Source organism: Cannabis sativa, chromosome 6 (assembly GCF_029168945.1).
Source record: "Cannabis sativa cultivar Pink pepper isolate KNU-18-1 chromosome 6, ASM2916894v1, whole genome shotgun sequence".
Lineage (NCBI taxonomy): Eukaryota > Viridiplantae > Streptophyta > Magnoliopsida > Rosales > Cannabaceae > Cannabis > Cannabis sativa.
In genome coordinates this window covers 55,790,284-55,862,372 of record NC_083606.1, presented here as the reverse complement: position 1 = coordinate 55,862,372, position 72,089 = coordinate 55,790,284, and the positions used below count along the sequence as shown (strand labels likewise).

At 32.1% G+C, this 72,089-nt stretch overlaps 1 protein-coding gene across 1 annotated transcript; it reads right to left on the bottom strand.

Annotated features, from left to right (window-relative positions):
* Positions 1 to 36,490: 36,490 nt before the first annotated feature.
* LOC115695669 (uncharacterized) lies at positions 36,491 to 37,405 on the bottom strand. The gene is made up of 2 exons (XM_030622729.2): positions 37,193 to 37,405; positions 36,491 to 37,091 (listed from the first exon to the last, which is right to left on the bottom strand). The coding sequence occupies exons 1-2, from the start codon at positions 37,272 to 37,274 to the stop codon at positions 36,757 to 36,759; spliced, it is 417 nt and encodes a 138-aa protein (XP_030478589.1). The 5' UTR covers positions 37,275 to 37,405; the 3' UTR covers positions 36,491 to 36,756.
* Positions 37,406 to 72,089: the final 34,684 nt, after the last annotated feature.

The following is a 72,089-nucleotide window of genomic DNA, read 5'->3' as shown; positions in this document are numbered from 1 at the left end:
GCCACCGTTACGATCTTCTCAAGCTAGTGGGCCCAAGTTAAGGTGGAGTGGAGCTCGACCGCCTACCAGCCGTTGCCACGGGAAGTATATTCCTCCTGGGCCACGGGACCGTTCATGACCTCCTCTAAGGTGGCCAGTGGAACTCCCTCCTTCTTGGAAGACTTTGAACCGGACGCAGAAGCAGACATATTGCTTCTTAAAAAATTAAGAAAATCCAATAGTTAGGCCCCAAACCGAACCCTAATGTTTAAAAAAGGGAATGGGGGTCCCCTAATAGTTGGAAAGAGGCCCCCTCCGGATGCTTGCTAAATAAGGAAAACCCAAAAGGCTTTCTCGGACAAACATCGGGTGCAAAAGTCCCAAAGGTAGTGACTTTGCAAAAAGAAAGAGGAAAGGGGAAATAAGAAAAAGTTGAGAAAAACGCGAATCACTCTAAGCCCTAAAGGCGTTATTACGACATAAAAAGGCAATTCCCAAAAGAAGGCGTAGTAAAAAGAAACAACCAAGGCACAAAAAAGAGAGAGATTCTATGCATTGTACAGCAAACTCAGGCAAAATCATTTTCCATAAGTTCAAAATTCAACCCAGAAATCTTAAACACGCAATACAAACAAACAATATACAAGTATAAAGTGTCCTGCGAACTTACATGAAGTTTGAAGTTTGGGGGTTGGTGTTGATCGTTGATAAAGAGAAGACTGGCAACAGTGAAGGAAAAAGAGCAGATAATCTATGGTGTCTGAAATTTTTCTTCTCTGTGAAAACTCATAGAAAATTTGGTAAAATGGTGAAAGTAACCAAATGAAATAAGAAGGCTGGTTTTTATAAGCCAGCACAGGTGTGAGACAGCTGTGATCGAGCATCATCGTACGGTCAGAATAGCAATCGATTCGCATTCTACAGATCCAACGGTTGGGGCAAGTGCTCATCAAGGCCGTAGGAAACGTTTGAGTACTCGACTGACACCCATTTAATGCGCCATATCATTAAATGGATAGGAAACGAATCGTTGCCTGGAAAAAGCAAATAACTGCAGTGATGACGGTCATAAATGCATCCCCATGCGCCTAAAAGCACATGTCAAGAAGTTAATAAGGCAACCGGAGGCACCTAAGCAAGCCTCGTTTGCTTCCCACCCAACAAGGCTTGGGGGGTAAATGTTGCCCTTAATTTTGTCCAAAATACGTGGACCAACCCGACTGTGACTCGTGGATTGAAGGAGTAAGGCTTTGAGATAATTTGACTAAGTCTTCTTAATCAAAAGGATCATCAAGGAGCATGCCTCCCGGAGAAGGTATGAGAGATTCACATACTCCCGAAGAGCAAGGCTATAACAAAGCACCTTCGGGAGGTATCAAATCCTACTTGAACAGTCACCTCGCATTTAATGTTGCATGGGAAGAGGCGTATGGGAACTGCCATAAGTATTAAACTCTGATGGTGTAACCCCCCTTTCTGCAGCTATTACGCTATGATTAATGAGCCTAGTGACGACTACTTTATGAGGAATCACACCAGTCAAGAGAGGATAATGGATTACATCCACCTAACTCTTAAAAAACCTAGGGATTAGACCATACATGTCCTGTGATATACTCGTTGGGAATGTGTGCCTTTACTGAATAATACAGAAAGACATGTACCTCGGTTCTAGGGATCACCCCACAAAAACACTATAAATACCCCCCAAACTCATTAAGGCAGGGGTCGAGAATTCTGGGTTTCATAAGAACCAAAGAGAAAAACCAGCAAGAACATTCTCTGTAATAAATACTCTCATAAATAACAAAGACTCGTGGACTAAGGCTCATTAATGCCCCAACCACGTAAAAATCTTGTGCATTAACCTCTTACAGCTTTCTTATATAATATTACTAGGGAATGGTACCGCGCTTCGCGCGGTTTTAATAATAATTAAAAATTATATATATTAAAATAATTTTATATTTTATAGTGAAGTTTATATATTTTATGATTGAAATTCATGATTAATTTTACAGCTTGTACACAATTTAAATTATTATAAAATAAATTAGTAAGTATTTTTTTTCTCCTGATTTAAAAAAAAATTCTCTAAACTATTACTGATGTTAAATATTATCGATACTGAGTTGTGATCTTTCTCTTACTTTTCATCTTATATGGTTAATATAAAACTGATTTGGAACATTAAATCCTAGTGTGTTTTAGTAATATCAATGCAATGTGTATAAAATAAATAAGCATTTTGCCGTCTCTATTTTTTTTTAAAAAAATAAGAATTGTACTCTAAATTTATTAACTTTTAAAATTATTTAAATAATCAGATTAATAAAAACTCAATTATTTTTAAGTGTATATATATAGTTAGAGCTAAAAAAAATGTGTATACATGCATTATATCTTACTAAATAAATTAATTATAATTTTTATATTTTAAAACTATTATACATAACTTTATGATAGTTAAAAATTATGAATTTATTATTATATATTGAATTGTATATTATGAGTTAATAGAAAAGTATAGAATATGTGAAGATTAAAAAAATCAACCTATCTATATTACATAAAGATTTTGTTGATGATTAATATTTTTATAAGTTATATTTATGATTTTATTTTTTATAAGTGTTAATATTATGTATTGTAGATGAAGATGTTTATAAGTTATCAATTTTTAAGAGAAGTTTTTTATCTATTAATTATGATATAGAGATTAAAAGCATAACTTACCAAAAATTAGAAAAAATTCAAAATTTTATTAAAAAAAAAGAAAGAAAATATACAAAGTAAAAAAAAAAAAGAAAGAAGATGTCACATGTTTTTGCTTGGGTTTTTTTTATATATAAATAATTTCATTTTTTCGTCGTTTTGTAATAATAAAAGTATTATGAATACATATTTAGTTTTATATTTATTTAGTTAATGATAATCTCTTAAATACACATATAATCTCGCTGAATAATTCATAATGATACATTATGTAACTTTTCATTCACTCATATTTTTTACAATATTTTTATAAAACGTCTAAATTATAAATGATTAAATTTATGTTTATGAAAGAATTTATATGTTTTGACCAATTATTATTTTGTACTATATATATACATTACAATTGATTTTTTTTATAATAATTCTGTATTGGTCAATACATTTGATAGGAATATATTTTTCTTTTTTAAAAATTTCTTCAAACAATTAAATTTTATATAAATTGTTAAAATATACATAAGAGAAACTCATTATAATTCGATTACTTTACGATTTAGCACTATTTTTTTTTTTTTTAAATAAGACTTTAACTGTCAAGCATTAATATTGCATGCTTCTCTTTAAAACGTATAATAATATATATGTATAGGACAATCTCATATACGTGTATTTATATTATGTCAAATACAAGAAAAATATTTACATATTTTAAGAAGTTCACATTAAAATTAATTATTAATAATAATGTGATTTATTTTCCACAATATTTCAGTTTAATTGTTATAATATATAAAATTATAATACATAACATTATTTTATGAATCTAAAGTGACAAAAAAATAAATTTGGGACGTGAATTATTTTTTTTCTTTTTGTTTTATGTTACCTATAATATTTATTTTTTTAAAATTTCAGATTTATATATAAATATAGATATAGATATTGTTAGTTTTTTATATTGCTCTAAAATAATAAATGTGGTAGATAAAACACTTTAACTAAATATATTATTGTTAGTAGTCTAATTCTCTCATTTATATTAGAAATTTTTAATTATATAACTGCTATTAAGATTACTATTAATATGATTAAAATTTTAGTAACAGTACATAATAAAATTAAATTAATCCCATTATAAATAATGAAGAGTCTCAATTATATATTAGATTTATCTCTTCAACTAAAAAATTAATAATTATTATTAGTTTATATTAAATAGAAAAAAATATAAAAAAACCCACAAAATTAAAACATTACAATACTATAAAAATAAAATCACCTCTTTTTATTTGAAGATTATATAGATATAGATAGATAAATAAATATAGATATAAATTATATACAGACACTTTTATAAAATTTATTTTTTTATTAATAATTGAAAAAATATAGTATATATAATTAATAATAATTTTAAGTTGAAATGGTTGTTTTAATGGTGAGAACTAAATGGTCAGGACTATATATCATATACAAAAACTATATAACTTCCCATACATAAAATACATAATTTCATAAATGCATCATCATTATTTTTAATAATTAATATATAGAAATATGTTACTAATTATTATTAAAAAATAGAATGAATATTTGTCTAATAAATTATTATTATTTTCATATATGTATTCTAATTTCAACATAATTTATAATATATAGTAGATAATAACTATTTACATTGTTATCTAAAAAAAGTAATAAAAAAATACACTATTAACTTATATAAATTAATATTTTTAACATACATGATTGATATCTAATTATAATAAATTTTAAAAAAATTTACAGGATAAATAATGTATTTTCCCACATAGGCACATATATATATATATATGTCAAGGGTTCTAATACATTATGATCAATCGAATTGTGAGGACAATATTAATCAAGTGCATATACAGTATATTAAAAGATTAAAAGATTTCTCACTTGTATTAAAAGGCATGTTAATCACTTGTGTACATATTTTCAATTTTTTTTTTGTGTTGTAAAAGTCCTACAATCCCTAAACTTCATAAAATTTTCACGAAAAATATTAATAAAAAAACTTTATAAACGCATTAATATGAAATTTAGAATTGTAGCAAGCAAAGCTTAATTATTACTTTTTTATTCCAATCTTAATTCTCTAAAAAAAAATATTTTACATAAAGTTCATGATAAAATTGAAAAATATTCATAACAATAAAAATTAAAATAAAATAATAATATTAATTCTTATTTATAATGCAATATATAATTTTATTTTTCTTATAGACACACTATAAATACTATTTAGAATTTTATAATGTTAAAAATTATAAATCAAAAATGAGATATCTGATTTATTAGAATAGAAAGAGATGAAACTATGAATAGAAATAGAATTATCATTTTTTCTTACTACTACTTAGGAAAATAATATGATACATACCTGAAATATTTGAAAGCAAATGAGAAAAGATGATGATATTTTTCTCTATAGAGAGAGTTATATATACATGATATTAGCTTTAATAGGAATATAAAAAGTTCTCTATAATAATAATAATAATAATAATAATAACAATAGTAATAATAATAATGAATGATTAAGAGTTATAAAATATGAGAAGTCACTATATACATGTTTTAATAATAATGGTATTAATAATATGTAATTTATTTTGTTTTTCCTTTAACAAAATGTGAAAGTGTTAGAAAATAGTAAAAATAGTTAGAAAAAAAGATAAGATGCCACTTAAGATCTTTTGTGCTTTCCTTTATTTATATATATTGATTATATTTGTTGCCGAAAACCTCGATCAACATTTACTAAATTAATAAAATTGATCGTAATCATTTAATTATTAATATAAATTATATACGACCATACTTATTGGGGTCTATATTATTTTTACCATTGTTGATAATGAGAATTCGTCAACCAAGTTATGGCCCGAAATTCAAAAGTTTAAGGCTAGTTTAGATTAATATATTTGTGAACTCAAAAACATGAAATAAATACAGAAAAGTAATGGATAAGACGATATAGAAAGTTTGTATTACTCTCTAAGTTCTACTACTACAAACATACCCTTTAGTGACACTCTATAATGACGTGCATATTTGTGTAGATCACTAAAGTGTTAAGGCTGAGTTTTAGCGACCCACAAAAAATAACTCTAAACAGTCAGTGTCAGTCACCTAAAATTGGGTCATTAAAAATACGAGGGGTCACTAAAGAGTAACTCCCATAATATTTAATTATTTTTTTTTAAAAAAAAAACATTGATCTATAGTGACGCAATAGGCCCAAATGGGTAAATGTGTCCAAACCCTCCTAGCGCGTCACTATATCATACACCTAAACTAAAAAAAATAATTTTAATTAATAAACTCTTAATAAATAAATGATAAAAACAACGCGTGGTTTTAGGGTTACATATATACATTTTTCAAAAACGTAAACATAATAAAATTTTAATAAGTAATTAAAAAAATGAAATATTAAAGATATAAGGGTTACATATTAGTTAAGAAGCCCTATATATAGCCAAAAAATAAGAAGAACTAACTTGTTTTTCCTCTCTATCATCACCCTCATTCCTTCTAATCAAACGTGAACGAGCAAGATCACGACAACGGCAAGTGAGTGAGGATCTCTTATGCAAGAGCCACAACCAAGACGATGGGGATGTATGCTTACAAACCTTTGGCACCCGATCTTCTCCACTGTCGTAGCCCCATTCTAGTGCTTAACTCCATATTTCTTGATCTGAGCTGCTACTGAGCAACGACCCAAACTCCGATCCAAATTTGCCTCTATCAAGGTTCTCTCTCATAGAAACCCCCAAATCTCACTCTTATTTCTCTATATGTGTGTGTGTGTGTGATTGTTAGACTCTGCATTTAGGTTTCCAATCTTTGAGGAATTAGTTGGGGTTTTTTTTTTTGGATTTTACGTCTTTGTTAAACTTTTTATTTATGGGATTTTCTTCACATGTTGATTGAAGTTTTGATACATTAAGGACTCTATTGAAGTTGAAAAAAAAATAGGATTAGGATTTCTCATTTTAATTTAAGGAAGGTACTTATATTTTTTCTCTTTAAGGTTATTGACTAAGACAGTGGATTAGGAGTTCGTAAAACCGATCTGATTCATAGAACACTGATGGTGGTGGAGGCTTAAGAGTTTCATAATTGTTTTTTATTTTTTTTTCTAGTTTTTAAATTTTCATACTAAGTGGATTTTAATCTTTTTTTATGCTTGGTTAACTGGGTTCATAATGTGTATGTCTAATGTTTCTGTTGGAAAAAAAATCTTTTCAAATTTTGTTCTTAGCAATAGAAATCAATGTACAAATTACTACTTTTTTTTATTTCTAATTATGTTGATTAATCAAAAGTAATATTATTTTGTTCTGTAAAAATTTTATTATAAATATTTTTGTTAATTACTTGTAAAATATTAATAAATAACATTATCAATATATTTAAAAAAAAATGGAAATATAATATACATAGTGACGTATAATTTGGGTTACTATTATATTTAGAGTATGACATGGTATGACTCTAAAATGATATAGTGATGCTCAATGGTATGACTCTAAAAGGTTTTAGTGACCTGTAGTGAAGGGTCACTATATATTACTTTTTCAATCACCCACAATAGTGACTCGAAGTAAAGGGTCACTAAAAATCATTAGAGTCTCTCAAGATGGCTCATTGAAGCCCATTTTTGTAGTACTATGCCTTGCATACAATGATTTTACACTTTTTCAAATCTTAGTCTAGGGTATTTATAAGTTCTACTGGTCTAAGATACATTGATGGTCCCTAGGGAACAAGCTTGATGCTTTTGTCTTGTAGGGTACAGGAGGTGGTCTTTGTACCGTTGCCGATTGTCAAATGGTCTAAGCTTGTAGGCGTAGTGTCTGTAGCGTGCCCTTTGTCGGTGTGTCAAGGCATGCAGGTGACATGCCTCTACTACTTCTTTATCTTATCTTGTTAGATTGAGATTTCTCCCTAGGGATCTCAGACTTTTGAGAAGGGGAAACTTTTCCTTGGGGTCCTACACCATGGGGAGTTGATGACTTCCATTTTGGGTCTCGTGACTAATAAGGGTGTGAGCCTCTTTGCCTAGATGCTCTTGTGGACATGGATGAGATGGTGCTTGAAGCTTCTTTGTCGAGATTGGCATGTTAATCTATATTGTCCTCCTTTCATTCTCTCTTTCTTTCTTTCTTTCTTTCTTTTTAACTTAAGGGTGATGTTGGTTTACGAAATGTTTTAATCTCTTATGATACCTAGAATTTAAGGGAGACGTCGGTTCCTTGAACCTTCTCGACCTATTTTTATTAATGGAATTTAATGGAGACATTGGTTCATTGAGCCTTCTCAACTTCTTTTTATCTTTGGAATTTAAGGGTGGCGTTGGTTCCTTGAACCTTCTCTACCTCTTTTAAATTTTTGAATTTAAGTGAGACATTTGTTCCTTGAACCTTCTCAACATCTTTTTTAAATTTTGAATTGAAGGGAGACGTTGGTTCTGTGAACCTTCTCAACATCATTTTAATTTTTATAATTTAAGGGAGACGTTCGTGTAAAGTCCTTTTTTGGCAAGTTAGTTGACAAAATATTTTTTTTATGGTAAGATTGTTTTGCATTCATACCCGATTTCTTACCTTGTATATTCGGTTTTTAGTTGCTCTTTTCTTTCTTAGGAAAGTTGCAGTTTTTAGCTGGACTTTCCTTTGTTTGGAAACTTCTTGTAAGAGAAGCAATTCTCTTATGGAAAGTTGTCTTTTTTAAGGAAACTTTGATTATTGCCTTTCCCTTATTGATTTCGATTTGTATCTTGATACAATCAGAATATCTAATCTGTTTATGGAAGGAATCAAGCATTAATAGAGGATCATACCCGATTATAGCAAGTTTCCCGTTTCTGGTCTGATTAGCTACGTCAGCATCCGAATCTGATGCTGCAGATCATGTTTTCTTAGGAAAGTTTTTGTACAACTTTAGATTCAATCTTGTGACTGTCTCTAAGGTTTTTATGTTCTATAAATAGAGCCTAGAGAGCAGCCATTCGAATCAGCTCTTCCATTATTCATTTTTTGGACTTATCTTATTTGAGAGAAGAGAGTTTCTTTGTTTTGTGAGAGCCTAGTTGTTCATCTAGGTTCTAGTCGTTCTATTCTTACTCTGTCCTAGAGGCTATGAAGAACTACTTGATTGAACAAGAGATTGGTCTTCGGGAGAATTTGGTGTTAGGTTTTATGCCCTAAATAAAACTCCACTTCAATGTAATCTATTTTATTCAACATCAATAAAGAAACAGAAGTATTTTTCATTCATTTGTGTATGTTTTGGCTCACTTTATCAATTGCTTGTCTAATTGATTTATAAATTCATCTTAAATCCTTTTCACATACTTGATCATGTTTATTGTGCTGTCATCACATTGGAAAGTAAACATGACTATGTGAATAAAGTTTCCTAGATTTATCAGACACAGGGTTTTACTGATATGATAATCTACAACAAGAGTTTACTTGTATTTGGAGAAATACTATGTTCTTTCCAGAACATTGGTTAAAGTATAGCTCAGGTTGGATGCATGGAGTATGCATTGGAAGGGACCGATATTGAACTTTGATTTAGGTTTAATTAAACTTACCGTAAAATCTATTCAAGTCAATATCGCCAAGTTGATCCTAGATCAAATGATCTTAATCCTGTTATGATTAGGCTCAATCTTGAAAGGCTATTCGTGTTCTTTGATTTGTTAGCTAAGCCTACTTTTAGGTCAGGGTGATACGTACATTTTGGGAACACGGTAGTGCAATTGAGTGGGAGCGCTAGCATAAACATGGAATCTATAGCTTCTATCTGGCAAATAGTAAGCAAAGAGTGATTTCCTTCGAGCTTGACCAAACGAAAATAAATGGTGGAGATCTCATTTCACATAAGCTGAAATATCATTTATACGGGGTCAAGTGTTTTAAGGATAAAATACATAGAAGGGTGTTACGGTAATTTAATCCCTTTACTATGTAGATCATTCATATAGAGGATCATTGATCAAATTAGGATTATAACAATGGATAACTAATGATGTGTCTATATGGTGGAACATATAGAGCATTCTATATACCGAGAGTGCAATTCTAAGTTCTATGCGTGGATTCAACGAAGAATTAATAAGTTAGTGAATTTTAGTACTAAATTCTTGATCTACTTATTGGAAGCTCGGTTATATAGACCCATGGTCCCCCCACTAGTTGAGATAATATTGCTTGTAAGACTCATGTAATTGGTTTTGATTAATCAATTATAATTCACGAATTAGACTATGTCTATTTGTGAAATTTTCACTAAGTAAGGTCGAAATTGTAAAGAAAGAGTTAATAGGGGCATATTTGTTAATTATGATACTTTGTATGGTTCAATTAATAAATATGATAAATGACAATATTATTTAATAATTATTTATAGTTATTAAATAGTTAGAATTGGCATTGAAATGATTGAATTAGGAAATTGGCATTTTTGAGAAAATCAGATACAAAAGGTGGTAAAATTGCAAAATTGCAAAAATCAAGGCCCAGTCCACCTAGCCAGGGCCGGCCACCTATGTTATCTTTTTTTAAATGATTTTTTCATTATTTTAATGCCATATAATTCAAATCTAACCCTAGTGGAATGCTATAAATAGATAGTGAAGGCTTCAGGAAAATTACACTTTTTGAATCAGAAAAACCTGAGCCTCCACTCTCTTCTCTAGCCGCCACTCTCTCTCTCTATTCTTCATCTATATTTCGAACCTCTCTTAGTGATTAGAGTAGTGCCCACACACATCAAGCAATACCTCAATCATAGTGAGGAAGATCGTGAAGAAAGATCATCAGTAAAGGAGATACAGCATGAAGGATTCAGAGAAGAAGATCCAGGTTCAGATCTTGATAATACTCTGCTACAGAAAGGAATCAAGGGTTAGAGATCTGAACGGAAGGAGTCATTATAATTCCGCTGCACCCAATGTAAGGTTTCTTAAACTTTATATGTGTTTAATTTATCGTTTTAGAAAGTTCATATTTAGGATGTTAATAAACATACTTGTGAGTAGATCTAAGATCCTGGTAAAATAATATCCAACATTTGGGAGGAAGTTAGCACTTGTTCTTCGGGAGAAGACTTGTTTAAGCCTTACTTCGGGAGGAAGTAAGCACTCACACTTCAAAGACGAAGGGAGTTTGGGCTTGAAGGTGTTTCAAGAAGTCAGATTCACAAAGTGGATTACAAAGGATTGCGGTAATACTTTAGAGGGAGTCTAAACTTGTTTAAGTCAATTGTCTTTGTAATTTTGATACTTTATTAATTGATTTCATTCTCTGGGCGTGGCCCCGTGGACTACAAGTGTTCAGGAGAACACTGATACCACGTATAAATCTCTTGTGTCAAGTTATTTAATTTTCTGCAAATATTTTTATATTCTGCATGTTTTGTTTTGTCACTGCAAAACTGGTTTCTGCAGTAATAGAATTACTTTCTGCTTCTGCAGATGCATACAGTTTTATATTTTCATATATATAATTGATATTTGCAAAAACTCGGTTTTTCAATTGGTATTAGAGCGGGACACTAAACTCTTAGTGTGGTCCTATGACGTTTTTGTGTTAAAATGTCATTTTTTGCAGAAGGAAGTTCGATTTCTATACCACCGTTACTTAATGATTCTAACTATCCATATTGGAAAGTTAGAATGAGGGGCTTCATCAAATCTCAAGATGAGAGAGCTTGGAGAATGGTTCTATCAGGTTGGTCTCTTCCAGTTGAGACAAATTCCTCAGGTAATACTACTATAAAATCTGCACTAGAATGGTCTATTGAAGTTGATAAACTTTCTGCCTACAATAGCAAAGCTTTGCATGCTATATTTAATGGTGTAGGTGAAGGTTATATTAAACTTATATCATCTTGTGTTTCTACCAAGGAAGCTTGGGAGATCCTTCAAACTCAGTTTGAGGGAACTTCTAATGTTAAGCGCTCTAGATTTATTATGCTTCAAACTAAATTTGATGAGCTTAGGATGTCAGATAATGAAACCTTAACTAAATTCTATGAAAAATTATCTGATATTGCTAATGAATATTTTCCTCTTGGTGAAAAACTTGATGATTCTGTTCTTATGAGAAAAATTGTTAGAGTTCTCCCAAAGAGGTTCGATACTAACCTTTTGGCAATGGAGGAAGCTAAAGATTTTAGCACAATGAAGGTAGAAGAATTAATGGGTTCCTTGTGTACTTTTGAATTAAATCAACAAATTAAACAAAAGGACAAACCCATATCCATTGCTAATAAAGGTAAAAGTATCACTTTAAAAGTTGCTGATAATGAAAATTCTGATAGTGAATGTGATGATGAAATTGCTTTATTAAAAAAGAATTTTGAGAAATATATGAAAAAGATGGGAAATAAAAAGAATATCTCGAAACTTTCAAAGGGTAATACTCCTATTAAACCATCTGTTTCTAACAAAAAGAGAATTCAGTGCAAGGAATGTGAAGGTTTTGGGCATATTTAATTTGAGTGTGCAAACACTTTGAAAAAGAATAAGAAAAGTTTCAATGTCACTTGGAGTGATGATGAGACCGAGAGTGATGAAGATAATTCTGAGAATGTTGCCCTAACTTCTGTTTTGACTAATGTGTTGTGTGATTCACATGTGAAAGCTAGATTGGTATGTTTGAATAATACCACTAAACAAGAAGAATTAGATTCTGAGATCTGTAAAGAGTCTCTTGCTGAACCATACAAAGTCATGTATGAAAAATGGATTCAGGTTACTACTGAAAATAGAGAGTTGGTTAAATTGAATAAAAAAGGGTCTCATCAAATTGAAATGTGTGAATTAAAAATAAAAGATTATGAGACAGATTTTTGTGTTAAAAATGAAAAAATCACTCTCTTAAAGAAGGAACTTGAAAATTTTAAGAAAAATGTTCAAATGCTTAACAATGGATCTTCTATTTTTGAAAAAGCTCAGAATGCAGGTCAAAGAGATTTTGCTGGCATTGGATCAAATGGTATGGAAAGTTTTGGAATCACGAAGTTTGTAAAATCTAGTGGTGCAACGAACCTTCCTGGGGCTACAAATGTGAAGTTTGCTGCAACAGTCTCACAACCTGTCGTAGCCGAAGCAGTTTCTGCTACCGCAAAATCTCCAGGATTTACAAAAAGAGTAAGATCTCAGGTAAAAAGATTTGTTCTGACTGGACATATCAGACCTAAATGTTTCAAGTTGAAAAATCTGTTTAAAACAAATTATTTTGATGATTTGGAAAAATGTCAAAAGAAACATAAAGGTTTGAAACAAATATGGGTTAAGAAAAATTGTCTAGCTGGTTTTTGTAATAAAAGTGTTGCATCTCAAATGTGGTATTTTGACAGCGGTTGCTCTAGACATATGACAGGTGACAAGGATTTTTTGACTAACATTCGGCCTATGCAATGTGGAGAAGTCACTTTTGTTAATGGCTTACCTAGAAAAGTCATTGGTATGGGAACTCTCAATTTTGAAGGGTTACCTAGATTGAAAAATGTGATGTTAGTTGAAGGACTAAGGGCTAGTTTACTTAGCATTAGTCAAATTTGTGACCAAGGGTATACTGTCTCATTCGACAGTGATCATTGTTATGTACTTAATGATGATAATCAATGTATCTTACAAGGATTTCGATCCAATGATAATTGTTATACCCTAACTCCTGTGTTTACTTGTCATTCAGCCATCAACAACACCACGGATTTGTGGCATGCTAAGCTTGGGCATATTAATTATAAAAATCTGAAAAAATTGTCAAATGCAGGTATTGTTCGAGGACTACCCAAGCTTGTTAAAGAAAGTGCTGGTAAGTGTGAACCATGTCAACTTGGTAAGCAATTCAAAATCACTCACAAACCTGTGTCTAATATCAATACCTCAAAAGTATTGGAATTGCTTCACATGGATCTTATGGGTCCAATTCAAGTTGAAAGTTTAAATGGTAAACAATATATTTTTGTTTGTGTTGATGATTTCTCTCGTTTCACTTGGGTAGATTTTTTAAGAGAAAAGTCTGACACTTTTGATGCCTTTAAAACTCTTTGTATGAGATTAAGAGTTGAAAAAGGTTGTAATATTGGGAAAATTGTTCGAATTCGGAGTGATCAGGGTAAGGAGTTTAAAAATTCTGTGTATGATGATTTTTGTAAGTCTACAGGTATAACTCATGAATTTTCAGCTCCCAAAACTCCTCAACAAAATGGAGTTGTTGAGTATAAGAACCGAACATTGCAGGAAATGGCAAGAGTATGTTAAATAGCAAGAAGTTGACAAAGCGATTATGGGCTGAAGCTATTAACACAACTTGCTATATAATAAACAGAGTGTTTATTGATCCAGGTACCTCAAAAACATCTTATGAAATCTGGAAAGGTAAATGTCCCAATGTAAGTCATTTTCATGTTTTTGGATGTGTGTGTTATGTTTCTAGAGATCGTGAGCATATTGGCAAATTTGATTCTAAAAGTGATGTTGGTGTTTTTATTGGATATTCCTTAAACAATAGAGCTTATCGTGTTTAGAACATGAGAACTCAAACTGTTTTGGAATCAGCTAATATGGTTATTGATGATTTTAAAGATTTTTCAGAATTTTCCACAAAAGCCAAGATAGATAGTCTCATGGATGCTCCTCCAGAAGCAGCAAAAGCAGATCCTGATGCAGCAGAACCCATTTCTGATGCTGCAAATGACGAATCTGGTGATTCTATCCAGAAGGAACCAAGCACTAGAGTTAAACTGAATCATCCAAAAGATGTCATTCCTGGAAATCTTGAAGAAAGCATGGTAACCCGAAGAAGGTATGTTAATTTGATTAGCTTTCTTTGTTTTGTTTATCAATATGAAACGAAAAATGTGAAGGAAGCCATGAATTTTGAAGAATGGCTCAATGCAATACAAGAGGAACTCAACCAATTTGTTTGCAACAAGGTTTGGATTTTGGTTCGAACACCAAAAGGTATCAATATAATTGGAACAAAGTGGATCTTTAAAAATAAAAGTGATGAGTTCGGTACAATTTTGAGAAACAAGGCCCGATTGGTGGCACAAGGATACACACAGGTAGAAGGTATTGATTTTGATGAAACTTTTGCTCCTATTGCAAGATTAGAATCAATTCATTTACTTTTGTGTATTGCTTGTATTTTGGATATTAAATTGTTTCAAATGGATGTAAAATCTTCCTTTCTAAATGGTATTTTGAGTGAGGAAGTTTATGTTGAGCAACCAAAAGGATTCGAAGATCCTCAATTTCCAAACCATGTGTACAAGCTTGAAAAAGCTTTATATGTTCTGAAACAAGCTCCGCGTGCTTGGTATGAAAGGTTAACTCAATTTTTACTTTCTCATGATTATCAAAGAGGTAGTGTGGATAAAACTCTTTTCATCAAGCATATAAAGTCTGATTGTATCATTGCTCAAATTTATGTTGATGATATAGTTTTTGGTTCTACATATAACCATGAAGTGCAGGTTTTTGTTGATCAAATGAAAGTGAATTTGAAATGAGCATGGTTGGTGAGCTTACTTTCTTTTTGGGTCTTCAAGTTAGACAAATGGAAGGAGGTACATTTGTATCTCAAAGTAAGTATGCTAAGAACCTTGTCAAGAAGTTTGGTCTTGAGTCGGCTATGCAGGTAAGTACTCCAATGAGCACCACTTTGAAATTGACAAAAGATAAGAATGGAGTAAAGGTAGACACTACACTTTATCGTAGTATGATTGGAAGTTTATTGTATTTAATTGCTAGTCATCCAGATATTTGTTACACTGTGGGTGTTTGTGCTAGATATCAAAGTAATCCTATGGAATCTCATGTATCTGCTGTAAAAAGGATTATTTGATATGTTAATAGTACTCTTGATTATGGAATTTGGTATTCTAAAGATACTAATTCAAACCTTGTATGTTTTAGTGATGCAGATTGGGTAGGCAATGCTGATTATCGAAAGTGTACAAGTGGAGGTTGTTTCTTTCTTGGAAATAATTTATTATCTTGACATAGCAAGAAACAAAATTCCATTTCATTATCCACAGTTTAAGCTGAGTACATTGCTACTGGTAGTTGTTGTACTCTTGTTATGGTTAAAATAGATGTTGATTGATTATGGATTTGAATTGGGTGTTTTAACTATCATTTGTGATAACACTAGTGCCATAAATATTTCAAAAAATCCTGTTCAACATTCAAGAACAAAGCACATTGATATAAGACATCACTTTATCAGGGAACTTGTTGAAAATAAATCTTTGCAATTAGAATAAGTTGATACTGAAAAATAATTAGCTGATATTTTCACCAAGGCCCTAGACTCAAGTTGCTTTGACTCCCTCAGAAAGTCTTTGGGAGTTTGCATTATCTAATCTCTCTTGTTCATATTTTTGTACAGTATTGTTAAGTTTTTCTTTACTAGCATTTAATCTTCTTTCATTCTAATTTGATAAATTATGTTCATGCTTTTGGATTATAGTTAATTAGGATCTCATTATTATCATACTTTTTGAAGTTGAGTTAAAAGGCTCATGTTACTTTTTATTTGTGTCCAGGATTAAATAATGTTCTTATACAGAGTTGAGCGATTTTTGTTTCAGTTGCTTGTCAGGCCCCTTGCTGGAATAGAGCTTCCCATACTGAGGTGTGAAAGTCATCTTTTGAGTAAGCTGGAATATTGTAATTAGCAACTATGATGAGGATGCACTACCATAGAAAAAGGGCTACCTTCAGTATGGTGTGATAGCATCCAGTTGCGGGATCAAAATTGAAAAAGACGAAAATGAAAAATCTTGCCAAGGACAATGATCCTATTTTCACTGCACACACATATGTCTGACAAGTGTGTTCAATTTTGTAAGTCTCCTCTACTAGAATTAAAAATCCGGGTTCACAATTGTTAGCAACATGCATTTTTTTTTTCTGAACATCAATTAAGTATGATTTGTTCTTGAGATACTAATTAGTTATTCTCTTTTGAAAGCATAACATGTATTTTTGTCATTTGTAATGATTTTTGATTAATTTACTTGGTTTAGAATTTCTTATATTTTTTGTACATATTTTTTTATTTTTGGTTCTTTAAAAATTAATATATATATATATATATATATAAAATAAAAGAGGGAGGCGTTGATGACTTGATTCATGGGCTAAGGAAATTTTTGCTTCATTGGTAAGTATCAATATTTATTCTTCCTTGATTTATTTTGATATGTTACCTTTTAAAGTTTGGTCTCTTATATGGTAATGTGTTTTTAATCTTGAAAGATTGAATTATTATTGGAAATATTGTTGGTTATTCTAGTTTCCTTTTATTTTTTTGAAAAAAGAAAAGGGGAATATTTTTTTTGCAAGAGTGGGCAGTTTCCTTTTGTGATCGTGGCCTGGTGGTTACTCAAATTTTTGAAATTGGTTTCCTTTTTGCTCAACTCTCCCATGTTTATTTAAACCAATTTTTTGTCATTTATTCTTACCACCTACCTGATTCTATTTCTTTGTCTCTCTTGTTTGTTTGCTGTTCATTCTTTCATTCAGATCACCATGGTTAGAACAAAGAATCTAGGGCATCCCAAAAAGATGGTTGAAACCGATGCAACCCCCTCGAATGCTCCTCCTGCTGCTTCAACCGTGCCTCCTGCTGCTGCAAAAACTGGAGATTCATCGCTTCCTTAGCGTGAATCTCAAGCCGAGAAGCCCAAACGAATTCCTAAACAAGTGGCTCAAAAATCTGTGCGCCCATACAAGAGTTGGACCTCATCGTCTTCATCTTCAAAGGAATCTCCTCCACCTGCTGCAGTTTCTCCTCCTGATGCATCAGTAAAAGAAGTTGCTGCTTCTACTCCAACTGGCCCTTCCACTCGCACTCGTGCCCAGCAAGCTACTGTCGAGAAGGAACTTCGATCTTCTCGAAGTCATGACAAGCCAGTGCCTCCAGCCAAGAAACAAAAGGTAAATCACCCTTCGAGTTCTTTGAGTTCTGAAGAAGAAGAACCCATGGAGGATTCGTCCATTGATTCCTAAAATCCGTGTCTCTCCATTCTGAGAAATTCCAGAGGACATTGGTGTTTCCTCAGACAGTGAGGAAACTGAACTCGAGCCAGAGCCTCGTTTGACCAAATCTACTTCAACTCCTACTCGATCCTCTTCAGCAGCCAAGGCTTCTGCTGCTGCCAAAGGCAAGCAGCCAATGAAGGAATCATCTCTTGGTAACTTTCCTACATCTCTCTCCTATTGTCCTCGTTTCTACTATCGTGATAATGAGCGTGATTGGAATTTATATGCTACCCAAAAGTTTAAGAGTGAAAGGAACTATGATTTGCATACTCATAGGATGTATGGAATTGTTAAGTTCATTCAATACCGTCAATGGGAGAACATTCTCACTGGATTCAAAGGGTACATTGCAAATATTGTCAAAGATTTCTATGCTAATTTATCTGATGATTTTCTTGATGAGAATTCTAGACTATTTTGAAAAGTGTATGTTAGAGGACATTGATTTTCATTCTCTGAAAAAGACATTTCTCAAGCCTTGCAACTGCCAGAGAATGTTCCAAATACCATAATGTCTATGGATCGCCAATTGATGCTCACTGAACTCACTGGTGCATAGGCTTAACTGAAATCGGGGGGAGAGTCTTCGCATTACACATCTCACAGTTGCTCATCCATCTCTCATGCGATTTGCTCTTAGCAATTGGGTTCCAAACTCAAACAAGACTGTGGTGTCTCAAGATGTGGCCTCTTTCCTCTACCGTATCACCTAAGGAGCATCTATTGACTTGGATCCCCACATTTTGAACCGAATTGTCTCATTTCGAAGAGGTAAAAAGCCAACTTTTAAGCTTGTGTTTCCAAATTTAATCTTTAAGGTTTTCTCCTCTCAGAAAAATGTGGCCCAATCTCATGAGACTCTTAAGCCTTCATTGAGTGGAACAACATTCCAACCCTTGGAGTATTTTGATGGAGTTTTTCAAAAGAGGCCTAAAGCTGGTGCTGCTGCTGCTGCACGCTCGAGTTCTGCTGCTGCAGAAATCTAGGAGGTCAAGAATGACGTTCAGAGACTAAGTTTTTTTTTTCTTTCTCCTTCTTTGCTTTTGTTGGACATATTACTATTTTTTTCTTGTTTGTTATCTTTGGCCCTTAGATAAACAAAAAGGGGGAGTAATATTTTGATTTTTAACTGCTTGTTTTGACCTACTCTGGACCCTTTTTCTAGGGGAAGTTGTGTTTGGTACTCGTGAACTTATTTGGATTAAAAGTTAGCATGTTATTTTGTTGTTTTTAATTTTCGAGTGTGATACTCAGGGGGAGTTGTTATTTGTTCTTGCTAACTTTAATTTGCAGGTACTTTGTGTTAAAAAATATTTTGTTCATCTAAAGTTCCAAAGGGGGAGATTGTAGAATCCTTTTTTGGCAAGTTAGTTGACAAAATATTTTTCATTTATGGTAAGATTGTTTTGCATTCATACCCGATTTCTTACCTTTTATATTCGGTTTTTAGTTGCTCTTTTCTTTCTTAGGAAAGTTGAACTTTTCAACTGGACTTTCCTTTGTTTGGAAACTTCTTGTAAGAGAAGCAATTCTCTTATGGAAAGTTGTCTTTTTTAAGGAAACTTTGATTATTGCCTTTCCCTTATTGATTTCGATTGTATCTTGATACAATCAGAATATCTAATCTATTTATGGCAGGAATTAAGCATTAATAGAGGATCAGACCCGATTATAGCAAGTTTCCCGTTTTTGGTCTGATCTGCTACGTCAGCATCCGAATCTAATGCTGCAGATCGTGTTTTCTTAGGAAAGTTTTTGTACAGCTGTAGATTCGATCTTGTGAAAATCTCTAAGGTTTCTATGTTGTATAAATAGAGCCTAGAGAGCAGCCATTCGAATCAGCTCTTCCATTATTCATTTTTTGCACTTATCTTATTTGGGAGAAGAGAGTTTCTTTGTTTTGTGAGAGCCTAGTTGTTCATCTAGGTTCTAGTTGTTTATTTCTGTTCTTACTCTGTCCTAGAGGTTGTGAAGAACTACTTGATTGAATAAGAGATTGGTCTTCGGGAGAAGACATGATAAAGCCTTACTTCGGGAGGAAGTAAACACTTGGTCTTCGGGAGAAGACTTGTTAAAGCCTTACTTCGGGAGCAAGTACGCACTCACACTTCAAAGACGAAGGGAGTTCGGCCTTGAAGGTGTTTCAAGAAGTCAGATTCATAAAGTGGATTACAAAGGATTGCGGTAATACTTTAGAGGGAGTCTAAACTTGTTTAAGTCAATTGTCTTTGTAATTTTGATACTTTATTAAATGATTTCATTCTCTAGGCATGGCCTCGTGGACTATGTGTGTTCGGGAGAACACTGATACCATGTAGAAATCTCTTGTGTCAAGTTATTTAATTTTCTGCAAATATTTTTATATTCTGCCTGTTTTGTTTTGTCACTGCAAAACTTGTTTCTGCAGTAATAGAATTACTTTCTACTTCGGCAGACGCATACAGTTTTATATTTTCATATATATAATTGACATTTACAAGAACTCGATTTTTCAGTTCGTTCCTTGAACCTTCTCACCCTCTTTTCAATTTTAGAATTTAAGTAAGACTTGGGTTCCTCGAACCTTCTCAGCCTCTTTTTAGTTCCGTAACAGGTGCGAAAGAACTTTTTGTCCCTTGACCTTCGCTCAACGTTCTTATTATTCATTACATTCATACAAATGCTTTTGAATATTTTTTTTGTACTTGAAGGCTAAGTTTGCATATGCCCTATGGACTAGTCACCCTCTTATTTGTTTGTATGGCTAAGGGTGTATCGGCCTTGTGGGCTAGTCATCCTCTTACTAGATTATAATTTTTGATCGTGAAGCAACCTTCTCTTTTTTGGCATAGTACTATTTTTCTTAGCATCTCTTAAATAACCTTTCTGTCTAGCCAACTCAAGTCGTTGTAGGCTTACTTTTCGGAGGTGGCTTATGTACCTCCACGTTGTTACTCTCTTTGACTACAAGCTTTACATTCTTAAAGAGTTTTGTTTGGTCGGTAGTAATTGTTTGTGTTGGTGTCACCAAAACTTTTAATCATTCTACTATTTTTGTTACCTTGTCAATTTCAAAAGGCAATTATAGTAAACATGTAGAGTGCATGGGTAAACAGTGATGAACACCATATGTAAGATAAAAATCTAACATTTCATTGATAATGATAGACGCACAGGTAAGTACTTAGGTACACTCACTACTACTTAAAGTCAACTTAAGTTTCCTCTTTGATTTAACAAGACATATTGAAAGACATAAGATAGGCTTGCTATTACTTCAAGAGGCTAAACTATATAATATATTTTGATCAGTCATGGAAAATGTGGTAGTTTCACTTCTTAAAATTTCTTGGATGCTTGGTGTCCTTGAGCTGTAGGATGGAGGTGTGTTTTAAGCATATCAATCGAAGAGTTACAAGGATATCTCCTAATAGTCCTTGTAGAGGTCGAATGAGTTATCATATGAATCCTTACCCATGTCATCTCATATGTCTGTATTACCTTCTTCCACACAGATATACTTCTCTGCACTTTTGTAGAAGTCATCCAGATTGTTAAACTCATCCTTCATCATGTATCAAAGTTTTCTCCTGGGGCGTATTCCTGTGGCTATGTCCATCTTAATTTCACCGTTTGATGCCTTCTCAATTTTTGTGATTTCAGCTTTGAAGCATCAAATGTATCTTCTCAGACATTCATGTTCACCTTGTTTCACATTGGTGATGCTTGTGTTTGGCATGATGTAATTGCATACAACCTGATTTGTTGGAAGAATTTTTTGAGAATTGATCGTAAAATGTGATCTTTCTGAGTTCTTGCCATTTAACCACTTGTACAAAACCCCTTTTAACATGACCATAAAGTATTGGCATCTAGCCTTGTTAGAGAATTTTTTCATTATCATCAGTTCTTTAAAAGCATCGAGACCATACTTTGGGTCAGTAGTACCATCATATGGTGTCATTTGTGGCTCTTTGAAGTTAGGTGGAAGTGGTTCTACTTCAATCTCCCTTTACAAAGGACATTCTTCATCTACTTCCTCATCATCATTCGAGTCTCCTTTTGTGGTGACTATTATTCTTCGACGTAGGTATAGCATCTCCACTTCCAACTCCTTCATCTTTCCTTTAATTGTCCCTCAGAGGTTAGCGGGAGCAACTTTGACTCTGTTTGTTGTTTTCATAGGAGGTGCGTAAGGTAACTTTCTAATTCCGCCCATCTTTGATTTCTCAACATTTGGGGATACGATCTTATCCTTGCTTCCTTGTTGGAAAGAAGCCATAGGTGAGGTGTCACCTAACATAAAACTTTTTGGACAAAGTTTCTTCTCATGTTTATGGGGTAACCCCCTCAGAATAACCTTTAGAGAGAGGTCTATCTTGGGTTGCCTCCACTGACTCATAATACAAAGCATGGAGTTCCCTCCATTAAAATGTGTAATGGATTCTCTTCTCTTGTTATTTGCTTTTGCCCCTGAGTATGCCACTCAAAACCTTTGGCATAATTGCCACTGTTATCTCCAAACTCTAGGTCTTCCAACAAAGCTTTTTTATATCCCCTTCATATCGATTAATTCAGGATAGTTATCTCACTAAGTACATTTGCTTCTCTCTTGTAGGACCATTGATTAAGAGGCTCAAGCCTTACAGAGCAGGCGGTGATGAACAATGTAGTGGAGATGGTTGTTTTGATGATCAATTAGCTTCATCGACTGGGTTAGTCATAGATTACATCAGCATTCCATGTGATGTTAAAGGCCTCCTCTAAGCATTTGCCTAGTTTTCTTTTCTTGTGGTCGGGAGTTACCCAATCTCTCATTGTTTGGTCCTCCAAGTGCTAGATGTTTTGACCTAGGTGATGCCCGAACGCTGGTTGTACTTCATTCACGTGCATGACTTGTCCTTGTGGTTGCATGTCCATTAATTTCCTTTTGATCACTTAGGAAAATTTTACAAAGTGATGAATACATCCTTGAGAAATTCATTGTCAAGATGCTCGCAAGCCATGGCCTTTTCTTTAGATTCATGTGAGCAAGGTATCACTGACACTAATGACATGTTTTTCAAGAGAAAGAACCATGTAAAGATGTTTAAAAGTATGTATGCTTTGAGATTATTTCTAGATGCTTCTATGCATGCAAGCCTTTGTAATTTTGAGATTCTTGAATACATGCAAGCCTTGGTGTTGTTGAGATTCATGAAATTATGCAAGTTTGTTTATGTTGCCTAGATTCTTGCATGCATGCAAGCCTTCCCAAAATGCTTGCATGGATTATTTCATGCAACCCTACAGAGATGCTTCCATGCATGCTTATGTAAGCCTTTGTGTTGTCGAGATGCTTCCATGCATGCGAGCCTTCGTGTTGTCGAGCTTCTTGCAAGCATGCAAGCTTGGTCATGTCTCTTAGAGGCTTCCATTCATGCAAGCCTTGCCAAGATGCTTGAATTCATGCATGAATGTCGAGATGCTTTCACGCCAGCGTTACGAGATGCCTGCACAAAATAATTAAGAGATGCTTGCACGCATACAAGGCTTGGTGTTTTCAATATGCTTACAGGCATGCCTCATCGAGATGGTTGCATGCATGCTTTTTTGTGATGCTTGCATGCATGCCTTTCTGGGATGCTTTCTTACATTCTTTGTTGAGATGCTTGCATGCATCCTTGTCAAGATGCTTGCACACATGCTTTGTCAGGATGCTTGCACGCATGCTTGTCGAGATGCTTGCATGCAAGCCTTGCTGAGACGCTTGCAAGATTGGCTCCTCATCTTGACGCTTCATTCTTCAAGTTGAAAGACTCGAAGTGGGGATGGATTTGGCCTCATCACCCAAAGCTTGATTAAAAAACTTTTTTAATGGCGCACGTTGCTTATAACTAATCTCGAAACGTAGCTTTGCTAATTTTTGGGGTTAACAACCATTTAGGTGTTATAATATAGTTTTTTTATTTATTACGATGTTAATTTTAGTAATAATAAATCTTGATTATATGTTTTTTGAATATTATTTTTTAATTATAAATGGGAAAATGACCACTACAAGAAAAGCAACATTTATCTTCGTTTTTTTTACTAGTCTATCATCTATTAAAAATCTTATAATAAAAAACTTTTTAGGCAAAGACGTACATAGGTCCCGAAAACACAAAAGACATACTGGGAAATAACCGAAGAGATTGGTATTTTTTCTAAAAAAAATGATAATTTTACCTTAAATTGAAGACTCTATTTTAATTCGTTGACGCTAAGACCCACAACCCAAAAAACCCTAAAATCAAACAATAAATTTTACATGATTTTTCAACCAACGCCACAAAATTTCCGAGTACCATGAGTGATTTTCCAACTAACACAATCGACTTTTCGACCACTACCGAGGGTATCCAAACCCTATATCTCACGAGCTTAAAAAAATCAAAAAAACATACAAAAAATGTAATCAAACCTAAAAGACTCATATTAATGAGATTGATACCTCGATGCAAGATAAAAGACAACGTCATAATACTAAAAAAATTATGTTTTCTTGCCTATTTTAAATATTCAGCTAATGTATTTTCATCAGTCTCTATAGTCATTGCCTATTCAACCATCTCAAAACTAGATAGAATAGCCGAAGGCAGAAAATCGTCGATGAAATAATTTACTGACAGGTTAACACCATTGGCAATATTATAAACTATAGCCTACGATTTAAAATCATTGCCATAGCCTATGGTTTAAAACCCTAGGCTATAGTGTAGATGACATTTCAAAATAAAAAAAAATAAATTGTTGTTTTAGGTTGTTAACTACTTTTACAAAATTTTCCATACATTTCTATGTCTTTAATCCATTTCTTTGATATTCCTTCCTCTTTATTATTTTCCAATTATCCAAAATTAAAGGTTTGACCAAACTTAATCAATATATTTAGTATCTCAAATGAAACAAAAAAACAAAGCCAATTAAAAAAAGTTTCTTCAAAATAAATTAAAAAGTAGATCAAGAAAAATATTACAAACCATGAACAAAATGTTCTTTTCGAGCAGAGACGAGAAAGAGTAAGAGGGGAAGCCTGAGATATTCGAGCTTTGCTATGGGCTCGAAGGAAACCTGGGTCTCGGGGTTGTAGACGGCTGATGGCAGGTCGAGCTCATTGTGAATTTGTTCCTTCAAAGAGGGAGAGAAGATGAGAGAGAGGGAGGGAGAATGGACGACGCGACTACAATTGTGGTTGTGGGTCTTATGTCGTTGAGGACCACAGGGCTGTGTTGGAAATTATTTTACCAGGATCTATTTACTATCATGTATGTTTTACTAACACCCTAATATGAATTCTAAAACAATGAAAATAAACACATATAAAGTTTAGAAAACCTTACAGTGGGTGCAGCGGAATAATATGACTCCTTCCATTCCGATCTCTAGCCCTTGATTCCTTTCTGTAGCAGAGCATTATCAAGATCTGAATCTGGATCTTCTTTTCTCCTTCTTGTTGATGCTGATTTTCCATAGTCTTACTTACTATGATTGAGGTACCACTTGATGTGTGTGGGCACTACTCATACACTAAAGGTTTCGAAATTGAGAGAGAAGAAAAGAGAGAGGGAAGTGGTGCACGGCTTTTTCTCTGAAGGAAACAATGTGTGAAGTTGTTATTCTTCCTAAAGCCAACACTTTCTATTTATAGAATTCCCTCTAGGTTTAGGTTAGAATTGTATGGCATTAAAATAATGGAAACTACAAATGGTAATTCCTAGTGCATGTGGCCGGCCATAAAAAGGGTATTGGGCCTCACTTTGTAACTTTTCCATTTTGTTATTTTCCATTCCCATTTTCTCAAAAATGCCAATTTTCCAATTTAACCTCTTAAATGCCAATTCTAATTATTTAATAACTTAAAAATAATTATTAAATAATATTTCCATTTAATATATTTATTAATTTAGACATATAAAGTCTCTTAATCAATAAATAAATCTAGAATCTCTTTTCTTTACAATTTTGCCCTTGTTTAGTGAAAATTCATAAAGTAGACATAGTCTAACTTTTAGAATTATAATTGATTAATTAAAATCAATTAACTGAGTCTTACAAGCAGTATGGTCTCAACTAGTATGGGGACCATGGGTCTATATAACCGAGCTTCCAATAAGTCAAACCGAATTTACCAAGTAAATTCCCTAACTTATTAATTCCTCATTGAATCCACACTTAGAACTTGGAATTGCACTCTCAGTCATATAGAACGCTCTATATGTTCCATGATATAGACACGTCATTAGTTATCCATTGTTATAACCCTAATGTGATCAATGACCCTCTAATAGATGATCTACATTGAAAAGGCATTACTGTTACCGCTACACCTTCAATGTATTTTATCTTTAAAACACTTAAGTCCGTATAAATGATATTTCAGCGAAGTGAAATGAGATCTCCACCATTTATTTCTGTTTACCCAAGCTCCAAGGATATCATCGTTTCACTTCTAAGTTCCTATAGAAGTTATAGATTCCATATTTATGGTAGCGCTCCCACTCAATTATACTATCATGTTCCCAAAATGTACTTATCACCCTGACCCAAAAGTAGGCTTAACTAACAAATGAAAGAACATGTATAGTACTCTTGAGATCGAACCTACCCATATCAGGATTAAGGTCATTTGATCTAGGATCAACAGGTGATATTGAATTGAATAGATATTACGGTAAGTTTTAATATATCTAATCAAAGTTCAATATCGGTCCCTTCCGATGTATACTCCATACATCCGATACTGGTAAACTTTGCCAATGTCCTGGAAAGGACATAACACTTTTTCAAGGTGTAAGAATACCTATCGCTAATTATACCATGTCAGTCTAAATCCAGTGTTCTGACTAATCAGGGAATAAACTTTTGAACATATAATTAAGATTATATTCCACTGTGCTGACAACACTATAATCTTTAACAAACTCATATATTCTGGACTTAAAAAGAATTCATACATTATATACATATAATCATGAAATAAATCATGTGAACCATGCAACATAAAATGTTATTTCTGATCTTTATTAATAAGTAAATCTGATTATATTGAAATGAGTTTTATTTAGGGCACAAAACCCAACAAACTCCCACTTGCACTAATATAAAACAAAATGTGCATTTCAAATAATCATTAACAATTTGATATACAAATCAAGTGTAGTAGTAGTAAACTCCTCGTAATAGGATCTGACAGGTTGAAATTACAACAACCTTTTCTCCACCATTACTTTCCCTTAATCACAAAATCCTTGATATTGTGAAATTCCTCTCTATATGTCTACTCTTTCGGGATACTAGATTCTATACCTTTGGCAACTACTTTTGGTTAATCAGGAAATTAACACTAGTAGTTAAGACAGGTTGGAACGGTGCCACAATTGTATAGAACTTTCCTTAGACTGAATAAGTATCTTTCCTGCAACTTTAACATTCAGTCTCACTCTGGTAGACTAAGAGATTTCAGATAGGTTTTTACACTTCTCCAAAATCACTACTCGACCCCCAAAGTAATCACCATCTCATCAGTAGACTTTCTAGCACACCGGCAAGTCTCGAAATCTGATGTGGTGTAGTCTAAGAGTTTTAAAACCACCCTTATTGACTAACATATAGTTCCTCTTCTTAATCTTAAGATTTACTTGATTGTCTTCCAATGTTCTTCTCCTGGATTAATCTGATACTTACTCATTACTCCCACTCAACAGTAGGTGTCTGGTCTAAGGCATACTAAAGCATATCTGAGACCTCTCACTGTTGATTTAAGAAATTCTTCCATGGCTTTATCTTCTCTAGAATAGTTGAAACTTTTCCATAGATAAATAAAATCTATGCTTAGAAGTTGTGAAGCTTCTATAGATTGCCATTGGAAAGAAAATGCTTCAGCATCTTATTAAAGTAAGTTGCTTGCATTAGAGTAAGTAATTACCAGGTATACCACAAGCCATAGGTTTAGATAAACTCAAACCTATAATACTAGGAACAGGAAGTTTTGTTAAGTCCATTGAATAGACTTATTAACGAAAATTTCCTTTTATGTCCTTGTAATAGAAAATTTTAGGTTACTCGATGTGAATGGATTAAACTATAGTTCTCTTGGCTTTACTTCTTAGTTTCTTATCTTGACAAACCATTACTTGTTTAAACTCACAATGGATTTTAATCACTAGTGTCTTCCAAGTTATAAGAAGGTGAGTTCCTAGAAACTCTCCCACTACAACAAGGTTCCGTGAACTATGTCTAAGAAAACTAAATGGTATTGACCTCTTCGGTTGTGTTAAGACAATAGAGGCAGTGGGATCATCTTGTAACGAATAAGATGATAAAACACTTATGGAATCAAGAAAAAATTATCTCCTTTATTTTCAGACTTAGTCATTTTCTTAGAAAAGTAGTATTTGTTTAAACAAACACTTTCTTATCTAATGACTATGGGATGATCCACCCCTAATCACTTAGAATAGCTAACAAACATGCAAACTAGGGTTAGCAGTTCTAGCTTTTCTTAAGATTTTGATTAGGTCATCCATGAATCTAGTAATGATTAAGTATACAACCATTGCATCATTCTAAAATTATATTACCATAGAAGGATTTAGGCAATGACTAGTAACTAATTATGCAAATTAAATTTCTGGGAAGGTAAGTTTGGATATAATTCAAAAATAAAATTAATGATCTTTGAATTGCATATCTACTAACTTTTTCTCCACCCCTATCAGTTCGCAAGATCTTTAACCACTTACCATTGCTAGAAATTCATGAAATTTTCAAACATTTCAAATTTCTTTTGCAGAAGGTAAAATCTAGAGTGATCGTTTTAAGAATACAACGAAAACTCATATCCACCCATGAATGTACATCCATCTGCGAATGAGATAAACTTACTTTCAGTGGATATAGGCATATTAACTCTTTGCAGAGATTGATCTTGTCAAATCCACTATGAACAAGATACAAAAGCCATAGATTTATTTGGTTGTGTCTCTTGATGACTTGATTTAGTTACATTAAAGAGTTCTTAGAATAGTGCAAGTGGATTCTGGTCATAGAATACTCAACTCATACAGTTTGAATCCATTGATAGAAAATGGTTATTAAACACTTGTGAAAGTGTAACTGTATAATTAGTAATTCTTTCTTGGACCACCACTACTAATCTAACTCTATGATTTGCCTATACAAGAAGGAGATTTCTAAGATTGAGAATTTATATCATTTATAGACCATTCATCCAATGATATGTCATTGAGCTGATTCGAAATGAATAAGCTAAGAGGAATTAGGATAATTTCGTTTTAAATAAGAATCCAACAATGCTCCTATTACCGAGAGTCAAAGTAATCTTATTTATACAATCTTCTTGTTTCATATTGTAAAATACTAGTCTAAGGTTTCATCAATTGATGAACAGCTAGATGTTGCATGTACAATATTTATCTTTCGAGATCTAACACTATTATGTTAGTCTAATGGTGAAAATCCATTAGGGATTTATCTCATTAGAAAAACAAACCAAGTTAGACCAACAATGAAGATTCAAAATTAAACTACAATTTAATAACAGAAAATAACATGGTTCAATATAAATTCATACATAATTTAGAAATTATTAAACATATAGCAAGTAGGAATGACAAGTGAAAATACTAAAACATACAATCCTAAATAAATTCCAAGGTCTTCAACAAACTGATATCAGTGTCCCGTTTAGGCGAGAGTCAAAGCTACCATTCATTGAATAGAGTTGTCAACTCATCTAAAATGATCAACATTCTAGCAACCTTTTATTCGATCAAGATTGGAATCCGCGTTGTTCCGTTTAGGCGAGAGTCAAGGCTATTCTATCTTATGAGCTTCCACTATTGTTTCATATTCTTGCAAGTCTTATACAGTCGCCACCATTAGGGTGATCAAAGCTATATAAAAAACTTACAAGATTACTTATCTTTCGAGATTAAACGGTGCTAACTTGCTAATGAACGTTCCTCCATTAGTAATGATTACTCACTAAAACAATAGCTATGTAAAACCAACAATGGAGATCGAATATCCTTATAATAAAGCTCATTATTTAATGAAGGGTTGCATTTTCTTCTAATATTTATTTTAATTAATTTATTTTAAATATATATATTAATTAAAATTTCTAATTTAGAATGAAAAATTCTAAATATAAATTTTAATGTAATATTTATAAATTATACTTAGATAGATATGAAAATAACGTGAATTATTTCTATCTTAGTAATAATTTCCATAAATATTTAGAAACTTATTCAATTCAAGTTGTTTCAAAATTAATTTAAATTAATTTACAACTCAAATTTAATTTTCTATAAATATATATTGCATTTCGAAAAATGAAGTGTATAAGAATACTACTTTCGAAAATGCATTAAAATAAAATAAAAAATAAATCCTGGAAAATTACTCTAATTTTATGTTGGCCCAAAATTAATAAAAATTAATTTTCAACAAAAAAATATAATTTTCCTATTTAATTAAATATCTAAGAAAAATTTCAAATATTTAAGTATCATGATTAAGAATCAACTTGAATATTAAGTTTCTATTTAATTAAATACACTAGAAAAATACTTCAAGCAAAACAGATAATATCTATCTAGACTTCCATAGACTAATTAATTCAATTTCTAATTATAATATATTTTAGTTCATTTATTTTAATTAATCATTAAATGAAAAAATCATTGATTTAAGTTGGTCCAAAATTAAATAAATAATTTTCAAGTTTAATCTATTTTTCAAATAAAATTCGAAATTTCTGCATTAAAGAAATACAATTTGGAAATTTTGGGAAAAAGATTTATAAAATAAAATAAAATATATTTTGAAAATTATTCAAACTTAAGTTATTCTAAATTAAGATTCCAAACTTAAAATAATTTCTAATTTTAATTAAATAACATGAAAATAACAAATTAATTTCACAATCAATGATATTTACCTATTTAATATTAGAAATAATAATTAGTACTAGAAATAACTATCTAGAATATATATCATTAACTAAGTGTTTTTCTAAAATTAACTTTAAAATATTAAATGAAAAATAAATTTCAAATATTTTAAAAGTTAATTATGTTGCTAATTCAATTTTAATTAGGTTAGACTAATATAATTAACCTAATACAATTATTTAAATAAGGCAAATGGGCCTTCACAATTAGGGTAGTTCATGTGAGGGGAAGCTGGGTTCAGTATGTCGTACCCACTTCTATTGGCCCCCAACTCTCACACAAGGTCCAAAAGAGAGGAATTTAACCTTTAAATAAATAATTGTTATTCATTGAATAAGCCCAAATCTAATTGGGCCTAAATAAAATTACTTATGTCAAATTTTATTTTAGCAACCTAGTCCATTTACTTAGTAAAACTTAAATGGGCTTCCTATATGCATCTAAGCCCAAAAGCAAACATATAGGCTCACACAGGTCAAATGATTTGGATGGGCCCTATCATGTTACTAGGTTTACACAGATGAAAGAAGTACAAAATTTACCTGTTACAAATTATTTATCAGATCTATTGACAATTGGACTATGATTAAAATTAGATCATTGGATCTGTCAGCAAGTTAATTATAGTAATTTAGATCAGATAAATAATAGGTTTGTTAAAAAAAAGTTTTGCATAAACAATATCAAATTAAAAAAACATTGTCCATGTAACAGATGTGAAATAAGATATTAATATAATTAAATTATTATTCTTAAACTAACCAAATAAAGGAAACTAATTTTAAAATATCTAGGTTTATTTGAATCAAATTAAATTAAATATCTAATAAGATCAATGATTTGAAAGGAAAGAATCTTCAATCACTTTCAAATCTTATAATTTAATAAAATAAACCAATTTTAAAATAGATTTAGTTAGATAATTATTATTTTAGGAACAAAATAATAAATGAATAATAATTACCATAATTATATGTCAAAATATCTCAAATTAAGCAATATTCAAATTTCTACAAAAATATCTATGTTATTTAAATATTTAAGATATGATTTATAAATTTCTAATAAGGAAAAAAGTGATATATATAGAAAAAATATCATTTTTAAACTTATAATTTTTAAATAATTAAATATTTAACAAAATAACAAATTTTAAATTTGAAAATATTATGGTAAGTATATCTATAAAAATATCTATGTTAATTTCAAATTTATTAATTATTTAATTTGTCATATAAGATAATTTTAATATAATATTTTAAATAAAAAGACAAAGTTATCTTTAAATTTAAAATATATTAAATATCAAAATATCTAATCTTATAATTAAATAACAAATAAATATTAAGGAAGTTAACAAATTTTTAAATCTGACCATAATAGAAAATATTTAAAATTGGAAATGTTCCAAATTGGAAATATTTAAAAAAAAAAATATTTCAAATTTGGTAATATTTAAAATTGGAAATATTTCAAATTGGAAAAATCTAAAATTGGAAATATCAGATTTTGGGAAACAATCCCAATTTGTAGGGGCTGCGAGGATAGGCTGCATGCAGCAGCCATGATTTCCAATCTTCAAAAATTCATATCTTTTTTGTTTTTCATCGGAATTAAGTTCCGTAAAAACAAAAATTGCTTAATTTTTCACAAGGAATCCAAATAAAATATTTTCAAAAATAGAAAAAAATATTTTTTCATGGAAAAAATTCGTACAACACATGCATTCATCACATAAGCACATAAACCAACATGAAACCATCCAAATCAACACAAAAAACTATAAAACATCGTTTTAATTCATATTACATGAAAGTAAATCATTACCATGGCTCTGATACCAGTTGTTGGAAATTATTTTACAAGGACCTATTTACTATCATGTATGTTTTATTAGAAACCTAATATGAATTCTAAAACAATGAAAATAAACACATATAAAGTTTAGAAAACCTTACAGTGGGTGCAGCGGAATAATATGACTCCTTCCATTCAGATCTCTAGCTCTTGATTCCTTTCTGTAGCAGAGCATTATCAAGATCTGAATCTGGATCTTCTTTCTCCTTCTTGTTGGTGCTGATTTTCCATAGTCTTACATACTATGATTGAGGTACCCCTTGATGTGTGTGGGCACTACTCATGCACTCAAGGTTTCGAAATCTAGAGAGAAGAAAAGAGAGAGGAAAGTGGTGCATGGCTTTTTCTCTGAAGGAAACAATGTGTGAAGTTGTTATGTTTCCTGAAGCCAACACTTTCTATTTATACAATTCCCTCTAGGTTTAGGTTAGAATTGTATGGCATTAAAATAATAAAAACTACAAATGGTAATTTCTAGTGCATGTGGCCGGCAATACAAAGGGTATTGGGCCTCACTTTGCAACTTTTCCATTTTGTTATTTTCCATTCCTATTTTCTCAAAAATACCAATTTTCCAATTTAACCTCGTAAATGCCAATTCTAATTATTTAATAACTTAAAAATAATTATTAAATAATATTGCCATTTAATATATTTATTAATTTAGACATATAAAGTCTCTTAATCAATAAATAAACCTAGAATCTCTTTTCTTTACAATTTCGTCCTTGCTTAGTGAAAATTCATAAAGTAGACATAGTCTAACTTTTAGAATTATAATTGATTAATTAAAATCAATTAATTGAGTCTTACAAGCAGTATGGTCTCAACTAGTATGGGGACCATAGGTCTATATAATCGAGCTTCCAATAAGTCGAACCGAATTTACCAAGTAAATTCCCTAACTTATTAATTCCTCATTGAATCCACACTTAGAACTTGGAATTGCACTCTCAGTCATATAGAACGCTCTATATGTTCCATGATATATACACGTCATTAGTTATCCATTGTTATAACCCTAATGTGATCAATGACCCTCTAATAGATGATCTACATTGAAAAGGCACTACTGTTACCGCTACACCTTCAATGTATTTTATCTTTAAAACACTTAGCTCCGTATAAATGATATTTCAGTGAAGTGAAATGAAATCTCCACCATTTATTTCTGTTTAGCCAAGCTCGAAGGATATCATCGTTTCACTTCTAAGTTCCTATAGAAGTTATAGATTCCATATTTATGGTAGCGCTCCCGCTCAATTATACTATCATGTTCCCAAAATGTACGTATCACCTTGACCCAAAAGTAGGCTTAACTAACAAATGAAAGAACATGTATAGTACTCTTGAGATCGAACCTACCCATATCAGGATTAAGGTCATTTAATCTAGGATCAACAGGTGATATTGAATTGAATAGATATTACGGTAAGTTTTAATATATCTAATCAAAGTTCAATATCGATCCCTTCCGATGTATACTCCATACATCCGATACTGGTAAACTTTGCCAATGTCCTTGAAAGGACATAACACTTTTCCAAGGTGTAAGAATACCTATCACTAATTATACCATGTCAGTCTAAATCCAGTATTCTGACAAATTAGGGAATAAACTTTTGAACATATAATTAAGATTATATTCCACTGTGCTGACAACACTATAATCTTTAACAAACTCATATGTTCTGGACTTAAAAAGAATTCATACATTATATACATATAATCATGAAATATATCATGTGAACCATGCAACATAAAATATTATTTCTGATCTTTATTAATAAGTAAATCTGATTATATTGAAATGAGTTTTATTTAGGTCACAAAACCCAACAGGCTTGTGGTAGTTCGTATGTGCAAAAGGGAGGGCATGTATATTAGAAGCGTGAGAAGAAAAGAGGAGGAGGACAACATCCACCGCCCCCAAAAGCAAAGCTACAAACGCCAATGGAGACAAAAAGATCGAAATTTGTTGAGAGGTTGCTTTTTTTTTTTTCTGAAGTGTGACTGTGCGAGGGCTTAGAGAAAGAGATTACTTTAGGGTTTTCGCTAGGTTTTCAAAGTTGGAGAAGTATAATATGCTTAGATTTGGGTTATATAATATGCCCCTTTAGCCGACGATTAAAACCCGTAGGGGCTAAAGTATAGTCGATGATTCTAAATGGTCGGTTATACTTTAGCCTACGGTTCTTAACCGCCAGCAATTCCAAGCTATGTAACGATGTACAATCGTTGATAATACATTGCGATATTTATAAACTAAAAAAATTTCTAAACTATAGTCGACGGTTTTATACACTCACTTAATTTTATTAGCGACGATCCTCGAAGAAAAACGTTTTGATGACCAACGAGAGTAGTGGTTTTTCTAATAGTGTCAAAACCTGAAAAATTGTCCCATTAGCATCATTGTTCTACAAATATCCTAAAAATTTGTTGGCCAAAGCTCTCATATTTACCCGCAACTCTTAAAATAAATTAATTTTTATACTGGATATGCGATTTTGGGTGACAAAACTATAAAATTTGATAGAAAAATGAGAAAAGACGATAATATTTTTTTATTAAGAGATAGTTGGAGAATAAAGATGTAATGAGGATTTCAAATATGAAATTTAGATTTTATATACGTCTTATGGCTTGAATTATTGTGAAATTAGTAGTGGAAGATATAAATCTTCAATTATTTTGAAATGATTGAATACATAGGTCCGTGATTTTTTTCTATATTTGTCTTCTTAATTTTCTTTTCGGGTTTTATATTTTCTATTATAAAAAATAAAATACACACTATTTTCTACTAATAAATAGTTTAAACAAATTGTTATACATGGGATCTTTTATTTTTGGACGTATGAAAAAATATTTGTTTTCAACTTTGTTTTTCAATGTATAAATTATTTGATTTTTTTTAAAACTTAGCGGAATTTATTATAACTAAAATGAGAACCATATTAAAAATATTGAAAATGTAATAAAACACATAGATGTGCCAGTTTAGAGACGTACCGATTTAACACATGAGAGTGTGTTCTACTGTAGGAATGCCCTTACGTGCACTCTTATTGGTATTACTCATGAATGGGTAATATTGAATTTTTATGCTTAATTTTTCTATTTAATTAGAAAAATATCTCATTTTTTCATTATATGGGTTGAAGCTGTTCCATTGGTTGAAAAAAAAAATAATAAAAAAAAAATTGGCTAAAAAAATGTTGAAAAAATATTAATTTTTAACTTAAATATTTTTTTATAGTGTAAAAAGATTTATTTTTTGAAAATTTTCCTTAATTGAGTAGTTAATTTAAGCGTAAAAATTTAAAATTAATTTCTTTTATTATTTGTCATCGGATCACAATCTAATAGCTTAGTATTTTTAAAATTAATATTTATAGTTAAATTTATTTAAATTAGAAAATTTTGAGTTATAATTTTATGCTTAAATTTTCTATCTAATTAAAAAGAAATCTCTCATTTTTATATCATATGGACTGAGATTGTTCTATCGGTAAAAAAAAAATTAAAAAATTTTTTAGCAACAAAAATAAGAATAGAAAAAGTTAAGTTTGAATTAAACATTTTTGTATGAACATATATTTGATATAGTATAAAAAGATATATTTTTTTATTAAGTAGTTAAATTAAGCATAAAAATTTAAATTTGTGATTTTATTATTCATTATTAGATCAAAATTCGATGGTTTGATATTTTTAAAATTAATTTTTATAGTTAAATTTGTTTAGTAACCATTCATTGGTAATACCCATTAAGAAATGTTCCATATATATATATATATTATTTCATTAATAATGTAATACTAATTAAATAAGCTATGCAATTGCATTTTGTTTATGAAGACGGACAATTGTAATATAACAAACTGATACAAGCATATAACTAATGGGTAAATTACATTATTGTTACAAGAGCTGAAAATAATATTTTACATGTAACTAACAATTAAGCTAGCGACTCCATTCTACTCCAATAGGATTAATTTATTTAAAAAGGGCAATAAATAATTAAAGCACATTACAAACTTAAAATAAACAGTACCGGACAATTAAAGTCTTCCTCTACTTAGCATTAACATACTAATAATATTGCCAATAGTTATCATGAACGATTGGTTTCGCTCCTTTAGGAGATGGGGGTGGAGAACGCTTTTTGGCGGTTCTGTTGGCTGTTTTTTGGGTTGATGACGATGATAAGGTCTTCTTCCTGGCCGGAGGTGGCGGTGATTTGTAGTAGTAATGATAAGAATTAGGTGTATCGTTCAGTGGATCAGCTGTTATTTGTTTCTTGGCCAGAGATGGAATCGACAGTAGTGGTGGACTCATAATGATCCTACTCCTCCCATGGTATGTTCTTATTATGATGTCAAATGTCCTCTTAATTTGTTCACCTCCACCAATATTATTATTATTATCTGTTAAAAAAATAACTATGAAAGAGTATTAGACACAAATTTTGTAATGATAATAACAAATATTAGGAACTATTAAACATTTGTACGTAATTCATAATTACCTGGTAAGATTCTTGCATGAGCAGAAAAAAGTACTTCAAGACATAAAAGAACTAACAAGAGGATCGATGTGAGAATATTCATGATTATTGCAAAAGAAATAATGTTACTGAAGTCACTATATATTAATTTTATGGTGTACTTATAGACACAAAAACCAAACTTTATGAATATACAAAAGGTGTTTATCTTATTAGGTTAGGTAGACGGCGCATGTGGCCATCAAATTAGAAGATGTATAATATATAGAGACAGATGTGGAGTCAATTTTTTTTAATTACGTACGTACGTCCACATAAGTGGTATAGTCGTTGTACTCATCAATATTGAATAATAAAAATGAATCACACTACTATACAAATTGTATTTTTGGTATCGGTTTTAAATTATAATTAAATTTTTATAAGTGTCAATTATGAAACCCATCATTTGTTATAGTGATAAAAGGTCATATTATTTCTTATGTCAGTTCCAAATTAATAGGGTTGAGTTTTGGTTTCGTTTCACAATCGACACTTAAAGTATACATATATATATATATATATATATTTTTTTAGTGTCATTTTATAGCTGACACTTAAAGGTTTTTTAGTGTCTATTACAAAATGACACCAAAAGGTTTTTTATCAATTTTTTTTTTTCTGTTTTATAACCGACACTTAAAGTATTTTGTTGAGTTTTTAGTGTCGATTTTAAAACGATGCAACATGAAAATACAGAAGTCACCCCTAATAGTAACTTTTAAATAAAATAAATAAATTGATAATTAATTAAAAACAATAAAATACAATCAATAATTTTTTCATTATGACTATATATTATTAAAATTAACCGTTTATTAATAACATATTATAGACAGAAAATGAACACCAAATCACTAAGACAGTAGGAGTTCATTGAATCTCTAATAAAACAAAATTCCTATTTTAATAAATATTTAGGGATATGATTTTGTTTCGTGATGTACTTTCACGGAATGTATTCCGTGGTACATTAGATGGGTCTCAGGGTACATTAAATAAGTGTCATGGTACGTTTCTACTTTTTAACCCTAATTATCCCTAGATCAATCTCAGCCGTCAGATCAAATAACTTCCTCATCTGACGGCTGTCGTACATTAGGATTACAATCCGTGAAAGTACAATAACGGGACAAAATCATATCCCTAAATATTTATGTATCCGCCTTTCGATCTTCAACTAGAAAAACGCCTATTATATAATTAGTATATAAGTGTCCTTTTTGTCACCACTGTAGAATATCCATACAAATACTTCCATCTACGTACATAAACTGCAAAAGAGCAAGAAACAGAATAAAAATAAAAGATATAACTATAAATCACTACTCAAAAATGTACTATTAACGTCGGTCAACGCGTCTTACCATAATGGTTGACCGAGGCAAAAAATAAAGGGAGATTTTATGCTTCAGAGCATAACTGAAGCTAAAAAATACTAATTAGCGTGGGTTCCTTCCCCAATGCAAAAAGTAGAACCGAGGAAAAATGTGACAGTTTTAAAAATTATATTTTATATTTTGCATCAGTGGAAAACTGAAGCCAATTTTTTTTGCTTCGGTTAAAAATTGAGGTTAATACATTTTTATTTTTTATTTATTTATTTATTAATTAATTTTAACACGTGATCAGAAGTGGTAAAATGCGATCAGTCAATGATCCGCCTTTTACTCCCACGATCCAACTCCTCCACGAACGATAACATTACCGTTTTCTTACCGTTTTTTCTTGGATCGACTTCTATATAAGTCGTATCAGAACAACGTAAGAATACATCTTTTCCAACATTAAAATTTATTTTCTTTCTTCCTTACGATTTTTTCTTAAAGCAAATTTTAGGGTGTTATAGAGCGATATAGTTCGGTGCAGAACGTATCGTACTTTTACAGAGGCTGTTTTATCCTGGGGACGCCGTGGTTGCTAGACTGTCGTGCACACTTCGGGCAGAACCGCGAAACATCTTAAAGAGAGTGACATTGTCTGTGACTCAGCCAGATTATTCTATCGGTAATTCGTTCCAATTATATTATTTTTTTAATTTCGGTATACCAATTTTAAGACGTTGAGTTCTGCTATGGCTGCTATCGAAGAATATTCTTGTAAAGACCGCTTAGTTTAATTTGGAAATTAGCATTTAATTATGTTTAATTATGAAAAATTATTTATAGATTTTTAAATAATTATTTATGCTGTTATTATTGAATTATGAAATGCATTTTATGTCATATAGTGATTTTTATAATTTTGCATTTCCGCTGCCCGGTAACATGGAGCTCGGTGTTTGGCTCAGTAAAATCACAACTTAGTATGTTAGTATTAGGGGACGGTTATTTAGACATTGGGAATGTCGGGATTGGTCAGAAATTTAGAATTTTCCAAAATACCCTTTTAGTGCCCTTTATGTTATTTTAGCATGGAGGGGCAAATTGGTCATTTTGCCCCATTGTTATTTGTCCTTTAGTGGACTTAGTAATTGGAAAAATATGAGAATTATGTGGGTTTATGTTGGCTGAAATAAAGGTTTAATTTGCATGCTCTCTCTCTCTCTCTCTCTCTCTCTCTCTCTCTCTCTCTCTCTCTCTCTCTCTCTCTCTCTCTCTCTCTCTCTCTCTCTCTCTCTCTCTCTCTCTCTCTCTCTCTCTCTCTCTCTCTCTCTCTCTCTCTCTCTCTCTCTCTCTCTCTCTCTCGGCTAGTGTGGTTTACTTGGGCTGGGAATTCTTCTTGATTTTTCAAGCATTATTCATCGCATCTAAGTGTTGTTCAAGTGCTTGGTATGATTTGTATAGCTTTCTTTAAGTTTCTTGGAATTTTGGAAGAAAATGAGAATTTGCATGCTTAGTTTTGATTCATAGTTGCTGCTGTGTTTTTGATGTTGTTTACAGAAGTTTAATCTTGATTGATTGAGTAGAATAGAGCTAGTTGATGCATGTTAGTTGCTTTGATTCAAGTTTGTGAATTTTTTTACTCAAAACTATAGTTTTCAAAGAAAAATGATGAATCTTGTTGTTGTGGTTGTTGTTGCTATGAAAATGTTGTTTCTGGTGTTATATTATGTTGAAATAGGTTGAGATATGCATGATTTAGTGGCTGTTTGGAGGGTTGATCAAGTTTTGAGTTTTGAACTCAATCTTGAACCTCCAATGGTGAAATAAGTTTCTGTGGTTGAAGCTTAGTTCTTTTGCTTTGGATTTGTTCTTAGGGGCACTTAGAACAGGTCTGGAAGGTTTGATATGCTTTGGGTTTGAATTGAATGAGTTATGAATTTTTGAAAGTTTCCTGCGAGGAACCTGAATTTCGGTTGTGCATCCGGAATTCCGGATGGGGTTCAGGAATTCCCAGAACCGGAATTCCGGTTGCAGAACCGGTCTGCCGGTTGGGGGATTTTTAGGAACCCTAGATTTTCTCGTTTTTAAGTTATTTGGGGTATTGCAATGCTTTTTATCGATAGGGAAACTTTTAGTTTCTAGTTTAAGTCCCCGGGAAGTGATTTAGCGTATCACTTATTAGTGTTGGGATTGTTATGGTTTAGGAGCCTGTAAACTGCCGTGCAGTTCGTTCCAGTCAAGTTGACCGGCAAACCTGAATTCAGAATTGAGGTAAGATTAGTATAACAGTATGCATATGTATTACATGTTTAGCGTGCATGTGAGGAAGCCTGTTAGATTACATTAGATATGTATGCTGGCTTCGTACCATCCGACCATATCACATCGGTTAGGCTAGAGTATGACTAGCAGCTGGAGTATGACCAGTGAACCGAGTATAGACTGATACTAGGGTTTGTGGTACTGTACTGTTTGACGTATCACATCGGTTAGGCTAGAGTATGACTAGCAGCTGGAGTAAGACCAGTGAACCGAGTATAGGCTGATATTGTAACACATCGGTTAGGCTAGAGTATGACTAGCAGCTGGAGTATGACCAGTGAACCTAGTATAGGCTGTTACTTGTCAATAGTACCGTCTTATGAACGTTCAGGACTTAGTATCGTGTGGGACACAGCAGTTAGGGTTATAGTCAGGGGTATGGGCGTCTGATCATAACCCGGGATTTATGTATGATTATGATTTATGCTTTTCTTACTGAGTGTGTCGACTCACAGTGCTATGTTGATGTGTAGGTAAGGGCAAGGCCAAGGCTGAGGAACCGTGAGAGCGAGCCGGTGAAGATTGTACATGTCGGGGCGGTTAGGCCTGGAGCGTACGATCCTCGGGACAGCAGTGCTTTTTGTAATTCGACGCTAGGCGTCAAGTATTTTGTATTTTGTATTAGGCAGTGAACTTTTGTAAAGCTTTTTTGTAAATGGGATCCCACAGTATTTTGTATGAAATATTTTATAAGTTTAATTAAAAAGCAAAAATTTTAACTAATAACGATTTCCATAAACCTCGTTGATTAGCAACGAGTTGCACAGTATGTTTAAAAATCACGTAATACGCCTATGCTAGTTAGGGTGTTACAATTCTGGCTCTGCTTCTAACGATATTAACAAGTCTTTCCGTTTTAAGGGATTACATTTTAAGCGATGGAAACAAAAGATGTTGTTCTTCCTGACGATGAAGAAAGTTGTTTTCGTTCTCACTGCTCTGAAGCCGGTTGTCTCTGAAGCTTCTACCGACAAGGACAAAGAGGCTGAACGCGAGAAGCAACAAAAGGATTTGGACTCTTGGGTCGAAAAACGACTTTTTCTGTAAGAATTTTATTCTTAACAGTTTATCTGACGATCTGTATGACTATTATAATTCAGATAAATCGGCAAACGAAATATGGGATGCTTCAGTCGCTACCTCAAGTATTAAATGGTGGACGATAAACCTGTGGAAGCCCAATCTCACGAGCTATAGAAAATTGCACATGAGATCATCTCAGAAGGTATGACTTTAGATGAACAGTTTCAAGTTACTGTACTAACTGATAAGTTACCCCCTTCCTGGAAGGATTTCAAAAGTACTCTCAGGCACAAGACTAAGGAATTTTCCTTAGAAAATTTGATCACCCACCTTCGTATAGAGGAGGAAGCAAGAAAACAAGACTAGAAGGATGAAGTGCTTGTTGTTTCAAACAACAACACTAAGAAGTCCACACCAGCGGTTCTGAAGCCGAATGGCAAAAATTTTAAGAATCAGAATCGCAACTCGAATTCCAATTCTAATCGCAACAACCCTCCTCGTAACAATAATCAGAGTTGGAACCATAATAGGAACCAACATGGAAGGTAGCGACCTCCACATAAACAGAATGACCCCGCACAATTTTTGTGTTACAACTGTAACAAGCCGGGTCATATGGCACGAAAGTGTCGGAACAAGCCTAGCACTGTTCCGCAGGCTAACTTGACTGAAGAAGCCTTTACAGCTATGATCTTTGAGATCAACATGATTAATGGATCAGAATGGTGGTGGGTAGACACTGGCGCCTCTCGCCATGTCTGCTATGATCGTGCTATGTTTAAGACATACACTGATGCTGATGACAAGAAAGTGTTGTTGGGAGATTCCCACACCAGTATTGTTGCTGGAACTGGAAACGTGGACCTAAAGTTTTCCTCGGGAAGGACCTTATTGTTGAAAGATGTAATGCACACTCCCGAGATGAGAAAGAATCTGGTTTCTGGTTTTTTGCTTAATAAGGCTGGGTTTACTCAAACAATTGGGGCTGATTTGTACACCATCACTAAGAATGGTACTTTTGTCGGGAAGGGTTATGCTATTGATGGAATGTTTAAATTAAATGTTGAATTTAATAAAGTATCTTCTTCTACTTACATGTTGTGTGATTTTAATGTTTGGCATTCTAGACTATATTTTCTTGATAATAAACGTATCATTAAGAATATGAGTAATATTTGCTTAATCCCAAAAATGTCAGAAAAGGATTTTGAAAAATGCATCTTTTGTAGTCAAGAAAAAATAACTAAGACTCCACATAAATCAGTTACTAAAGAAACTGAACCTTTAGATTTGATACATTCTGATATATGCGAACTTGATGGAACGCTAACCAGAAATGGTAAACGTTATTTTATTACTTTCATAGATGATTGTTATGACTTTACTTATGTGTACTTGATGAAAAATAAAAATGATGCACTTGATATGTTCAAATTATTCGTAGCTGAAATTGAGAATCAATTTAATAAGAAAATAAAAATGCTTCGTAGTATAGAGGAATTGCATATGAATCAAATTCGTTTATTGAATTTTATAATTCACATGGTATGATACACGAAAGGACTGCACCATATTCACCTGAAATGAACGGTAAAGCTAAAAGAAAAAATAGAGCTTTTACTGAATTAGTTGTGGCTATTTTATTGAATTCTGGTGCTGCATCTCACTGGTGGGTGAAATTTTATTAAATGTTTGTTATGTTCTAAATAGAGTTCCTAAATCTAAAAGTAAAATTTCACCTTATGAGATCTTAAAAAATAGGCAACCAAATGTGTCTTATTTTAGAACCTGGGGATGTTTAGCTTTTGTTAGGATTCCTGATGCTAAGAGAATAAAACTAGCTAGTAGAGCCTATGAATGTGTATTTATTGGATATGCGGTGAATAGCAAAGCATATAGGTTCTATGATCTGAATGTACATGTTATAGTGGAATCTAATGATGCTGATTTTTATGAACACAGATTTCCCTTTAAATTAAGAAATAGTGGGGGTACTTCTACTAGCAATGTTCCTACCATTAGGAATAATGAGCACACTGAGAGTAATGAAATAGAACCTAGAAGAAGCAAGAGAGCTAGAGAGCTAGAGTAGAAAAAACCTTTGGTTCAAATTTTTGTTCTTACACCTTAGAAAAGGATCCTGCCAACCTCCAAGAAGCCTTGTCTTCCATAGATGCTGACCTGTGGCAAGAGGCCGTTGATGATGAAATGGACTCACTTATTAAGAACAAAACCTGGCATTATACAAACTTACCACCTGGGTGCAAAACTATAGGTTGTAAGTGGATTCTGAAAAAGAAATTGAAACCTGATGGAACTGTTGACAAATACAAAGCTCGCTTAGTAGCAAAGGGTTTTAGACAAAGAGAGAATGTAGATTTCTTTGACACTTTTTCACTTGTCACTAGAATAACATCCATTAGAGTTTTAATTTCTCTGGCTGCTATACACAATTTAGTTGTGCACCAAATAGATGTTAGGACAGTGTTCCTTAATGGTGAATTAGAAGGAGAAATATACATGGATCAACCTGAAGGGTTCGAGATCCCAGGCCAGGAACAAAAGGTTTGCAAGTTAGATAAATCTTTGTATGGTCTTAAGCAGGCACCTAAGCAATGGCATGAGAAATTTGACAATTTAGTTATCTCAGATGGCTTCAAAGTGAATGAAAATAACAAATGTATTTACTATAAATCTGATAATGACATTTGCACTATTATATGCCTATATGTGGATGATTTGCTTATATTTGGCTCTAATATCCATGCTGTTAATGCTGTGAAATCATTATTATGTGCTAACTTTGATATGAAGGACCTCAGAGAAGCTGATGTAATCCTTGGTATTAAGATTACTAGGTCTGAAAATGGAATTTCTTTGGATCAACCTCATTACATTGAGAAGATTCTTAAGAAATATAATTACTTTGACTGTAAACCTGTTGGGTTTTATGCCCTAAATAAAACTCATTTCAATATAATCAGATTTACTTATTAATATAGATCAGAAATAACATTTAATGTTGCATGGTTCACATGATTTATTTCATGATTATATGTACATAATGTATAAATTCATCTGAAACCCTTTTCACATACTTGATCGTGTTTATTGTGCCGTCAACACATTGGAAAGTAAACATGACTATGTGAATAAAGTTTCCTAGATTTATCAGACATAGGGTTTTACTGATATGATAATCTACAACAAGAGTTTACTTGTATTTGGAGAAATACTATGTTCTTTCCAGAGCATTGGTTAAAGTAAAGCTCAAGTTGGATGCATGGAGTATGCATCGGAAGGGACCGATATTGAACTTTAACTTAGATTTAATTAAACTTACCGTAAAATCTATTCAAGACAATATCGCCTAGTTGATCCTAGATCAAATGATCTTAATCCTGTTATGATTAGGCTCAATCTTGAAAGGCTATTCGTGCTCTTTGATTTGTTAGTTAAGCCTACTTTTAGGTCAGGGTGATACGTACATTTTGGGAACACGGTAGTGCAATTGAGTGGGAGCGCTATCATAAACATGGAATCTTCTATCTGGCGAATAGTAAGCAAAGGATGATCTCCTTTGAGCTTGACCAAACGAACATAAATGGTGGAGTACTCATTTCACATAAGCTGAAATATCATTTATACGGGGTCAAGTGTTTTAAGGAATAAATACATTGTAGGGTGTAACGGTAATTTAATCCCTTTACAGTGTAGATCATTCATATAGAGGATCATTGATCACATTAGGATTATAACAATGGATAACTAATGATGTGTCTATATGGTGGAACATATAGAGCATTCTATATACTGAGAGTGCAATTCTAAGTTCTATGCGTGGATTCAACGAAGAATTAATAAGTTAGTGAATTTTAGTGCTAAATTCTTGATCTACTTATTGGAAGCTCGGTTATATAGACCCATGGTCCCCCCACTAGTTGAGATAATATTGCTTGTAAGACTCATGTAATTGGTTTTTATTAATCAATTATAATTCTCAAATTAGACTATGTCTATTTGTGAAATTTTCACTAAGTAAGGGCGAAATTGTAAATAAAGAGTTTATAGGGGCATATTTGTTAATTATGATACTTTGTATTGTTCAATTAATAAATATGATAAATGACAATATTATTTAATAATTATTTATAGTTATTAAATAGTTAGAATTGGCATTTAAATGGTTGAATTAGAAAATTGGCGTTTTTGAGAAAATCAGATGCAGAAAAGATAAAACTGCAAAATTACAAAAAGTGAGGCCCAAATCCACTAGTATAGGGCCTGCAACTTTTGTAGGAAATTTAAACTGATTTTTTCATTATTTTAATGCCAAATAATTCAAACCTAACCCTAGTGGAATGCTATAAATAGATAGTGAAGGCTTCAGGAAATTTACACTTAAATTTTCTATTTTTCCTTCAGAGAAAAACCTGAGCCTCTCTCTCTCCCTATCTTTAGCTACCACTTCTTCTTTCTTCTTCCTTTGAATTTCGAAATCCTTAGTGATTAGAGTAGTGCCCACACACATCAAGCAATACCTCAATCATAGTGAGGAAGATCGTGAAGAAAGATCATCAGCAAAGGAGATTCAGCATCAAGGATTCAGAGAAAGAGATCCAGGTTCAGATCTTGATAATACTGCTACGAGTAAAGGATTCAAGGGTTAGAGATCTGAACGGAAGGAGTCATTTAATTCCGCTGCACCCAATGTAAGGTTTCTTAAACTTTATATGTGTTTAATTTATCGTTTTAGAAAGTTCTTATTTAGGATGTTAATAAACATACTTGTGAGTAAATCTAAGATCCTGGTAAAATAATTTCCAACAACTGGCCTCAGAGCCATGGTAATTGATTTACTTGCAAGAAATTTGGACTTTAAAACGATTGTTTGTATGATTTTTGGATGGTATCATGTTGTATTGAGTGTTATTTGATGATTGATTGATGTTTGTAAATTTTCGTAAAAAATAATTGCGATTTTGTTTCTGAAATTATTTTTATTGGATAATATGGGAAAAATTAAGCAAGTTAGCCTTTTACAGAACTCAATTTCGATTTTATTTGAATTAGTTATGAATTTTTGAAGATTTGAAAAAATCGGGGCTCTGCTGATATTTTCCTACGATCGCAAAACTGTCCGTACAGTTCACAATTTTTTTCGTTTTTCTTCGATTTTTCATGCTTTTTCATGGAATTAACTTCCGCTTTTTGGTATAGTTTTGTATTTATACTATTACTATTCCTAATTCAATTCTAATTATCATTTTGAATTAATTTAATATTTTTTAAATTTAATTCAAGATATTAGTGTAATTTGAATTTGAATAGAATTAGTATCTATCTTCTTGCTTAAAAATCTATCTTATTTTAAAATTTGATTATATCTTATCTTATTTTAAATTTAAAAATAAGATATTTATAATCATGTAATTTTTAAATGATATAAGATATTTTGCTAATTTTTTAAATTTTGCTATTTTATTTATTTAAATTACATTTAAAATTTGAAATTTGGAGGAGTCATTATATTCCGCTGCACCCAATGTAAGGTTTCTTAAACTTTATATGTGTTTAATTTATCGTTTTAGAAAGTTCATATTTAGGATGTTAATAAACATACTTGTGAGTAGATCTAAGATCCTGGTAAAATAATTTCCAACAACTGGCCTTAGAGCCATGGTAATTGATTTACTTGCAAGAAATTTGGACTTTAAAACGATTGTTTGTATGTTCTTTGGATGGTATCATGTTGTATTGAGTGTTATTTGATGATTGATTGATGTTTGTGAAATTTTCGTGAAAAATAATTGCGATTTTATATCTGGAATTATTTTTATTGGATAGTATGGAAAAAATTAAGCAAGTTAGCCTTTTACAGAACTTAATTTGGATTTTATTTGAATTAGTTATGATTTTTTGAAGATTTGGAAAAATCAGGGCTGTGCTGATTTTTTCCTGCGATCGCAAATCTGTCCGTACAGTTTCGAATTTTTTTGTTTTTCTTCAATTTTTCATGCTTTTTCATGGAATTAACTTCCAATTTTTTGTATAGTTTTGTATTTATACTATTACTATTCCTAATTCAATTCTAATTATCATTTTGAATTAATTTAATATTTTTTAAATTTAATTCAAGATATTAGTGTAATTTGAATTTGAATAGAATTATTATCTATCTTCTTGCTTAAAAATCTATCTTATTTTTAAATTTGATTATATCTTATTTTTTTTTAAATTTAAGGTCAGATTTTATAAGATATTTATAAAATCTTTTAAGATATTTTTAAGATATCTTATCTTTTACGATATTTTAATTATATCTTATCTTTTAAGATTTTTTTTTAAAAAATTAAATCTTTTTAGATATTTTGACCTTATTTAAATTTTAAAATAAGATATTTATAATCATGTAATTTTAAATAGATGTAAGATATTTTGCTAATTTTTTAAATTTTGTTATTTTATTTATTTAAATTACATTTAAAATTTGAAAAAGATATTTATTTATCTTTTCTAATTTTTTATTTAATTTTTATTTATAAAATAACATTTAAAATTTAAAAGTAGTTAGCAAATTTTTGAAATGATATTTAGGTTGGTTGAAACCTAATTTTTCAAAAATTGTAGGTTTAATTTTTTAAATTTTTTTTAATTTTCGAATTTGCAATTTTTTTTTAAATTTTTTTCGAATTTTTTTTTATTTAATTAATTATTTTCGAAATTAAATATTTAATTTAAAATTAAATAAATCCTACATCCAACTATCCAGCTAACCTTGTTGCAAGAGTATGTGTTTTAGCTTATGTGTAAGTTTTTAAAACCTATTATTACTTGATTGCAAATAGCCATGGTTACCTTTTGCCAGATCTAATGATCTGATGGCTCCCTTGGTCAAGATAATAATTTGTAACAGGTATATTTACAATCTTCTTTCATCTGTGTATGACCTAGCAACATGATAGGACCCATCCAAAGTGTGCCTGTGTGAGCCTATGTGTTTAATTTGATTATAGATACATATAGGTTGTTGTTGCTAAAATAAATTATCATAGTTATTGATAGAATTTATTTAGGCCCATTTAGTTTTTGGGCCTATTCAATTAATAATAGTTGTTCTTATTAAGGTTAAATTCCTCTCTTTTGGGCCTTGTGTGAGAGTTGGGAGCCATAGAAGTGGGTACGACATACTGAACCCAACACCCCCTCACACAAACTACCCTAATTGTGAAGGCCCATTTGCCTAATTTGAACAACTGTACTAGGTTAATTACACTAGTTTAACCTAATAAAATTGATTAGCAACATAATTAATTTCATTTATTTTGAAATTAATTTAAGAAAATTATAGTTTAAAGAATTTTTTATTCTAAGCTAAACTATATGTATTTTCTTGTATTTAATTAAATATAGAATTATAACCATCTAGATTCTTTCTGGAACTTAATTTAAATTTTTCATTAAATATTCTTATTTAAGTTGATATTTAGTTATCTACAACTAACCAACTTAAATCTGAATATCTTTTGAATTTCAAATTTCAAAATTAAGTTGAGGAATTTTAGGCATTGGTTATTAAGATTCTTTAGATATTTTTTAAGTTAATATCTTTTCGAATATTAACTTAAAATGGAATATTTTCAAATTAAGTGGTTACAACTTAATTTTTGATATTTAATTAAATTTAAATTTGAAAAATATTTAAGTTCTAGATTTTTTCTAATACAACTTAATTATTTTTTTCAAATTTTGTGGAAAAGATACTTAGTCAAATAAGATATTTTCTAGATAGTTATTTCTAGACTAATTATTATTTCTAATATTAAATAGGAAAATATTATAAATTGTGAAATTAATTATTTAATTAATTTTGGTACAATTTATTTTAAGTATATTTTTCCTAGTATTAAACTAGAAATTAATAATTAAGCCTTCTCTACACTTAATTATTTATTTCTTGAATTTTTAATTAATTTGAAAATTAAATATCTAAGTTGATTTTTATCATCATACTTAAATATTTCTTTTTCATGACATTTAATTAAATAGAAAATTATTTTTAGTTGAAATTTAATTTTTCAACTAAATTTAAATAATTTTCAAAATATATTTTTTCTTTATTTTATTAATCAATTTTCGAAATTCGATTTCTTAAATGCTAGAATTTCGAATTTTATCTTGAAAAACAGATTAAGTTGTAAATTAATTATTTTAATTAATTCTTGGATCAACTTAAATCAATGATTTTTTCATTTATTGATTAATTTAAAATAAATTGAATTAAAGTATATTATTAGAAATTGAATTAATTAGTCAAAGGAAAATCTAGATAGGTGATATTTTTGCTTGAAGTATTTTTCTAGTGTATTTAATTAAATAGAAAATTAATATTTAAGTTGATTTTCATCATCATACTTAAATATTTGAAATTTTTCTTATATATTTAATTAAATAGGAAAATTATATTTTTTGTTGTAAATTAATTTTGGGTCAACATTAAATTAGAATAATTTTTCCAGGATTTATTTTTTATTTTAATATGCATTTTTCGAAAATTGTATTCTTATATACTTTAATTTTTCGAAATGCAATATATATTTATAGAAAATTAAATTTGAGTTGTAAATTAATTTAAATTAATTTTGTAACAACTTAAATATTTTTTCTAAATATTTATTGGAAATTATTACTAAGATGGAAATAATTCATGTTATTTTCATATCCATCTAAGTAAAATTTATAAATATTAAATTAAAATTTATAGTTAGAATTTTTCATTCTAAATTGGAAATTTTAATTAAATAAATATATATTTAAAATAAATAGAATAAATAAAGAGAATCAAAGAAAATACAACTCACTTTAAATAATGAGCTTTATTATTAAGACATTCGATCTCCATTGTGGGTTTTACACCGCGTTTGTTTTAGTGAGTAATCCTCCCTAATGGAGGAACGTTCATTAGCAATTTCGCACAGTTTAACCTCGCATGATAAGTAGTTTGTAAGTGTTTTGTATGGTATGGATCACCCTAATGGTGGCGACCATACTTGACTTGCAAATTATGAAACAATGGTGGAAGCTCATAAGATAGAATTGCCTTGACTCTCGCCTAAACGGGACAACGCTGAATTCCAATCTTGATCGAATAAAAGGTTGCTAGAATGGTTATCATTTTAGATGAGCTGACAACTCTATTCAATGGATGATGCTTTGACTCTCGCCTAAACGGGACACTGTATCAGTTTGTTGAAAACCCTTGGAAATTATTTAGGATTGTATGTTTTAGTATTTTCACTTGTCATTCCTACTTGCTATGTGCTTATAATTTCTTAATTGTGTATGAATTTATATTGAACCATGTTATTTTCTGTTATTAAGTTGTAGTTTAATTTCGAATCTTCATTGTTGGTCTAACATGTTTGTTTTTCTAATGAGATAAATCCCTAATGGATTTTCACCATTAGACATACATAATAGTGTAAGATCTCGAAAGATAAATATTGTATATGCGACATCTAGCTGTTCATCAATTGATGACACCTTAGACTAGTATTTTACGATATGAAACAAGAAGATTGTATAAATAAGATTACTTTGACTTTCGCTAATCGAAGCATCGTTGGATTCTTATTTTAAACGAAATTATCCTAATTCCTCTTAGCTTATTCATTTCGAATTAGCTTCCAAATATATCATTGGATGAATGGTCTATAAATCATTTCATGTCATTCTATATTTTCTCTTAAGAAATTATATGATGCATATGATTATAATCCCGAAATTCTATTACCAATTGATATAAATCCTCAATCTTAGAAATCTCCTACTTATATGGGCAAATCTGACTTAGAGTTTGTCTTATTAGTGGTGGTCCAAGAAAGAATTACTCATTATATTTGGTTGAATTTAAGTCTTTGACTTTAATTTTAGAATCCAAACAGAAATTTTCTTATATTTCTAATTCCAGAATACAATACAGTTACACTTTCTCAAGTGTTTAATATCCATCTTCTATTAATGGATTAAAACTGTATGGAATATGAGTTAGGTATTCTGTGATCAGGATCCACTTGCAGTATTCTAAGAACTCTTTGATGTAACTAAACCTATGTCATCATAGACACTACCACATTTTTTTTAATCTATGGCATTTGTATCTTGTTCATAGTGGATTTGACAAGATCAATCTCTGCAAAGAGTTAATATGCCTATATCCACTGAAAGTAGTTCATCTCATTCGCAGATGGATGTACATTCATGGGTGGATATGAGTTTTTCGTTGTATTCTTAAAACGATCACTCTAGATTATACCTTATGCAAAGAAATTTGAAATGTTTGAAAAATTTCTTAAATTTCTAGCAATGGTTAAAACCATTAAGGTAAGTGGTTAAAGATCTTGCGAACTGATAGGGGTGGAGAAATAGTTAGTTGATATGCAGTTCAAAGATCATTAATTTGATTTTTGAATTATATCCTAACTTACCTCCCCAGAAATTTCGAGTTGCATGTTGATGATTAGTTACTAGTCGTTGCCTAAATCCTTCTATGGTAATACAATTTCAGAATAATGTAATGGTTGTATACTTAATGTAAATCATTACTAGATTCATGGATGACCTAATCAAAATCTTAAGAAAAGCTAGAACTGTTAACCATGGTTTCTTAGCTATTCTAAGTGATTAGGGGTGGACCATCCCATAGTCAATAGATAAGAAAGTGTTTGTTCAAACAAATACTACTTTTCTAAGAAAATGACTAAGTCTGAAAAACAAGTAGCAAATAAAGGAGATATTTAATTTTTGATTCCAAAAGTGTTCTATCATCTTATATAACATATGATGATCCCACTGCCTCTGTTGTCTTGTCACAACCAAAGAGGTTAATACCATTTAGTTTTCTTCGACATAATTCACGGTACCTCGCCGTAGTGGGAGAGTTTCTAGGAACTCACCTTCTTATGACTTGGGAGACACTAGTGATTAAAATCCATTGTGAGTTTAAACAAGTAATGGATTGTCAAGATAAGAAACTAAGAAGAAAGCCAATAGAACTATGGTTTAATCCATTCACATGGAGTAACCTTAAGTTTTCTATTACAAGGACATAAAAGGAAATTTACGTTTATAAGTCTATTCAATGGACTTAATAAAACTTCATGTTCCTAGTATTATAGGTTTGAGTTTATCTAAACCTATGGCTTGTGGTATACCTGTTAATTACTTACTCTAATGCAAGCAACTTACTTTAGTAAGATGCTGAAGCATTTTCTTTCTAATGGCAATCTATAGAAGCTTCACAACTTCTTAGGTATAGATTTTATTTATCTAAGGAAAAGTCTTAACTATTCCAGAAAAGATAAAGCCATGAAAGAATTTCTTATATCAACAGTGAGAGGTCTTAGATATGCTCTTGCATGCCTTAGACCAGACACCTACTGTTGAGTGGGAGTAATGAGTAGGTATCAGATTAATCCAGGAGAAGAATATTGGAAGACAATCAAGTAAATCTTAAGATAAAGAAGAGGAACTATATGTTAGTCTATAAGGGTGTGTTTAAAACTCTTAGACTACACCATATCAGATTTCGAAATTTGCCGATGTGCTAGTAAATATTTCTGATCAGATGGTGATTACTCTGGGGGTGGAATAGTGATTTTGGAGAAGTGTAAAAACCTATCTGAAGTCTCTAGGTCTACCAGAGAGAGACTGAATGTTAAAGCTGCAGGAAAGGTACTTATTCAGTCTAAGGAAAGTTCTATACATCTTTGGCACCATTCCAAATTGCCTAAACTACTAGTGTTAATTTCCTGATTAACCAAAAGTAGTTGCCAAAAGTATAGAATCCAGTATCCCAAGAGAGTAGACATATAGAGAGGAATTTCACATTATCAATGATTTTGTGATTAAGGAAGAGTAATGGTGGAGAAAAGGTTGTGGTTAATTCAACCTTTCAGATCCTATTACGAGGAGTTTACTACTACTACACTTGATTTGTATATCAAGGTGTTGAGATTATTTGAAACGCACTTTTTGTTTTATATTAGTGAAAGTGGGAGTTTGTTGGGTTTTATGCCCTAAATAAAACTCATTTCAATATAATCAGATTTACTTATTAATATAGATCAGAAATAACATTTAATGTTGCATGGTTCACATGATTTATTTCATGATTATATGTACATAATGTATAAATTCATCTGAAACCCTTTTCACATACTTGATCCTGTTTATTGTGCCGTCAACACATTGGAAAGTAAACATGACTATGTGAATAAAGTTTCCTAGATTTATCAGACATAGGGTTTTACTGATATGATAATCTACAACAAGAGTTTACTTGTATTTGGAGAAATACTATGTTCTTTCCAGAGCATTGGTTAAAGTAAAGCTCAAGTTGGATGCATGGAGTATGCATCGGAAGGGACCGATATTGAACTTTAACTTAGATTTAATTAAACTTACCGTAAAATCTATTCAAGACAATATCGCCTAGTTGATCCTAGATCAAATGATCTTAATCCTGTTATGATTAGGCTCAATCTTGAAAGGCTATTCGTGCTCTTTGATTTGTTAGTTAAGCCTACTTTTAGGTCAGGGTGATACGTACATTTTGGGAACACGGTAGTGCAATTGAGTGGGAGCGCTATCATAAACATGGAATCTATAGCTTCTATCTGGCGAATAGTAAGCAAAGGATGATCTCCTTTGAGCTTGACCAAACGAACATAAATGGTGGAGTACTCATTTCACATAAGTTGAAATATCATTTATACGGGGTCAAGTGTTTTAAGGAATAAATACATTGTAGGGTGTAACGGTAATTTAATCCCTTTACAGTGTAGATCATTCATATAGAGGATCATTGATCACATTAGGATTATAACAATGGATAACTAATGATGTGTCTATATGGTGGAACATATAGAGCATTCTATATACTGAGAGTGCAATTCTAAGTTCTATGCGTGGATTCAACGAAGAATTAATAAGTTAGTGAATTTTAGTGCTAAATTCTTGATCTACTTATTGGAAGCTCGGTTATATAGACCCATGGTCCCCCCACTAGTTGAGATAATATTGCTTGTAAGACTCATGTAATTGGTTTTTATTAATCAATTATAATTCTCAAATTAGACTATGTCTATTTGTGAAATTTTCACTAAGTAAGGGCAAAATTGTAAATAAAGAGTTTATAGGGGCATATTTGTTAATTATGATACTTTATATGGTTCAATTAATAAATATGATAAATGACAATATTATTTAATAATTATTTATATTTATTAAATAGTTAGAATTGGCATTTAAATGGTTGAATTAGAAAATTGGCGTTTTTGAGAAAATCAGATGCAGAAAAGATAAAATTGCAAAATTACAAAAAGTGAGGCCCAAATCCACTAGTATAGGGCCTGCCACTTTTGTAGGAAATTTAAACTGATTTTTTCATTATTTTAATGCCAAATAATTCAAACCTAACCCTAGTGGAATGCTATAAATAGATAGTGAAGGCTTCAGGATATTTACACTTAAATTTTCTATTTTTCCTTCAGAGAAAAACCTGAGCCTCTCTCTCTCCCTATCTTTAGCTACCACTTCTTCTTTCTTCTTCCTTTGAATTTCGAAATCCTTAGTGATTAGAGTAGTGCCCACGCACATCAAGCAATACCTCAATCATAGTGAGGAAGATCGTGAAGAAAGATCATCAGCAAAGGAGATTTAGCATCAAAGATTCAGAGAAAGAGATCCAGGTTCAGATATTGATAATGCTCTGCTACAGAAAGGAATCAAGGGCTAGATATCTGAACGGAATGAGTCATTATATTCCGCTGCACCCAATGTAAGGTTTCTTAAACTTTATATGTGTTTAATTTATCGTTTTAGAAAGTTCATATTTAGGATGTTAATAAACATACTTGTGAGTAGATCTAAGATCCTGGTAAAATAATTTCCAACAAAACCTGCTTGCACACCATATGATCCAAGTGTAGAGCTATTCAATAACACTGGTGACGGTGTGAGACAATCTGACTATGCGAGCATCATTGGCAGTCTTCGATATGCCACTGATTGTACGAGACCCGACATTGCCTATGTCGTGGGATTATTGTGCATGTTTACCAGTAGGCCTAGTATAGAGCATTGGCATGCTATTGAGAGGGTAATGAGATACCTTAAGAGAACCATGAACCTTGGATTATACTATCAAAGGTTTCCAGCTGTCCTTGAAGGATACAGTGATGCAGACTGGAACACTTTGTCAGATGACTGCAAAGCTACAAGTGGCTATATTTTTAGCATAGCTGGTGGCGCTGTTTCTTGGAAGTCAAAGAAACAGACTATTTTAGCATAGTCCACCATGGAGTCTGAAATGATAGCACTAGCCTCTGCTAGTGAAGAAGCAGGTTGGCTTAGAAGCCTGCTAGCTGAGATCCCTTTATGGGAAAAACCGATACCAGCTGTGTTGATCCATTGATATAGTATCGCGGCTATTGCAAAAGTCCAGAACCGTTATTACAACGGTAAGAAACGACAAATCAGTCGTAAGCACAACACTGTTAGAGAGTTCCTCTCGACAGGAGCTGTTAGAGTGGATCATGTACGCACTGATGACAATTTAGCAGATCCTTTGACGAAAGGACTAGCTAGAGAGAAAGTCTATAAAACTTTGAAAGGAATGGGACTATTGCCTTTAGAAAGATGAGTCACTCATAATGGTAACCCAACCTAATGACTGGAGATCCCAAGAATTAGGTTCAACGGGTAATAACAAGTTATGAAGTGATATGCGTTGATCATGCTATTGTTATAGAAGAAGCATGAAGTCTTGAAGCGATAAGAGGATGAGTTAATAGAAACTCTTAATGAGATCTATACTCTATGTGGAGTGGAGTACCGAGCTACAGGAGTACTCTTGATAGACTTACCTATGTGAAAGTGGAAGTGGGGCCGCTTCCTAAGGAATTTGGGGCAAAATTTCTAGAGCGTTCACTATACTGGGATAGACGTGCATGGTCATTAACGCACGTGCTTATTTGAATACACCCTTGAAAGATTGGTGCGTGGTACGACGTTAGCGATAGAGTTCAAGACTTCGAGTCACTCTAGTAAAATCTAAATCGTATTCACTATGTAAGATTCAAATCGAAAGATATCTTGGTTGAAGCACTGTCTTATAGTTGTTTGATGTTGCTCGAGAAAATATTTTTTAAAATTTCAAGTGGGGGATTGTTGGAACTTTGTATGAAATTATATAAAAATAGAAAAGTGAAGTGTGTGAGTAGGAGTCCCACATGGGATAGAAACACTACATTTGAAGTGTATATCTAGTGCAAGTTTGAGATATGGGTTTGGGCCTAAAGGGGTACCCAGTTTTGTGCGCATGGGTGAGGACTCACACACTAGACCACCACACGCGCGTGCGCGCTGCCACCGTCCGTCCGATCGACCAATTTGAGCAGGGTTGGGTTGGCGAGCGGGTGAGGTGTCACTTTATTTTTTAAAGAAAAATTATTTACTAAAATAAAGATTTAATTTTTATTTATTTATTTATTAATTAATTTTAACACGTGATCAGAAGTGGTAAAACGCGATCAATCAACGATCCGCCTTTTACTCCCACGATCCAACTCCTCCACGAACGATAACATTACCGTTTTCTTACCTTTTTTCTTGGATCGACTTCTATATAAGTCGTATCAGAACAACGTAAGAATACATCTTTTCCAACATTAAAAATTCTTTTCTTTGTTCCTTACGATTTTTCTCAGAGCAAATTTTAGGGTGTTATAGAGCGATACAGTTTAGAGCAGAACGTATCGTATTTTTACAGAGGCTGTTTTATCCTGGGGACGCCGTGGTTACTAGACTACCGTGCACACTTCGAGCAGAGCCGCGAAACGTCTTAAAGAAAGCGACAATATTGTCCGCGACTCAGCCAGATTATTCTATCGGTAATTCGTTCTAGTTTCATTGTTTTTTTAATTTCGGTATAACAGACCCATCCCCCATTTTGAAACCCAGCACAACCGCGCCAGCCACCATGTCGAAAGACTGTCGTCCACCCACCGTCCGTCCACCGACATTCTCTTTCTCTCGGTACGTACCTCTTCTCTTGTCTGAAACTCTCTCCCTCTCTCGCCTGAACAACCCACATGTGACAGCAAGTACAGGCAACATCCTCCAAGAATCCGTCGAGTACAGGCAGATTTCTTTCTCAGCGAAGGCCCGACGTCGACGGCTCCACCCACCCAAGAAGACCCAACGTCGATGGCTCCGCTGTGACTGTTTGGTATGTGTATGTATTTATATATATTATTAGTTTTATTGTTTGGTAAGTGGTGGGTGATTGTTTGATTAGAGTAGAACTCCTTCACCTACCGTCTAAACAAGTAAAGTTGTTGGCTCCCAGCAAATTATGTTCTAATTTATAATCTTTAACCATAGGTTGAACTCCATTTTGCAAGTGATCATGTAGTCGGCTAAACATGGGACAACCCCAAAAAAATTACATTTATTATTATTATTTCATTATCTGAACTAGCTTCTTTTGTTTATTGTATGTATTTGTTCACACTTTGATTTGAACTTTTGGGTTGAATTGTTACACTGAACTTGCTGATCGATATTATTATGATGGTGAAAAACAAGTTTGATTTGCTTGTTTATAATTGAAGTAATTTGTGTTATATTTGTAATATACTACTTTGGTAGAGACACTTGTCTAAACATTTGATAAGGTTTATGGGGTTAATGTGCATTGGATGGTATTTGTGTCTGTTTACGCCAGAGTTTGAGTCACAATATAACAAAAGTTTATTTTTAGATTATGCAAATTGGATTTAAGATTCTAAAGTAAATAGATTAACAGGAAGGATCAATCAAATAAATCTAAAATTTGTTTCTATTTAGGTGATTTTAGATTCAATTAATAAACTATTTACTTTACCCTTTATTTCTCCTTTAGTGAGAGAATGTAACTCTGTACTTATGTTTTATCATAATAATGATGTCTCTTTGTGCTCTTCAGAATGTATCGTCTAAAAATGTTAAAATCTTCAAATCTGTTATGATTTCTATCATCCTTTAACAGGTACACAACAAACGATGAAAAATTTCTTGCAACAAGATGGAAATCAACTTTATGCAAATTGTGGTACTCCAGATCCAAAATAGGTATAAGTTTCTTGTTATTTGATCCTTTTTGGCGCTCTCATTTTGAGTTTACATGTTGCTTTGAGTATGTAGATGACTTACAAAGGAAATAATATGCATTTGCGAGTGACTGTAGAAATAATATATTCCATTTGTAATAAAAAGTGGTAGCTAATATTTTCTTACAGAATTGGATTAAACACGGTTAGCGACTTACTCTTTTTCGTTTTACCCTTGTGAGTGATGAGATATTCTTATAGTATGATACGTGGAAAGTAGAAAGGGACGAATGAGAATTAATATATATCTCAAACTTGTACCTTTACATTAGGATTAATCTCTTTTTTGCACAGTGCTTCTGTTTCATTCCCTAGCTCTTTATATATTAACTTTGATATTGTTCATACCTCACCTAAAATCAGACTACAATCCAATCTATTATCAATTATCAATTATCTTGAGACTTTTTTTTAGAAAAGTGAAAAGATTGTATGACAAACTTATTTGGTGAAAAAATCAAAATAATTAAGTTGGTCATTTCCAATTTAGAGAGAATAGTGCACTAAAGAGATGCACACATAATTGCCTACTCAATTTAGGGTATTAAACTTTTATTTTATACAAAATAAGTGATTAGTATTTCTTATAAGAAACTGTTAAATATCATAACCTTTTTTTATTAAAAAAACAACATATAACATTAAATAAATTAATTACCTGAAGTTTCATTAATTAAGTGACTTTTTTCTAACTATTTATTTGAGATGTTATGTTACATATCATCATTGACATTTAAATTCTTTGGTAGTTTTGTTGGAAGGGATGGTATTGAATATTTGTAAAATTGTAATAGAAACTTGTACTAAAATATATCTTGGAGTAATATAGCCAATGATACCAAAAAATTGATTTGGTAGCTATTCCTTGCATATTTACTACAGATTCTTAAGCTCTTACTTTGATTGATTGTGCACCAGATCCTTAAATTTTGGAGTACTCATTTGTATCAAGTGCTTTGGAGTACATCGAAGCCTTGGTGTTCATATAACAAAGGTATAGCTCTGATCATGCTTGATTTAATTTTTTGAAAATAAATTATATTAGTGAAAGATGAAACTTCTATTTTTTTATGCATAGTATAATCTTCAGTTAAATGAAACCTCAAGAGTGACCAATTGTACTACTCTTAGATTAGTTTAGAACTAATATTCGAAATTTTTGAGTGATAATTATTAGTTACCTATAATATTCTGTATCACCTTGGTTACATTTTAGATTTGTTAAATATCAATTTCTTTGAGTATTTTCTTAGAAATAAAATGGTTTAAGTTTTCAACTTAGATTTTGAGGGTTGAGTAGATCATTTTAATTTATTATTACTCTATATTTTTTTTGTTAATTTGAAATCAATGGTGGTAACATGTTTTTTAGGTTGAATAGAGGGGTCATGTTTAGTATCATCATACTAGTTATTCAAGTGAAACTCTCGGGCAGAGTCTACGGGCAGTTTTGATTAATATGCGAGATGGGTCTTGGAGGTTCAAGGTTCAGTTGGCAGCGGCAGAGTCTGCTCTGGAAGCTGAAACCAAAGCAATTTAGATGGCTATATCTTGGATTAAACTCAGGACAGATGCTTCAATAGGGATAGCCTCAGATTGTTTAATTGCTATCCAGGCCTTGTCAAATGGGAAGTGTGTGCCGGATTGGAAGTTTTTCAATATTTCTCTAGCTATTTTACATTTAGTTAAAAGTTTTAAAGCTTGTAATTTTAGTTTTGTTAAGCGTTCGAACTTGTCTTTTGTTGATGGTTTGGCCAAAAGTGTTAAGAGTTTCGACACTGGCTGCTGGTGATTATGTAGGGGAAGGCATCCCCTGTAGTGCCCAACTTGTTTTGCCAGTAATGAACTTATTGTTCCTTCAAAAAAAAAAAAAAAAAGTGAAACTCTCGGGCATAAAAAATATCATTGGCTGATATTTGGAAGGATCTCATCTCACTCTTTCTTTAATAAATAAATAAAATAAGCATTTTAGCAAATTAGTAGATACAGAAAAAAAAATACATAAAAAATTGTATTGCCATTATGAATTTAAAGTCAAAATGCTCTTATTATTGAAGATTAAGTTTAAGAGGCTACTAATGAAAAACTGAACAGAGAAACTTATTATATGATATGGTTTGATTTTTATATATAAAAAGTTTCTATTGAAAACAATTGTTCTCAATGTCCAAAATAATCTAATATTGTACAAATTAGAAATTCTAAAACTTTTTCCATATGCTAATTGCAGAGAAGAATTTTAAAAACTTACCTTTGAACAAAATTTGTCATTAGACTTTTTAATTTAATGTTGTATTTCAAGGTATTGAATGTGTTGATTGTTTATTGGATTGATCAAAATATTTTTGTAAATGAATACAAGAATAATTAACTACCAATCAGTTGTCTTATTTGATTTTTTAGTTTCAAAACAGTTTTTTTATTGATATGCGTCTAGCTAGGTCAAGTCAATATACATGTATAACTACGTTTCAAGTCATGAGTTCAGAAATATAGTTTATAACATGCTAAAGATTTTAATAAAAGAAAAAAAAGCATAAATAAAGACTTGTGTTTCTTATATATATTCTTTGAATTGGCTTTCAAGTAATTAGGTGTATAGAGACTTTTTTTTAATCTGATGTTGGCTTCTTTCTTCTTCTTCTTTTTTTTTCAGGGCTGGGGTGGAATGTATGGTGGTAGTGGTGCGGTGGTACTTTTTGTATAGAATAATAATGTATAAATTTAGATTTGTGTATATTTTTGAATAAATATAATCTTTTGTCTGATTTTTAAATTTTTGGTATAAATATGGTGGTAGTGTGGTCGTTCAGATTTTTTATTTTTATTTTTATTTTTTTTGTTTCAGTTCATAACCGAAGCAATAAATCAATTTGCGTTGGTGCATTACTATTTGTTTCAATTATGAACTGAAGCAAAAACCTTGTATCGATGCATTACTATTTTCTTCGGTTATGAACCAAAGCAAAAATCTTTTGGCATCAGTTAATAAGTGAAGTAAAAAATATCAACATTTGCGTATAACGTTGGTTACTCCAACTGACGAAAATTCTTAATATGTCACTTACAAACTGAAGCAAAAAGTCATTTTTGTAGTAGTAAATATATATATATATATATATTTACATATCTATTCTATATAAAATGTGGTTATATAACTGAATTCTTGGTTTAACGATACTTTTTGAGTTTCTACGTTAACTTTAACAGAATATCCTATTAATTAACAGAATATTCTTTATTAATTTTATAATATTATTATATATGTTTAAAAATAAAAATTAAACTCGTGAAACCCTAATCATCCACATAGCCCGACAAGACCTTCGTCGAAGATCGATTCTCAGGCTTAGCACTGAACTTCGAGATCGACGAAGCTTTTGTAGAAGAATATCGGTTGGATTCTATCATGATAATTGCCACTCAAAGCCCTCGAGAATGATTAGATTAAAGCCCCAATCGTCTCTCTCATGCTCCCCGCTAATCCCAAGATCTATATTTGAAACTTAAGTCATTGATTTCAAATCCATTCTGTGTCAAAATGTGTTGGGTTTTGTGCCTTAAATAAAACCCATTTCAATATAATCAGATTTACTAATTAATAAAGATCAGAAATCACATTCTATGTTGCATGGTTCACATGATTTGTTTCATGATTATATTTAATGTATAAATTCTATTAAGAACAGAACATATGTATTTGTTCATGATTATAGTGTTGTCAACACATTGGAATATAATCATGATTATATGTTCAAAAGTTTAATTCCCTGGTCAGTTCACTGGACTTAGACTGGCATGATAATCAGCTATAGGTATACTTACACCTTGGATAAGTGTTATATCCTTTCCAGGGTATTGGCAAAGTTTACCAGTATCGAATGTATGGAGTATACATTGGAAGGGGCCGATATTGAACTTGGATTAGATATGATAAATTTACCGTAATATCTATACAATTCAATATCACCTAGTTGATCCTAGATCAAATGGTCTTAATCCCAACATGATTAGGTTCGATCTCAAGACTTTTATTCGTGTTCTTTGATTTGTTAGTTAAGCCTACTTTTTGATCAGAGTGATACGTACATTTTGGAAACATGATAGTACAATTGAGTGGGAGCGCTAAACATAGATATGGAATCTATAGCTTCTCTCAGTATTTAGAAGTGAAATGATGATTTCCTTCGAGCTTGGCTAAATAGAGATAAATGATTCACATCTCATTTTAGTGTTTATATTAGTTCACTAAAATATCATTTATAGGTGGCCAAGTGTTTTAAGGATAAAATACATTGAAAGGGTGTAACAGTAATTTTATCCCTATGCAATGTAGATCATCTATAGAGGATCATTGATTATTGAGATTATAACAATGGATAATTAATAGCATATCTATATCGTGGAACATATAGAGCTTTCTATGTAACTGAGAGTGCAATTCCAAGTTCTATGGTGGATGCAATGACGAATTAATAAGTTAGTAAATTTACTTGGTAAATTCTAGATCTGCTTATTGGAAGCTCGGTTATATAGGCCCATGGTCCCCATACTAGTTGAGACAAACTTCTTGTAAGACTCATTTAATTGATTTTAATTAATCAATTATAATTCTAAAATTAGACTATGTCTAGTTGATGATTTTTTTACTAAGATATGGCTTGATTGTGAAGAAATAGTATTTTGGGATTTATTTCTTAATTAAGAGACTTTATGGAGTCTAATTAATAAATATTATAAATGACAATTTTATTTGATAGTTATTTTAATTATTAAATAAGTAGTTTTGGCATTTATAGGGTTGAAAGTGAAAAAAGTGGTATTTTTGAAAAATAGATAAAATAGTTGAGAAAAATGACAAAGCCCAAACCAATGTGGGACCCAGGCCGACCATAAGGTGCTTATTTTACTCTATTTTTATCATTTTTTTATTCCAAATAATTCAACCCTAACCCTATTGAAGATAGTATAAAAGGAAGACTATGGTCTCTTCATCCAACTAATGCCTCCAAAGCTAAAAACCTAGCTTTTTGATGAGATCTTTTCCTTCTTCTTTCTTCTTCAATTCGAAACACTAAGTCTCTCTTCACAAATATTATTCAGCCATTAGTGATAGAGTAAGTGCCCACACACATAAAGTTGGTCATCAATCATAGTATGTAAGATTGTAAAGAATCCTAACACAAGGAAGGAGTTTCGGGCTCAGATCTTGGTGATACTCTGATACAAAAAGGATACAAGGGTTAGAGATCTGAGTAGAAGGAGTCATTTAATTCTGCTACACCCAGTTTCTCATAACATTTATGTGTTTAAATTACATTGTTTTAGAAATTCATATTAGGATGTTAAATAACATAATGGTAATAAATCTAGATTCTGCTAAAATAAATTCCAACAAAATGAACAATCCGATTCTAGCCAAGTATATTGGCTTTCTAATGAAATCAGTCAATCAAGGACTTCTTCTTTTTAACATATCTGTAAGTATATCTCAATTTTTTTTAATTATTTTATAGAAATTATTTTCCAATAATAATGGCTTCTTTTGCTCTTTCGGTCTCTCTCTGTCCTACAGATTCCGAGGATTGTCCGAAGGATCAACGGAGTTGCAATGGGCGTAACGGTTATATGGGAGCAATTGACTGTAACGTTCGATGATCGCAGCAGTAGTGAGATGAGTGATGGGTCTTTCTTGCGATTTGTAAAGGGAAATTTGATTTTCTATACTTAAAAAACCTTAATATTTTATTCTTAAACCAATACATTTCAAACTAAAAAATATATGACACTTTTATCTAAAACCAAAAAATACCCCTCTCATAACTCAGCCCCATTTTTTCCCAACCCGCATATGCATCAGACCCCCCCCCCCCATCAGGCCCCATCGGATCCCCCATCAGACCCGTCAGACCCCATCGGACCCCCCCAGCTTGCCATCGGCTCCGTCGAACCCCCCCCCCCCCATCGGACCCAAACTCAATTGTTTTCCCAACTCGCAAGCATCGGAGCCCCCATCGGGGTGCCCATCGGACCCCATCGGGCCATCGTCTTCCCTAAACTGCAATTTTCCCAAATCCTGGATCTGAATCTAAAATCTAACAAAAATCACGGTGCACACATAAACACATGCATTATACATTATAATCCTAAAATCAATACCTATCAATACTCCAAAACATATATCACACAAAAAAAAATGACAAAAAAAAGGGGACCGGCGATGGGAGATCGGTTTTGGTTTGGGAGGGGGCCGGCGTTGTGGACGGTGGTGAGGGGGGGTTTGGGTTGTGGACGGTGGTGATGGTTCGGTTTGGGTTGTAGACGAGCAGAGAGAGAGAGAGAGAGAGAGAGAGAGAGAGAGAGAGAGAGAGAGAGAGAGAGAGAGAGAGAGAGAGAGAGAGAGAGAGAGAGAGAGAGAGAGAGAGAGAGAGAGAGAGAGAGAGAGAGAGAGAGAGAGAGAGAGATATGGGTTTGAGTTATGAGAGGGGTATTTTTAGGTTTTAGATAAAAGTGTCATATTTTTTTAGTTTGAAATGTATTGGTTTAAGAATAAAATATTAAGGTTTTTTAAGTATAGAAAATCAAATTTCCCTTTGTAAATCCCTTCTTCATTCTTTCATTTTTATTATTTAATGTTTAGAAAAGTAATCGCTTCCATCCATGAGTTGGGTTTTAGTTTTGATAGGTTGTGAATTCTGATTTCATTTACATTTATATTGTTTTCTTATTCATATCTATATTTTTTTTGTTTTGTAAATGTGAGGTATTTTGTTGGTTGGTATACGACTATTTGGATCCCACTACTAATAAAGTTAGTGGACTTATTTCACTATATGTAATATTCTTGGTTTTGAAGGTTTTAGCTTCATACGGATGATGGTAATGGTTATCAGGTGATGTGATGTCCGAAATGGAGAACTTTGAAGTTATGAAGCAGATTGGAAGAAAGTAAAAAAAGAACATACCTTTTAGTTTTTGGGAGTACATAATCTTTTTTATCAATGTTTTTAATTATTAAATTTTAGAGAAAATTTATTTACAAACATGAGATGCCCAATCGATATTAAATTTCCAACAGGATCTTTATATTGAATTTGGCTTCATTTTCAATAAACGGGTTGTGATTCCAATCTCTTAGGATGCAGCCTTGGCGCTTTTAAATTTTTAGCGTAGTTGTAAAGTCCTTTTTTGGCAAGTTAGTTGACAAAATAATTTTTCCATTTATGGTAAGATTGTTGAGCATTCATATTCGATTTCTTACCTTATAAATTCGGATTGTAGCTGCTCTTTTCCTTGTTTGGAAAGTTGCACTTTCAGCTGAACTTTCTTTTGTTGAAAACTTCTTAAAAGAGAAGGAATTCTCTTTTGGAAAGTTGTCTTTTTTAGGGAAACTTTGTTTATTGCCTTTTCCTTATTGATTTCGATTGTATCTTGATGCAATCAGAATATCTAATCTGTTTTTGGCAGGAATCAAGCATTGATAGAAGATCGGACCTGATTTTAGCAAGTTTCCCGTTTCTGGTCAGATCTGCTGCGTCAGCATCCGAATCTGATGTAGCAGATCGTGTTTCTTTTGGAAAGTTTTTGTACAGCTGTAGATTCGAACTTGTGGTTGCCTCTTTGGTTTCTATGTTCTATCAATAGAGCCTAGAGAGCAACCATTCGAATTACCTCTTCCATTATTCATTTTTTGCATTTATCTTTTGAGAGAAGAGAGTGTTTCTTTGTTTTGTGAGAGCCTAGTTGTTCATCTAGGTTCTAGTTGTGTATTTCTGTTCTTACTCTATCCTAGAGGTTGTGAAGAACTACTTGACTGAACAAGAGATTGGTCTTCGGGAGAAGACTTGATAAAGCCTTACTTCGGGAGGAAGTAAGCACTTGGTCTTCGGGAGAAGACTTGTTGAAGCCTTACTTTGGGAGGAAGTAAGCACTCACACTTCAAAGACGAAGGGAGTTCGGGCTTGAAGGTGTTTCAAGAAGTCAGATTCATAAAGTGGATTACAAAGGATTGCGGCAATACTTTAGAGGGAGTCTAAACTTGTTTAAGTCAATTGTCTTTGTAATTTTGATACTTTATTAATTGATTTCATTCTCTGGGCGTGGCCCCGTGGACTAGGAGTGTTCGTGAGAACACTGATACCACGTATAAATCTCTTGTGTCAAGTTATTTATTTTTCTGCAAATATTTTATATTCGTCCGTTCGCTTGTAGCGAATTACTTTCTCGCCGTCGCAAACGCTTACAGTTTTTATATTTTCTTATATACAACTGACATTTGCAAAAACACGGTTTTTCATTTGGTATCAGAGCGGGACACTAAACTCTTAGTGTGGTCCTATAACGTTTTTATGATAAAATGTCATTTTTTGCAGAAGGAAGTTCTATTTGTAGACCACCGTTGCTTAATGACTCTAACTATCCTTATTGGAAAGTTAGAATGAGGGCCTTCATCAAATCTCAAGATGAGAAGGCTTGGAGAATGGTTCTTTCAGGTTGGTCTCTTCCAGTTGAGACAAATTCTTCAGGTAATACTACTATAAAATCTGAACTGGAATGGTCTATTGAAGATGATAAACTTTCTGCCTACAATAGCAAAGCCTTGCATGCTATCTTTAACGGTGTAGGTGAGGGTTACATTAAACTTATATCATCTTGTGTTTCTGCTAAGGAAGCTTGGGAGATCCTTCAAACTCAGTTTGAGGGAACTTCTGATGCGAAAAGATCTAGATTTATCATGCTTCAAACTAAATTTGATGAAGTTAGAATGTCTGATAATGAAACTTTAACTGAATTCTATGAAAAATTATCTGATATTGCTAATGAATATTTTGCTCTTGGTGAAAAGCTTGACGATTCTGTTCTTGTGAGAAAAATTGTTAGAGTTCTTCCAGAGAGGTTTGATACTAAACTTTTGGCAATGGAGGAAGCTAAAGATTTTAGCACAATGAAGGTGGAAGAATTGATGGGTTCTTTACGTACTTTTGAATTAAATCAACAGATTAAACAAAAGGACAAACCCAAATCCATTGCTGATAAAGGTAAAAGTATTGCTTTGAAAGTTGCTGATAATAAAAATTCTGATAGTGAATGTGATGATGAGATTGCTGTATTAACAAAGAATATTTCGAAAGGTTCAAAAGGTAATACTTTTATTAAACTATCTGTCTCTAACAAAAAGGGAATTGAGTGGAGGGAATGTGAAGGTTTTGGGCATATTCAAGCTGAGTGTGCAAACACTTCGAAAAAGAATAAGAAAAGTTTCAATGTCACTTGGAGTGATGATGAAACCGAAAGTGATGAAGATAATTCTGAAAATGTTGCCCTAACTTCTGTTATGACTAATGTGTTGTGTGATTCACAGGTAAAAGCTAGATTGGTATGTTTGAATAATACCACCAAACAAGAGGGATCAGATTCAGATGAGTCTGAAATCTGTGAAGAGTCTCTTGCTGAATCATACAAAGTCATGTATGAAAAATAGATTCAGGTTGCTTCTGAAAATAGAGAGTTGAATAAATTGAATAAAAAATTGTCTCATCAAATTGAAATGTGTGAACTGAAAATAAAAGAGTATGAGACAAATGTTTGTGATAAAGATGAAAAAATCACTCTCTTAAAGAAGGAACTTGAAAATTTTAAGAAAAATATTCAAATGCTTAACCCTGGATCTTCTATTTTTGAAAAAGCACAGAATGCAAGTCAAAGGGGTTTCGCAGGCCTTGGTTCAAGTGGAAGGGAAAGTTCTGGAGTCATGAAGTTTGTAAAATCTAGTGTTCCAACGAATAACCTTGAGGCTACAAAGTCTGCTGTAACAATTTCACAGCCTGTTACAGCAAGAGCAGTTTCTGATGCTGCAAAAGCTCCAGGATTATCGAAAAGAGTAAGATCTCAGCTAAAAAGATTTGTTCCCACTTGTCATTTTTGTGGTAGAAAAGGACATATCAGACCTAAATGTTTCACGTTGAAATATCTGTTTAAAACAAATTATTTTGATAATTTGGAAAAATCTCAAAAGAAACATAAAGGTTTGAAACAAATATGGGTGAAAAAGAATTGTCTAGCTGGCTTTTCTGATAAAACTGCTGCATCTCAAATGTGGTATTTTGACAGTGGTTGCTCTAGACATATGACAGGTGACAAGGACTTTTTGACTAACATTCGGCCTATGCAATGTGGAAAAGTCACTTTTGGTAATGGCCTATCTAGAAAAGTTGTTGGTATGGGAACTCTAAATTTTGAAGGGTTACCTAGACTGAAAAATGTGATGTTAGTTGAAGGACTGAGGGCTAATTTACTTAGCATCAGTCAAATTTGTGATCAAGGGTTTACTGTTTCTTTTGATAGTGATCATTGTTATGTTCTGAATGATGACAATGAATGTATCTTGCAAGGATTTCGATCCAATGATAACTGTTACACTCTAACCCCTGTGTTTACTTGTCATTCAGCTATCAACACCGCCACAGATCTGTGCCATGCCAAGCTTGGGCATATTAATTTTAAAAACCTGAAAAAATTGTCAAATGCAGGTATTGTTCGAGGACTTCCCAAGCTTGGTAAGGAAAGTGTAGGTAAGTGTGAACCGTGTCAACTTGGGAAGCAATTAAAAATCACTCACAAGCCTGTGTCTGATATCAATACCTCAAAAGTATTGGAATTGCTTCACATGGATCTTATGGGTCCAATCCAAGTTGAAAGTTTGAATGGTAAACGATATATCTTTGTTTGTGTTGATGATTTCTCTCGTTTTACTCGGGTAGATTTCTTAAGAGAAAAATCTGACACTTTTGATGCCTTTAAAACTCTTTGTTTGAGATTAAGAGTTGAGAAAGGTTGTAATATTGGGAAAATTGTTCGAATTCGAAGTGATCATGGTAAGGAGTTTGAAAATTCTATGTATGATGATTTTTGCAAGTCTACAGGTATAACTCATGAATTTTTATCTCCCAAAACTCCTCAACAAAATGGAGTTGTTGAGAGGAAGAATCGAACATTGCAGGAAATGACAAGAGTGATGTTAAATAGCAAGAAGCTGACAAAGCGCTTATGGGCTGAAGCTATTAACACAGCTTGTTACATAATAAACAGAGTGTTTATTCGTCCAGGTACCTCAAAAACATCTTATGAAATCTGGAAAGGTAAGCGCCCCAATGTAAGTCATTTTCATGTTTTTGGATGTGTGTGTTATGTTTATAGAGATCGTGAGCATATTGGTAAATTTGATGCTAAAAGTGATGTTGGTGTGTTTATTGGATATTCCTTAAACAGTAGAGCTTATCGTGTTTATAACATGAGAACTCAAACTGTTTTGGAATCAGCTAATGTGGTTGTTGATGATTTGAAAGATTTTTCAGAGTTTTCCACAGAAGCCAAGATAGATAGTCTCATGAATGCTCCTCCAGAAGCAGCAAAAGCAGATCCTGATGCAGCAGAACCCATTTCTGTTGCTGCAAATGACGAATCTGCTACTGCAACTGAGACTGGAGAACCAGAACCGTCTATCTTGACTCATCCAAACATCATCACTGATTCTATTCAGAAAGAACCAAGCACCAGAGTCAAATTGAATCATCCAAAAGATCTCATTTTTGGAAATCCTGAAGAAAGCATGGTAACTTGCAGAAGGTATGTTAATTTGATCAGCTTTCTTTGTTTTGTTTCTCAATATGAACCGAAAAATGTGAAGGAAGCCATGACCTTTGAGGAATGGCTCAATGCAATGCAAGAGGAACTCAACCAATTTGTTCGCAACAAGGTATGGATTTTGGTCCGAAGACCAAAAGGTATAAATGTAATTGGAACAAAGTGGTTATTTAATAATAAAAGTGATGAGTTCGGTACAATTGTGAGAAACAAGGCACGTTTGGTGGCACAAGGGTACACACAGGTAGAAGGTATTGATTTTGATGAAACTTTTGCTCCTGTTGCAAGATTAGAATCAATACGTTTACTTTTGTGCATTGCTCATATTTTGAATATTAAATTGTTTCAAATGGATATGAAATCTGCCTTCCTAAATGGCATTTTGAATGAGGAAGTGTATGTTGAGCAACCAAAAGGATTTGAAGATCCTCAATTTCCAGACCATGTGTACAAGCTTGAAAAAGCTTTGTATGGTCTGAAACAAGCTCCTCGAGCTTGGTATGAAAGGTTAACTCAATTTTTACTTTCTCATGATTATCAAAGAGGTAGTGTGGATAAAACTCTTTTCATCAAGCATATAAAATCTGATTTTATCATTGCTCAAATTTATGTTGATGATATAGTTTTCGGTTCTACATCTAACCATGAAGTGCAGGTTTTTGTTGATCAAATGAAAAGTGAATTTGAAATGAGCATGGTTGGTGAGCTTACTTTCTTTTTAGGTCTTCAAGTGAGACAAATGGAAGGAGGTACATTTGTATCTCCAAGTAAGTATGCTAAGAACCTTGTCAAGAAATTTGGTCTTGAATCGGCTAAGCAAGTAAGTACTCCAATGAGCACCACATTGAAATTGACAAAAGATGAGAATGGAGTAAAGGTAGACACTACACTTTATCGTAGCATGATTGGAAGTCTTTTGTATTTAACTGCTAGTGGTCCTGATATTTGTTACAATGTGGGAGTTTGTGCTAGATATCAAAGTAATCCTATGGAATCTCATGTATCAGCTGTAAAAAGGATTATTCGATATGTTAATAGTACTCTTGATTATGGAATTTGGTACTCGAAAGATACTAATTCTATTCTTGCTTGTTTTAGTGATGCAGATTGGGCAGGCAATGCTGATGATCGAAAGAGCACAAGTGGAGGTTGTTTCTTTCTTGGGAATAATCTAGTATCTTGGCATAGCAAGAAACAAAATTCCATTTCTTTGTCCACTGCCGAAGCTGAGTACATAGCTGCTGGCAGTTGTTGTACTCAACTGTTATGGTTAAAACAAATGTTGATTGATTATGGATTTGAATTGGGTGTTTTAATTATCTTTTGTGATAACACTAGTGCCATAAATATTTC

What these genes read in the sequence shown, in the direction of transcription:
- LOC115695669 (XM_030622729.2), bottom strand. Translation starts at nt 37,274, where the DNA reads ATGAATATTCTCACATCGATCCTCTTGTTAGTTCTTTTATGTCTTGAA. An exon ending in TCATGCAAGAATCTTACCAG is followed by an intron (nt 37,092 to 37,192) that starts GTAATTATGAAT and finishes TTTTTTTAACAG; the next exon opens with ATAATAATAATAATATTGGT.